This window comes from Pyrus communis, chromosome 3 (genome assembly GCF_963583255.1).
Source record: "Pyrus communis chromosome 3, drPyrComm1.1, whole genome shotgun sequence".
In the NCBI taxonomy this organism is placed as follows: domain Eukaryota; kingdom Viridiplantae; phylum Streptophyta; class Magnoliopsida; order Rosales; family Rosaceae; genus Pyrus; species Pyrus communis.
The window spans coordinates 11,611,752-11,683,512 of NC_084805.1; the positions used below are offsets into that span (position 1 = coordinate 11,611,752).

The window sequence follows — 71,761 nt, forward strand, 5'->3', positions numbered from 1 at the left end:
TTACTAGTGAATGAAAACAAAAACAGATCATTTAGTGATAAAGTGAAAAGAATTACCTCTTCTATTACCTATAGAAGCATTTATTTGTGTGTATATTGATAACTTATATATTTCATACATTTATACCATCCATTCCTAGTCCCCTTGTGATATTTTTTTAGTCAAACTAGTTGCATTTTACCCTCTTTTGTGTTAGTGTGTAGCTAATCGTATTTTGGAGCTCAATTGAGGACAAATAAGGCAAAATTGTACTAAAAGTGGAGAATTGAATAAGGATGCTGATGTAGACAAAGAATTACAAGTGAAAACTAAATATGGTGATGAATATGGCTCTTTATAAGACCAATAACAGCAAACAAAACGTGGGAATTAAATGCCCAATTACTAGGATGTATTGGCAATCTGTAACAGCTTCTTTAACCTTATAAAACTGAGAGTTTCAGCCACTTTTACACAAGCTTCCCCTTGGGGTCGCCCAGAGCTCTCTCCCTTCTCTTTCTTTAACCTTTCTTCCAGAAATAAAACCCTATTTCCTCTCACCATCCGCTACCACCGAAGAAACCATGCAGCTGCATTGTTCTTGGAGAAGTTCAACATCATAATTGCTTCAAGGGGGTTTCTTTTATGAACATTAATTTCACTTATGTTGTTCTTGATTTTTATATATTTTGTAATCATGTTGTGTAATTAAGTTCATAGCTGGGGAATTCAATGTAGCCTTGCAAAGCTACTCTACATTATTAAGTTAAAGTATTCAAATTACCAATATGTGTTCTTGTTTCATTCACTGAAGTTATAGCATAATTTGTTTGTTAATCTTAATGTTTGATCACCATTAGGGCTGCTTATGAATTATTTGATCAAGGTTATAGTACACATCATGCTTAATCTTGGTGGACATGTGAATGAATGAAGAAATTGCTATGCATACATCCTGCCATGTGATTTCTTTGGCTCTTTGAAGTTTTCTTGTTCTTAATGGATTCTTATTTGGTAATCTAAGTTGAACATCACAACTAGGTTGCAAATTAGGAGTACTTGATCACAACCACACGTCAAATGGATGATCATAAATAAGTAAAACAAATCCTAGTCACAGATTGGAGAGTTGAATGCGTTTTGACTTAATTTTCATGGAATTGGCTTGTCATGGTGAAATCGATATTCCTAGTTCCATTCCATCGTTTCTGAATCATTCTATTATTTAAATTTACATTCTCTTGCATTTTAAGTTACTTTACTTCTCAAATCAAAATCCAAACTCAATTTGTTAGTTTCATTGTTTAGTTATGGTTCACGTAAAGCTAGTAATTTGTAGAGGTCTAATCAGTCCCTGTGGTTCGACACCCTTACTTGTACCATTATACTATCCTTATATTTGCACTTGAAAGGAACACAACATATATTTTTCTTTTTCCAACTTCGATAGTGTTTGACAGGTTTGAACATGTATTTATAAAACAGTAATATTAAGTAAGGTAAATTTGTGATGTATGTATGTTGTTCTACTAGCACTTACCCTTTTTTTTCTTAATTTTTTTCTTATCTATACAATCATCTTTATGTTCCATCTAGATTATTAAAGAATCTTATATAGCATTTACCTATGCATATGCGTGTTCCACAAGCTCGTCATGATCAGCCTCGTTGAAGGATTGCAACCCATGGATAATTTGAACTTTGGCCCAAGCAACATTTCTTATAAACCCTAGCAGAACTAAGAAAATAAATATAAAAATAAACGTTACCTAACAGAAACAAAAAGAAAAAAAAAAAAAAAACAAAGAAAAAAAAAATTGTTGATTCATATTGTAAAGAGACGCAGGCTCCAAAAAAGATATTGGGCGGTAAGCTTGAGATAAGCTATGACCAGAAAAGTCATTTGCCTGAGACAAAGTGGCTTTGACAAATTCTGTCAAACTTTTACCCTTGAAAGTTCAAACCATATTCTGAAGACAGATCAAGAACCAAATCTGAGTACTTACATGCTAGTTTATTTGTTAATCTTGTGGCATGTGTACATATATTATCTCATTTTCTTCCCAAATAAAAATAAGGGCAGCTTACTGTATATACCATTGACCTTGACTTGGACTTGAGCTTTTCTGCCGACTTGAAACCCCACCTGTTCTTAGATAATGTTTCGACACCATGTATAAATCTAGGTAGGAAAATTCGCCTAGTCATAATATATGTTGGTATAGGACGTCTGTCCCTTTTTATATTTGAATCACGCAATGAAAACAATGAAACAGAATTAGGCTTGCCTAACTGCCTAGATTAATTAGTAAACGACCGTAGCTCCTAATTAAGCCTCTCGATTGAACTGCACTATGCGGAGATAAACAAGTCAAGCTTTACTCTCAGTATAATATTTTTTGTATAGTTGAGCCAAACTCTTAGTAGGTGCTCCAATGCACAGTTTCTTTTAAGGTAATTCAGGACAGGTGATGAAAAGTTTATGCAAGACGTCAAACAAAATGAGAAATTGAGATGATTGAGTTATGGAAGATAGTTGGTGTACTTGGGACCAAGTGTTATAAGTACAGAACAAGACGTATGACTTATGGGTGTTTGTTATACGAATTAACAGGTATAAATGAAGATTATGCATTGCACTCTGCATTATTATTAATAATTATTTAATTCTTGATTATATGATTCCATGACATTATAGTTTGGACAATTTACTGTGGTAAGGTTATTTTTCCCTACTGAGCTGTTGAAACTCGCCCCTCTATTGTTATGCAAGCCTACAAACTAAACAATCGAAAGGGTAGACAGGATGAGAACGAATTAGATTTGATACTAGAAGCTTTATTTATTTATTTATTTTAGTCTTGTAAAGAATTATGAGTTGTTTTTATAAAAGAAATTTTTTTTGCCCGTTTCAGTTTTAGTTTATTTTTATTTATGTAATTTGTTAGCTTTATTTATTTATATATGGCGATATTTTGTCTCTCAACATCTTTTTAATTTTTTTAGTACAACAATATATTTCTTTCTATTTTGAATTGGAGACTTTTTTTTATGATAAGCTTCCCACTAAGGCTGCAGTTCAACAAAGGGGTATTTGTTTATCATCTATTTGTCGTTTGTGTCATTGTTTTGAGGAATTTGTTGCTCATCTTTTCTTTCGTTGTCTGTTATCAAGGAACTATGGACATGGTTGGTTGGTCAATTTGTTGGTAATCTCCTTCCCCTTTCTGATTCTTTGGCAATGTTTTGGGACAATTTCGTGCATAAGCCTTTTTCCGTCAATTATTCAATCTTTGGATTTTTACGGGCCTTTATAGTTGCAATTATTTGAAAAGCACATAATAAGTTTATTTTTTGAAGATCGATCAATTTCTTTACATCGTTTATGCATGTCTATTCAATCTGGGATCATGCATGTTCGGAAGTTTACTTGATACTCTCAAGGTTTGGATACTCGTATCATTTCGTCTTTGGCTATCAAATTTATCCTTCATAAGGCTCCCATTATTTGTCCCGTGCTTTGACCTATGACCTCGTATCCTTGGATTAAGCTTAATACGGATGGTTTAGCTAAAGAGAATCCTAGACCTGCTGCTTGTGGGGGAGTTTTATGGATTGGCATGGTCGATTTCTTCATGCTTAAAATAAATATTTCACGGTACGGATGGCCTACTAGAACAAACACCACAAACACACACACACACACACACACACACACACAGCGCTTCAAGAAACTGTTGAATTAATTTCGATAATAATGCTTTTATTTTTGTTTTTGACAGGCAAATCGTTGGAGTTGCACATGTTGAAGATTTTGTGTCAAATAACTGATGCCAGCAAGCGGGCGGGTTGTGAGCGTCAAGCTCTTGAGTTAGCAAAGCTCCTTCTCAAGGAGAGGAAAAAATTTCAGGACATTAACGAAGTTATTTCAGCCATTCAACAACACCAGTAAAAGTGCCGCTTAGTACTACGGCCTAGTGATATTCCTCTTTATTTCTGTTGAAACCAATTGTCCCACATTGGACAGAAGGAAGGAGAAAAAGTATTTTAAATAGAATTACCCCACTCTAACTAATACCAAGGCCTTTTGTGATAAAACCCCACACCTGAGAATTGGGCAGTTGGTAAAGTAAGGACAGTATCGATGTTATTGGAGTGGGCCCTCGGCCCGTCAACTTAAAAAATTCTATATGGTATCAGAACCAAGGGATGGGCTCGTACTTCCACGTGATTGGGTGGGTCCCTGTTTGGCCCCGCGCGATGGATCTGTCCTGACATGGTTCCACGTAGGCCAAAGATGCCACGTGATTAGGTGGGTCCTCATTTAGCCCTGTGTGATGGGTAAGCCCTGACAGGGCTCCATGTGGTTGCTAATGTGTAGATCTCCACGTGTAAACCATAAAATAGGGACTCACGTGCAAGGGAGTGTTGAAACCAATTGTCCCACATCGGACAGAGGGAAGGAGAAAGAGTACTTTAAATAGAATTACCTCACTCTAACTAATACCGAAGCCTTTTGTGATTAAACCTCACACCTGAGGATTGGGCATGTGGTAAAATAGGGACAGTATCAGTGTTGTTGGAGTGGGCCATCGGCCCGTCGACCTGAAAAATTCTACAATTTGGAAGTAAGAGGTCTTAGGTTCAAATCTCGTGGATGGGGAATTTGATACCAAATTAGGCTGCCCATTGTATGGCTTAGTCAAACTTCCCTTCGCTTTAGTGTAAAAATATCGATGTACTAAAAAAAATCAACACCAGTAAAACTAATGACTTTTGAGACGGTTCTACGAAAAATTAGCAACATCTTGAAAATTTGAAATAGTGATTTCTGGGAAGAAATATACAAATGTTTGGTGTGGCTGCTTGTAATTTGATTTCGTATGGTCATGAACATACCAAATAAAAACATGGTTTTTTTTTTTTTTTTTTTTTTTTTTGCTGCTTTTATGTGATATATATTCACTACTTCACTGCTTTGATTAATGTCCTACTTGATCACCCCTCATCTATTTCCCAAGCTATATGTAATTTCATTGTATTGAAGTGGGGTATGGGTAAATACTCCACTCCTGCTAAAGCAGTAAGGCTCTTCCCTTGGAGAAGTACTTACCGGTTTACAACTATGTGATGTCACGATTTAGTAAGGTCATACCGCGTACATATAAACTTAGCCATAACATGGCATGGTAGAATTGAAATGCTACAGTGACAATAAAATCTTTTCAATTTTCATGAAAGAAGTTCCTAAGAGTTTTTGGCCAACTTCCCAACTCTGTATTGCTATCCTTGTGATAATCCATTATAGTTTTGCAATTTATTGCGCTCTAGAAATGCATAAAGCTTCGCAACTTGCAAGATCTAATAAAAAGATGTTGTAAACTTTCCTAGTTTATATGTGATTGTAAATCCTAGATTAGATTTGATTCTAGTTATCATTTCCTATTACAACTTGTATTCCTTGGGGATGAAGGAATTTCTTCTCTCCTTTTTACTACTATAAATAAAGGCACTATGTAGTAAGGATAACACACACATTCCCCTACAATTCTATAAACAAATCTCTCTCAATCTCTCTACCCTTGCCGCTGGCCCCCCTTAACCTTGTCAGATAAAATAGGTTACAACACGTTATCAACACGCTCCTACCACTGCACTTAGGAATTTGACAAGGAGATTTTCTGCATCAAACCAATTCATCCATATCATCACGCAATCAAGTTCTTTCAAAACAACAGTTTTTATCTCGATATTTTTGCAACCCCAATAGCATGAATTGCATTAAATATATGTACATGCATTAAAAAATTTTAATTGCATATGCATCAAATTGAATTGAATTGAATTGAAAAAAAAAATTGAAATCAAGAAACAAAGGGGTTTTTCGAATCCCTGACCTTGCACTGTGCAAGCCGCCACCACTAAACCCAGGTCACAAGCCTGAACCAAAAACAGTGTGTTTGAAGCACCTTGTCCCGACCCACGGCCTGAAGCTCGAGTCCTCCCCGTCGATTTTTCCAACGAAACATAACCGACAGTCTTGTAAATTGGACAAAACACATCGTTTTCACCAACGATTCCTCGAAATTCCAGAAGAATTTCATGGGTTTTTCATTCGAATTTCGTTGAATTCCTTCGGCGCCCCCTCCCCCGACGTTGAGATCCGCCGACAAATAATTGGTTCTTTAACGAACCATAGCTTGCACTGACCATGGAAACGTCACCTGAAACGACGTCGTCGATTGAATCCAGCATATCCCCACACCCAACGTCGTTAGGGTAGCTTGGAAATCACACCCAAGCCCTAATGGGCCTTGATTTCCTCTCGGTCCATTCACACAACACCCACGATGTTGGGCCTTGCTTGTGCCACTAGTTTTTCAATCCACATCACCAATCTGTTGGGCTTTGGTGATGATCTGGCCCACAGATGCAGTCAAGCCCACTGAGCTCTTACCTTCTCCTATGCGCCGTATCACAAGCGAGCCGTACTCTTTACAAGCCTTCCTTTTATTTTTTTGGGCTTATGCATCCAGCCCAATTACCTTGTGATGCAAGGGCCTGCATGCTTGCTTGACCCGAGACCAAACCCAATCCATTATTGGGCTTGGGATGCACGACATCCATTTTATTAAGCCACCCGTGGGCTTAGACCTTCTTTTGGGCCCTAAGTTTATTCGCCTAATTATTTTAGGCCTAATGGGTTTTATATTTTTCACTCAAACTTTAAATTTGGCCCGAAGTCCAATTAATTAATTCAATTATAATTGTAGACCTGAAGTTCTATTTGCATATATTTTTGTTGCATATTTATGTGTATATATTTGTGTTTTCCTGCAGGAACATATGAACCTGAAGTTCATAATTATTTCGAAACCTGAAGTTTCTTACGAACATGCCTTGTTTGAATCATTTAAAAACATCACCCATGAAAACCCGAAGTTTTTTCATGCAAAATTAAACCAATACATGTCTATTAGAACCTGTATGTTCTACTCCTATGTGAATGGATTGATTTTTCTCCATTACACTAACCATATCTTGTCCATCTATTTTATGACAGGAACATGTCGAATTTGAACAAACTTAACTTCACTGTTTTGGAGGCCTCTAGAAGGAACTACCTCAAGTGGGTCCAAGATGTAAAGATCTACCTCACTGCAAAGAACATGCATCCCACCATTGAAGAAGAGATGGACAACCCTATTGGCGAACCTGAAAAAACCACTGCTATTATCTTCATCTGAAGACATATCCATGATGCCTTGCAAACTGAATACCTTTCTGAGGAAGATCCACGTGCACTATGGGTAGCTTTGGCTAATCGTTTTGATCACCAAAATGACATATTCTTGCTTGAAGCAAGACATGACTGGTAGCATTTGAGCTTCCAAGACTTTAAGTCTATAAATGAATATAATTCTGAAGTTTGTCGAATCCGATCACTTCTCAAGTTTTGTAATGAAACTTTGACTGAAGAGGATCTCCTAGAGAAGACCTATTTGACCTTTTCTGCTTCTAATATTGTCATGCAACAACAATATAAAGCTCAGAAGTTCACTAAGTTCTCAAATTTGATCTCTGTTTTACTTCTTGCTGAAAAGCAGAACCAACTGTTGATGAAGAATCATCAAGCTTGACCTACTGGGCGACTGTTGTGTCTGAAGCACATTATAGCACAAATCAATACCCAAAATGCCAAAAGAGGCGTGGTAAGGGCTGCCAGAAGCCACCCCGCCAAGGTCAACAGAGTCAAGGCCCATCTAAGGGAGGAAACGAAGCTTAGAAGCTCTCTAACCTCGCTCCCAAGGCCCCAAACATCAAGAATAAGGGCAAAGCACTTGAAACCATGGATGCGGACATGTGTTATCGTTGTGGTTCAAAGGACCATTGGTCTCGTGTTTGCCGAGCTCCCCAGAAGGTTGTAACTAAATATCATTCTCGTCGTAAGAAGTTTGAATCAAACATTGTGCGAGTGGATGAACCGGAGACTACAAAGATGGAGGTTTCTGACTTTTAAGAGGATACCACCCCTATGGAAGATTAGAATCTTAGACAATTTTAGTTAGTTAAAATTGCACCATAGGGCCAAATTCCACCTAATGGCCGAACCCCCCTTATTTTTGGTTAATTTTTGAACAATTTTTCTTTATGTTTGGATTATTTGTTGGTGATTTGTTTTTGGATATTAAGTTTCAATTAATTACCATCCTTGAATAAATGAAATTATTTTGAATGGCTATTTGTTTTTAGAACTTTTATGCCTGTGACCGATTCAAATTAATTTTTCATTCTAGGTATGACTAGTGAGGAAGTTAGTTGTTTGGCAAATAGTGCAACCACGCATACCGTTTTGCATGAATGCTTCTATTTCATTAACTTCATACCTAAGAATGCACCTTTGACAACCCTCTCAGGCCTATCAACCTGATAGAAGGATACGGTAAGGCATGAATAATGTTGTCCAATGGTACAATCTTGACCATTGCTGAGGCACTCTATTCTCCACATTCCGGAAGAACGTTATTAAGTTTCAAGGGCATTAGAGATAACAATTACCACGCTAAAACCTACGTGGAAAACGGAGTTGAATTTCTGTGCATAACTTCCTACGAATATGGCCAAAAGCGTATTCTAGAGAAGATGGAGTGTATCCCAAGTAGTTTATATACTACAACCATACATCTCATAGAATGCCACTATGTGGTCGGCCTTACTACTAGGACTATGCACGAAATTACACTTTGGCATGATCGTTTGGGACATCCTCAACGAATAACAATTCGTCGAATCCTCAAATCATCACACGGGCATCCACTAACCCGAAGCTTAGGTTTGATCCAAGGAATCGCATGTCAAACATGTTATATAGGAAAGCTTATTACTAAGCCTTCTTATGACAAGATTCATTCGGATCCTCCCATTTTTCTACAACGGATTCAAGGGGACATTTGTGGACCGATTCACCCCCTACAAACCTTATGGTTTTTGTTAACGCTTCCACACGTGTGCTTGTTCTCCACAAGGAACACTGCATTCTCCAAACTGTTGGCTCAGGTTATCAAGCTCAGGGCTTACCACCATGATTATCCGATCAAATCTATTCAATTGGATAATGCTGGAGAATTCATATCTAAAACTTTTGATGACTATTGCATGTCAATTAGAGTTGAAGTTCAACATCCCGTACCCCATGTTCACACCCAAAACGGCATGGTAGAATCTTTCATCAAGCGCTTAAAAATGATTGCTCAATTGTTAGTCATACGTACCAAGCTCCTAATCACTACTTGGGGCTATGCAATATTGCATGCAAAAAAGTTGGTATGCCTGAGGCCTGTTGCAACATAACCATTTAGTGCCCTTTAGTTACCAAATACAAACACGACATATCGCATCTGCGTGTTTTTGGTTGTGCGGTATATGTGTCAATTTCACCACCCCTAAAGATGGTATGGATATGTTCCTAAGCTCACAAGGAACACAAAGATGGCTTCCAAAACCTCGATCTGTGCCTGAATTGATTGGTTCACGAGTTGACCGTACAATCGTACAGATAATGGATGAAAATCGAGAAAGGGAAGAGAGAGAAAGATCAACAAGTAAGGGTATGGGTGTGTGTAAGTGTGTGTGGTCCTAGTTGGCAACAAAACAACCAACCACAAACTAGGAAAAATTTAGTTCTAATTGGGTCCAAACAATTAGGACTTAGCATACTGATCCACCTCTAAAAGCATGTCACACACAACACATCTCAACGTCCAAGGGAAAAATAGACATTTCACATTGTCGATAAAAAAATAATTCGGGACGGGCTATCACACCTATTTCATAAATAGTGTCTAGTTATTGGTCCATTTTCATAAATAGTGCCTAATTCTTGGTCATGTTTCATAAATATTGTCTAGTTCTTACTCCAATTTCACCTATTGGTTTAGTTTTAGAAATAATGCCTAATTCTTGTTTTTCGTTTCATAAATAGTGTCTACTTATTGGTCCAATTTCATATATAGTGTCTACTTATTGATTTAGTTTCACGAATAGTGTCTACTTATTGGTGAAGTTTTATAAATGGTGTTTAATTCTTGGTTCAGTTTCATAAGGTTTGAAACTTAGACCCTTTTTGGTCATGCAAAAGCACCCATTGCGCCGAAAATGATGAACCCAGAAGTGACTATTTAGATCAAAACCTTGAGAAGATTATGTTCTTAGTAATTATATTTAAAGCAAAAAATATATATGTACCATTTCAAGCAAGTGTATGCAGAAGAAGAAACATGGTATGTACATATCATTTTTCACCGAAGCTCGCTCTACTCATGATAGTACATTTACCCTTATATCAATGGTCAAAATTCAACTCTTATTTTTCTCTATCCTCGTATCGCTCTAGATATCAATGGTTATGTCATTACTCCCGCTCTTTATTTTTATCTGCTGGATTGAATAAACTGAAGAGATACAATGAACATAATTAAACATAGGTGTAGAAGAAGAGAAGGAAAAAAAAAAAAAAAAAAAAAAAAGAGATTATTTTAATTAAACATATATTGTTGTCCCTGCAAAGTGAGCAAACAGCTTACCAGGCAGGCAATGTATGAACATGTCTCGGCGTTGAAAGGTGATTCCTTTTGGGTGGCACCAAACGTGCCACTGCATTCTCCTTTGTTTTGGATTTGACCAATTGCATTTTTCAAACTCAAAATGTTATAAAGCTATAAACTATGGGAAGATGCATATATGAGTTTAGCTAAGCTATAAACTATTTAATGCATTCCGGTTTGGATCGTCATCTCCAAAGTTTAAATGAATTTAATGTAACTGTCTGATTATTTAAAAAAAAAATTAAAAATCATGGGGAGAAGTTGTAGTGCACTTCAAATACTTTTGGAACCTAAAAATATTTTCTCTAAAAACACTTTCAGTCATTTTAAAAACACTTCCATACGAGTCTTTTATCGATAAAACAAAGATAACCAATTCATATTGCAAGCGTACGTCATTTTATAAAATAGGTAAGAATATTTATACATGCATTTGAAATGTGATGTTTGATTCTCCCACTCCCATTAATAGAAATTAGAATTATTTTAATTTCTTGACATGCGTTTACTAAAATATAAGTAAGAGAATTATTTCATTCTTTAACTTTTTCTTGCATTTAATTACGCGTAAAAAATGGGAAAATTGCAAGATTTTCATCTTCATGGGGTTTGTTATGGCAAGGTTTTAATGAGGCCACACTCTTTTCTCTTCTATCCATCAATTTATTAATGAAATTCAACCCTTGTGATAAAAAGAAAAATCAATCTAAAATGCGGGAGGGAGGAAATTTAAACTTAAGTGCATGAGAAAACACATTTGCTCAGCAATATAACTATGTCCATATATGCATATTTACTTATATTTGTAAATTAACAAGAACAAAGTATCAAAGTCGATTCACTTTATTGAGCCCATTGTAGCTCCGCCACCATATACCTAAACCTTATGCAGGAGCTCCATCATTTGAGTTTCTGTTCAAGCTCATCATGGAATCCTTTTACTTTGCCTCTGCAAATCTTTCACGAACTCAATCGCTCTTGAGGGGGGAAGCGTTGTCCGTCTGAGAATTTGTGGTCCATCAAGCACTACTCTTCGATGTTACTGTATATTGTCATTGTGTACCAAAATTGCTAGTGCTAATCTGCCAGCCCTAAATTTAAGGCCAATTACCATAGTGTAGGGAACGAAGGCCCAATGGAGATAGATTCTTTCTTTAAGCTTCCTCCTTCTCCTTCTCTCTTCCCAAAATCTTTGGATCGAGGCCCTTCGCAATGTTTCATCACCGTAATCTCACATCCTGTTGTGACCACACGTAAATTACCAAGGTCATATGTTAATCACAGAATCAAGTTAATACAAGTATCAATGACGGAAACAATCCTCAGAAACATATTACTCAAGCTTTGAAGCAACAGGAATGCATTCTCACCTGTGTTGATGGAAAACGGATGTGAATGCCTAACTAATGGGTGTCGAACTTATGATTACAACTTTACAAGGTATGCCTGGCTGAGAAATGGCAGGTTATGCTCCTTAGATGTTAAAATCAGCACAATGTGTAGCCAAATGACAAGAAGCACAAGTCTAGCTATATGTGCAAGTTTCCTCCATAACTCTCAGCGACAGATGCCTATAAAGATTAAATCAAGACAACTGTGAGGAAGAATGAGCAGAACACAGGAAAGATTAAAACATGAAAATAGTGGATCATAATACTTAACAGCGAAAACTCTACAAAACAAGAGCTGGATGATAAGGAAAATCATAGGTCTGACAATATTAAACGGATTAAAAATGCAGTACATGAAGAAATTAGTCGCATCGATCATGTCAAATACAAAAAAAAATTACTTCAGTTGGCTAGTGTTTTTTCTTTACTCTGAACTTCTAGCTCATGCTAGGTAGTGGTGGCAGCCCTAGTATTTATCAGAGAAGAATGTTATCTGTATGCACATGCTACTGTCATAGGAAAACAGATATTGAGAATTTTGATTTTGGAAACACATGGAGCACTACAAAAAGTAAACATAACTACTCACCTGAAGGTAAGGAAAGACATCGTTGTATACTTGTAAGAACAATTTTGATTTCATTGTAAACCTGATAGAACATATAAACTCCAATCAGTTAAATGTAACTAATTAGCATTCAAAAATATAAAAAGCAAGCAGAAACAGGTCACAAACAAACATAGATCTCAATTGGCATCTATATTTACCTTCTAAGAAGACGAAAACAAACATAGATCTCTTCAATATCTGAGTCAATCTTTAAGTTAATATACTCCCTGAGAAGCTCAGAGAAGCTGTATACAGCTTCAATCCAGCTGTCAGAACTTGGATCCGGAGGATGTTGAGATTCCAAAATAGTATTTCGGAGAATGGTGGATAAATTTTGACTTGACCCTGATTTGTAATACAACTCAGCAAAAACATTTAACACCATGCACTTGCTGGATTTGAACTCATCAACCCACCCAGGAGGACTTCCAATCCAAAGTTTGTGGTTCAAAGCAGGATCACTTGGTCCCGAATGATCCTTGTTACTTGGACCTAATAATTCCGGAGGCTTTTCTGCAGGAGGGCCCAAGGAAGCACTTGAAGATACGTCATTTTTCCGGTGTGCAGGAAGCTGCCCGAGTATGTCAACTCTCAGTTCTTGAGGCAACTGTTGCAACACTGAGGTATCTATTTGACTTAAAGATGACGGCATTATATCAGTGTTTCCAAGACCTGATGTAGAAACTTCCACATGATGGTTCCCTCCCACCACAGCAGAAGGAATTGCTTCTTTTTCTACTATTGTATGCTATATCACATGAGGAGAGATACCAATTATATAACCATAGAAGTCTAAAACGTGGACATACAATAGACAACTAGAACAAAAGATTCTCAATAACAATATATTTTTTCTGGAATAAAAACATAGGCATCGAAAGAAGGGGCGTAAGAACAAGATAGACCAACTGAACCTTCATTTAACATTTGCAACAGACAAAAAAAGAACACAGGGATTCTTATATAAAAAAGTTCAAAATCCAACCACAACTTGATTTAGTACTGTCCAAAACAAGGCAGGAATGTTATCTAAACTTAACACTGCATCACAACTACAGCCATATCACCGAAAGCTATTATTATGGAAACTGAGCAAACAGCTAGATTGCTAGTAAAAGAGAAAGTCAACTTATAGTTAATCTGAAGTCCAGCAGAGAAGGTTTCTTTTACGTAATTCTGATGAATGATACTGGCTGAATAAATGAAGCATTGGCAAAATAGAACTGTAGAAGAAAGAGAAAAAGTTGGAACAGAAAATTTACCCTGATTTCTACTGATGCTTTGTTCTTGGGGACCACATCATTAACGAGTGGTCTCTCAACCCCAATCCTTGCACCTAAGTAGACAAAGCCATTATGTACATTAGGAATTCAGGACTAGTGAAATATAATGGAGTTTGCAATGAATAGACAGTTACGGAAAAAACATTACCGTGTACTTGTTCATGTGGTACAGTAGCACTGGAATTTTCTCGTTTATTTTTAGCAACATAATCAACTAACTTCCCACCATAGATTCCATTTAGTTCCGTAAATAATTCTGGAGGAAGACTCTCAATAACTCCCAAATCAAGATGACATAAAGGTGGTGGCTCAGAAACCTGGTCCAGAGAAGGTTCACCACTAGACAGACTATTGAGCACTGGAGTTTGAATACCATGTGAATCGTTGCCAACCAGGCCTGAAGTTCCACCACTTCTCCGATCCTCACAATCTGTAAGATAATCCACTGTGAAATCTGTAAATATTTTATTCACAAAAGTAGTTTTTCTACTAATAACAGAACAAAATGTGGAGAATAAACTGTAGCTGAAAAATAAATATATATTACCTACATTCACCTTCACCCTAGATATAGAATGAAAATTAGATTTCTTTTCGGTACTCCCTGAGGCTGATGTGAGCCACGACTTTAAAGATTTTGTGCCAAATCCTTCAAAATCAAGTCAGGAGAGAGGTCAAGACAATAATTAAAAAAAATATAGGACACTTCCTGTATAGCCCAGAGACGCAACATATAAAATTTAATGATTGAAAACAAATTGAATGTAATCTGCACCTTGCTTTGGAGTGTCTATGCTCTCAAGCTTGGAAACTTGCAAGCCAATACCACGGATCTCCTTAACATCTGTGTACAAGCAATCAAACGATTGAAATGAAGTTATTACTTGTGCATAAAAATTATCTCCAACCATAGGCCAGTTATATTTTGAAACTAAGATATGTGCATTTTTCTTTGATTTTGTCTGAATTCTATAGTTGTTATAGCCATGCAAATCCCATTGCCCCTAAAACCCATCACCAGCACTATTGCGAAGGTAATTCTAATTAACATTCTCCTCTTACGTCATTCTTTAGATACAGCCAAAATAAGTAATAAACCTAGAAAACAAAAACCCAAGTTGATGACAACTACATCAAACACAAAATTACATGAAATTCTCTTCACTGTGCTTTCCTAGGATTTCTTCCATCCATATGAAAACATGAATATTTTACGGAGTAAATTTACCTATAGAGAAAGACCCAAAGAGCTGATTCGCTATTCTTTGAAGAACTTCCACATCATCAGTAGCAGCTGGAACCTAATGTTTAAACAACTTAGATATTGGGCCCAAAAAGCACAACACTGTAATATGGTGCATTATACAACAATTCTTACATAAACATGCAAACATGCTTGCATGCCTGCTACTTGCACATATGTGATTATTTATGGAAGGTAAATAGTGTATATGTCGATACCGTTACAGAGTGGCTCAAGTTTTCACATTCTCCGCAGCCCATATACTTGACTGGCTCCCCTGCATCTTTACATCTTTTTTTAATCTAGAACAATGTAAAATAAAGTAGACCAATGTCAAACTTGGTTCAGAGAACACAATATCACCAAGACACACTAATCCAGAGATAAAGAAAGACACACACAAAACAATGCCCATTCAACCCCGCAACCCAATTTTGGACTAATAAACTTCAGAGAAGAAATACACCTTAAGGGTAAAAGTACGGCCCAGCACCCCACATCCTTGCAAGCGTAAAGACACCTCTTTGCAGAGACTTGAGAGGAAGTGTTGACTCTGAAAAAAAAAAAATAAACGGTCAACTCTTTACCTGCTAACATATAAAAGTCATGTTAATAGATATTTTAAGAAGGGAATTGTTATTGGCACTCCGAAAATCTAAAGGTGCACTCAAACTTTCTATATTTAGAAAGAAAAATACTCATATGAGGAATGCACAATTAGATATTTAGAATGTCAATAATAGTTCCCTTCTAAACAGTTTAACAGACTACCGACATCTTTCAAATCCTTGAACCTCACGCCCCAATTCACTTCAGCACCAATAGACTTGCTATCCTGCGCAAAACCACACGTAAGCAATGATGGTATAATGGTCAAAACACACCAAAAAAAGCATGTTTAAAGTTAGAGAGAACATTGGGACAAGAATTTCCTCGCTGTATAAAATTGTAGTGTGAAACAGTGCACTTCTATAAATAATGCGAAGCTTAACATGGTCATCCTCCCTCTTCCGCACCGGAGGATTTCAAAGTATCTACGGTCCACAAAATTAGGTTCCAAAGAAATCACTCGACATCTACTTATGCATAGTTGTGTTAGCCTGTGCAACCTACCAAGTGATACTAAAAACAACTATTACATATAGAATTATCAACCATACTTGTCGATTACAAATTACAATATAGAATTATCAAATACATGATTGCGTCTTTCCCACACTTTTGCAAAGTTAATCATATTCATATTATTACCTCATTCAGAATTACTTCAGGTGTTAAGTAATAACAAATTACAATTGATCATAGAGCTACCTAAGTTCCAGGAAACTATGAACTTTAAAAGGAATTATTTTGATAAGTAGCATGCAACAAAGAAAAAAAGCACCAAAACAATCGGACAGCAGCCAATATGGAAAAGCACAACTGCAATGGGGAATTCTATAGAAAAGAGGAGAGTTGGAAAGATATGTGAAATATAAACGTAGAAATTCAGCAGATGATCTCAAAGTAAAGAAGGTATGTTCTTTTCCAAACCTGAATCACCCCAACTAGCCGGTTATCAATGCCCCTACTATGATTCCACAACATCACCCCAGTTTTCATCCCAAAGTTCTTTTGAAGAGAGTCCTGAACAAGAAAATAAGACATAATTAACATCTGAACATCTCTAATGTTAATACAACCAAGTTGCAACTTATTTTTCTATAAGTTAAGGAATTTGAATAATGACTAACCAATGGAAAGTGTTGTAGAATATCACATCAAATAGACCACATTAACAGACAACTCAGCAACTTATTGTCATCATAAATCTCTTAAAAATAACAGTCAATGATAAGTTGTCACTCGATGATGTGTTGTCCATGATAAGTTTTCTAAGCTTTGCCCTTCAGAAAGTTATTACTTCCATTTATACAGTATACGTAGCTGTCTCCATAACGAATTTCATATAATTTTCTCTACTCCGAAAACAAACAAAACATCAAGCATAAATTTAACTAAAGCCATTGAGATCATGGTCTTCTCATCTCAGAAAAGTTGATTAAATATTGCAAACTACTCCTGATAATGTACAACTTAACCATCTCAGTACATGAAGAAAGAAAATCAAGACCCAGATAAAAAATAAATAAATAAACCTTTGAAATCATACGCAACTGTCCACACGTCTGAACATTTTGTTTCTTCAACTTCTGCTCTAAAGTGTGTCCTATTCCTGGAAGTTCCTTGATAGGAAGTTGATGTAAATACTCATCCACCTGATGTACTAAAAAACAATGTAAGTGTGTACAGCAAAGAGCATTCCATGACTTGTCCATAATCCATATTACAAGCTGATAGTCATTTGAAATTCAATACAAAAGTTCATAAGTTAAAAAGAAAAATCACTGTTCCAACTAAGTATTAAAAGGTACATAGCATCTAAGTCCTCCTTACTTTTTTCACCAACACAAAATGAAAAGTTAAAGAGCTACATAAACATTCAAGGGTTTGTGACTGATGCGTGTATGTTTAATACACGAATTAAATGACTAGGAGTCTACAGTCTTCCTTAATAAACTACTACAATCACTAGAAAGTCAAAATAAATCGACAAAACAAATCCATCACAGACATGAGCAAGGGAAAATACCTTGCCTGTTATATATATCCAAAAAACCAGAAGGTTGTAGTGAAAAAGTTAACCAACGCAACACCCCCACCCCCCTATAAAAACTTAACCTCACTTATACACATCATTCATGCCTTACGCCACCTTTTTCCCAGTATACTTAAGTGGATTGAAATGCAAAGAGAGTTCATAACAAAACAGGTTTCCACATACTTTGCATTCAAAATTTCATTTGATGTGTTGGCTAGATACCATAATCATATATATATGACATTCGAAGGAAAAAAATACATTGGTTTTTAATATGAAGCCAAGAACACAAAAGAATAGAAGAAAGAGCACACCTTTTCAGTAGGAATATAGCATTGACCATCCGGCTTAGCAGTTTTAGTGGCAAGGCGAGACATAAGCATATTTATGGCTATGCCAGCACTTGCAGAGCATCCAGTTGTCTCAAAGATCTCTTTTCTTACAATTGAAGCTAACACCTCAGGATCTACCCCTTCCACATCTGTGACATCTAAAAATGCTTCATCACAGCTTACTGCCTAAATTCAAAAACTTCAATATTAACACAAAGGCAACTGAAAACTTAATGTATTTGTGACATCTAAAAATGCTTCATCGCAGCTTACTGCCTAAATTCAAAAACTTCAATATTAACACATTAACACAAAGGCAACAAAAAACTTAATGTACTTTAAGAATTAACTTCCACAAGCAAACATACCTGTACTTTATTGCAGTGCTTATGCAAGATGTCATAGAACTGATCAGCTACCTACAAAGCAGATCATATAGCTTATAGAATTCCAGTTGACAAGGTAAAATACAGTAAACAAATGACAGAACGTCTCTGTAAAAACGTATCTGAGACAAAACAATGAGAATCTTCCAGAAACATACCTCCTCATAAGCTTCAAAATCATATGGAATAATGACAAGGTTTGGACAAATAGCCTTGGCATCTCTAACAAACATCCCAGCCTTCACTCCTGCAAGTTAGAAATAAAACTATTAAATGCAAAATATAACCTCCCAAGACAAAATAAAATTAAAAAGGTAAAAACCTGCTATAAACACATGTCACCAAAACCAACCATAATTTCGAGCAGGGTAGTTTGCAGATGAAATTTCAGCAGTTCCCTTTGGATTATCAGAATGGCATACAGCTACAGGCCTATCCTTAAACTCAGGACGTTTCCTGATGACCACTGGCACGAAAAAACAGTCCTACAACAGCACATTGTTCATCTCAGTTACATTCTCAGTTGTACAGAAAACTTCATCTCTTCCAAGATATTCATATTGCTTATTATATATAAGACCAATCAATTTTACACCTCTAACTAATCCATCAATAACATCCCTAGGGATTAAATGAAATTATAGGAATCATGTATTTTCAAACTTGGCCCTTAAGATAGAGGTTAAAACTTAGAAAGGGTTTGGAAAAAAATGACTTTGGTGTTGGAGATGAGAATTTAAAGTACAAGATTTAAGAATGACAGTCGTCTTGGTAATAATGGTATCCGCGGCCAATAGTGGAGAAGATGACAGTGATGAGTTGTCAACAGATAGCATGGCCAATGAAAATCAAAATTTATAACACACAAGGGATGCCCATCTGGTTGGCTGATAACACAGGGAGACCAGTAATTACCAGACAAGTATAAGGACATAATAATCAAAATTCAGGTTTAACAGCCTTGGATTTGGAAAGTACCATGTCAATATGTATAATGGCAGCCTTCTGAAAACTCGTCGAAGCACTAAGATTAGGCTCTGTGCTCTTAAACCCTTTAAAGGAACTCGGAAAACGTTTACGATACCGATTTCTCCATGTTCCTATGAAGTGCAGCCTTGAGCTCTGCAGTAACCAAAGACAACATGAAAATAAAACAAAAATGCAAGTAAGTTTAACTAGTATGCTATACAACATCCATTAGAAGTTTGGAACCACATAAAAGATATAACTCAACATCAGAAAGTTATGTAACTGTACAAGCAAATATACAAGTATCATCTCAACCACAAAGCCCAAACTGCCCACCATATACAAATTCCATGGGTCATCCAAAAGATACCTTGTGAAGTTTCAATTGGCAACTGTCAGGATAATTGGTTTTGAAAATGCCATAAGATCAATTACATTTGAATTTCTAGAAAATCAATGCAAGGAGCATGCCAACAAGAGTCATGGAGTATGCCAACAAGTATCAATAGAAAGTATATAACCTTCTCAACAAAGACATCGTAAGAAAAAACAAAAAAGAGGTGAAGGCATAAATAGCTTTTGAAAACTAATGAAACCATTTTTATTTTTAAGACGAATAGGAATTAAGAATCTTGATGGGACAAATCAAGATGAAAAAAAGTGGCACTAGTAGAGAAAGCACACAATTACTATCCAGTTCAGTACCTTAAAATAGTTTTCCACGAAATTGGAATCCCCAAGAGTTGAATGACTTCTACTAGACCCGACATTTGAAGAGCTTGGCAAGTGGTAGCTGCAATCGGAAGCTGATGTTTGGTGGGTACCACACTGAAGTTCATCTTTTACACTGTCATGCACTTCTGCGTCCAAAGTAGTCATATCTGCAATTTGCACTTCACAATCTTTTTCACTACTTACATATGGCACCTGACCAGGTTCTCCATTGTCGTTCTCAAACATAATGTTATCAGATTCTCCACTAATTTGCCCTCTATGTTCTGTGGATCTGCCCACATCAGATCCAGTAGCATCTTCCACTATGGCTCCCACCAGCAATGTAACCTCACTTTCATATGTTACTTGATTAGCAGCATCTCCCAAAGGATCGCCAGAGTCCGGGATTACTTTTGGGGAAAAGAAGGCTGACAGCAATGGTTGGTTGCAAGCAATCTGTTCAAGTTGGTAAGGAACCCCTGGAATGAGAAAATGAAAATCCCTCACAGTTAAAATTTTAAATTATCCATTCATGAAAATATATAGTTCTTCATGTCACTCATTCAAAAACAAAAAATAATGACTGCAAGTAGACATCTCCAAGGCATGATCAATAACACTGAGGGGAAACATGTCAGAATCTCCAACACAAAACATTCCTTCAATCAAATACCCCTCATCCAATTTCACACTGCTACTTTTTGTTCCATTTAATATAATTATCCCATGTATCAAGATACAACCCAATTAGTCAGTACATGGTAGTAACGCTTAGCTGAGTCCTAAATTTCATCAATTAAAAAAAAGACCAAATTAAAACTTTTAAGAAAAATAAGAAAGAAGAAAAAAGAAAAAAAAAACAGAAAAAAGGAGAAAAAGGCCCATGAACTTACAACTCAAGAGTTTGTTAGCAGCAACTGAATCTAATATCCAGGAGGGTTTCACCACTGGGAGCCCTCCACTAAAAGACCTGTATTAGGATCAGGAACAGTACATGAAACTTATTGGAGAGTAATTAAATATCAATATTCACGATTTTATTGATGTGAAACTAATTAAAAACATACGAACCTCAAATTTTTAATTTTGCTGTCAGGCAGATTACTGCAAATGATATGTGTGACACGATGTCTGGAAAAATAATTCTCATATTTTCCACCGAAGTTCAACATGTAGCCTCGCAGTTCCTGAAACAGATTATCATCAACTCAAAGAAAACCCACATGTAGTAATGAAACAACTCGTCTCCCTATCGCTGCCACGAATCATTGAGGAAAACCAGGAACCTCAAATTATACATTCTCCACTACTAAGTTGCAAAAAATGTTAATGCCATAAATGGAACGTAATGAACATGGCGATTCAGATTTCCTTTTCCATTTTCTTTTTATTTCTTGTACATCACATCCGTTCTCAACAGCCAACAGTGGCGAACAGAAAATCACAAGAAGTCAACCAAACCTGATTGGGAGGAACCGTGTAGCCATCTACAAATATCGAAACCCCACGAAAAATATCATTTCCGGTATTTGAACCACTGTGTGAAGAAGCTGAAGCTTCTGTACCGAACTGATTATGAAGTTTCCTGTTCTTCTCTACCATGTAACTGCACCCAATTTCACAAAGACCAATCAGAATATAACTCCAAATTACTAACAAGTACACAGATTCAAAAATTGAATGCAAAATTAAACAAAACTAGGTTTTATTGATCTCATCCAATTTCCCAAGCAGTTCTTAACAAAAATCGAAAATTGACGGCAATGAACGAAAGAGGAAGAAAGAAGTACCTGCCGAAATCGGAGAAGGGAGCTTTTTTGAAGGAGGAGCCAGAGGAGGAGAGAGAATTGGCGCCCCAAGAGGCGCCTAGGGTTTTCTGGTTGGCCGCCGTCTGCTGCTGCTTCTTCTTGGAGTTACTGTTCGAAGAGTTGGAATTGAAGCTCCTCTTGGAATTGGATCTCTGGCCGGACGAGCCGGCGGAGCGAGACGAATTCAAACTCATTTCTACGGAGGAAAGAGTGTTGGAGAAGCTGTTGGTGGATTTTAGATTTTATCATTCAAATGACGCGGCAAATTAGAAACTGTATTTATATGTTTTGTGGGAGTAGTCGGTAACCGGGTTTTTGTAACGGTAAAGACCAGGCCCGGTTTCCGGTTTTTCTTTCTCTTTTTAATTTTTTGGACTTCTTTATTGTTTTTTTGGATTTTTTTATTCCTCTTCACTTATACGTGAGAGTTATTAAGTTCAATTCTTGCTAAAAACGAATTTAAACCACATTATTATGGTTAGTCTATATCGAGGCTTAGCCCAGACTCTCACCCCCTTTAACCAACTCCAAAACTTGGAGTAAATCCTACATTTTCCCTTCTATTCCCCTCATTTCTCTCCAACCCTTGTTCTAAAATTGGGTTAAGTGTTAAAACCTTAAAAAAAAAAAAAAAAAAAAAAAAAAAAAAAAAAAAAACCTCAAATTCTCCCCAAGATTTAGCCCAAAAAACTTGGTGTAACCCAAATGTGAGAGTGGATAAAGGGAAAGTGGATTTGCCAGCCCAGACATGCGCCACAGGCTGCACATGCTAGGCCGACCCAAAGTATATGGCCTATCCACGTAGGGTTGTCTGTCTTGATGTCTAATGGGTAATTGAGCCCAACAGCTCTTTTATGATCTGGTGGCCACAATTAGTTGGGCCGTTGGTTCATCCAATGGTCGACATTCAAACTTTTTTTTAGTTTTATATTTATATATTTATTGAATTAAATCCAACAGCTGAAATCGAATATAATCAAATCTAACGATAAAAAAAAACTAAATATCCAAATTTAAATCCAACAGCTAAAATAATTAAAAAAGTTATTTAACTCAAAATTCACCCCAAAAACTCTATAAATACCTATGTATTTGTTTAAACATCCACACAATACTCATTTTTCTCCTACAATTCTTCCAATTTTTCTTTCTACCATCTTCCGCTGAAAAGCTCGCCGTCATGAGGTAACTTGGGTGATATTTAATTTAAATTATGCTTTTGTATATATTGCGTAGTTTAGATTGTTTTCGAACTCTCAAATAAAAATCATTCTATGGATTAATATGGTTATGTGTTTGTAGTGTTTGTATTGCAATTTAATGAATTCCTTTTATGTTTTGATATCATTAGTTTAAGGTAATTCTATAATTGGGTTTTCTGGGGTTTTACCCAAGTGGTATTTAATTTCGTTTCATTCGATTCCTCTTCGTAATTTAGTGCAATGGATTATAAGAACAAATCATTGGTTCTTGGTTTTCTTTTTAAACTATGTTGTAAAATCCTTTTGAAATCGATAGTTCCTTTTTTAACTGATGTAATTTTGATAAGGAAACCATTCATGTCAAGAATCTGCGCCTGATACACATCCTATTTTTGATAGACTTTCACAATTCCAAATTGTATGAAATTCGGTCATGTTGTAAAATAGAATATATTATACACTGGTATTTTTTTCACCTTTTTTTTGGACAAGAAATGAATTTATGCTAAAATGTTAAAAGTGATACCATGTTGCTAGAATTTTGCAAACACGTTTGTGATTTTTTTTTTTTTTATATATACCTATGTGATTCCTAAATTCATGAACTAATTAAATTGAACTAAGTCATGTATTTCCTAAATTCCTATTTTATATTGATAATTTGTGATATTCATGATCCTAATGTCTTGTTATGATTTCAGAATATGTCTTACAAAAGAGAGATAGACTCTTGTAGACAGGGAGAGAGCAGCGTGGCACGAGGGAGAAGAAGAAAAGAAAGGAGAAGGAGAAAGAGAAGGCACGGACCCGTTTAATGGGGCTTTGCACAACAAAAAAGTTTGTCAAGCAAAATTAAGAACATAGTTGAGTAAAAAAAGTGTTGATGGGTTTTTATTTTACAAGTCATTGTGGACCTTTTCTCAATGGCTAGTACATGTTGCCCAATGAAATGGTTCGTCAAGAGAAGTATAAGCCAACGAACTAGAATTTCGTCGGATAAAATGACACAATGCGCGCCAATTTTTCCTTTTGGCACCAAAACATTGCCCAACAAAACATATTTTGCCCTACGAAATATTTTCATCGCTCAAAGTCTTTGACAAAATCCTAAACGTTGACCAAGTTTGCCGAACCAAAGTTTTTTTCGTCGAGCAAACTTTTATCGTGCAACTGGTAATTTCTAGTAGTGAATAACCCTAAAATATCAATAACATTTTGTAGCAAATTCTTCCCTATAAAATTAGAAAGATGAAGGGAGAGGGAAACACACACATGAATGTCACAGCTTAATCATACATATATCACTCAAACAAAGAACATCATTGAACTTAAATTCATATTTTTATTTGATTAATTGGCTTACTGTTGAAATAAGCAGTGCGATATAATCAACGATCATAACTTACAATTCGAAAAGATTATACTAATATTGTTCGTTAAGAAAAAGTTATTCTAAGCAACATACGTGATCTTGCTAATCTCGTCTATAAAATCTTCAAGACTCCGGTCAGAGGAGCCACCCTCAGCCACCGCTTCCTCTGCCGTCTTCTTCCATTTCAAAGCGTTTTGCTTCAGTTCGTTTGCCTTCTCTCCCACGGTTGCCTCCAACAAACACTTCTCAACCTCGTCTCTCGTGATCAATCTATTTTCAGCTCTTCCACGACACAATCTGAGCCCCACACCAAACACATCCACCAAGAACTTTGAATTGGTGACTTGGTCACCCCATTGAGGAAATGTCACAAGTGGCACGCCGGAAGTTAGTGCTTCGACCGAAGAGTTCCAGCCACAGTGAGTAAGAAAACATGCAACCGATGGGTGAGCTAGAACTTGCTCTTGTGGACTCCACTGCACCACTTTTCCCTTGTCACCAACTTTTTCCAAAATCCCATCTGGCAAAACATGTTTTTCCGATCCGAATGCTTTGCCTGGTGGCTTCATAGCCCATAAAAACGAGACCCCAGAACTCAGTAGGCCATGAGCAATCTCGTCAACTTGCTCTTGCTGTAAGTACACGATGGTACCAAAAGATATGTACACGACAGATGTTGGGGGCTTTGAGTCAAGCCACTCAAAGCAATCATCGGCTTTCATTAAGTCACCTCCGATGCTTGTTTTTGGAGCTTTAGGGTTTTTGAACAAGGGACCAACGGGCTTCACTATGCACACCTGGGACATGTGCTCAATTATTTCTGGCTCCAACTCCTGGAATGTGTCCATCAACACATAGAGTGATTTGGATAACTTCTTGAACTGTCCTAATATTGCCCTTCCCAAAACCTGAAACAAATAATTAGTCAATAATGTCATAATGGGGGTTGCTTTATTTTTTAACGGTGGAGGTTTGTATTCGAACATAAAATATCTTCCAGCTAGAGAGAAACACCAATATAAAGTACTGTTATATCCCTAATATGGGCTCTTTTTTTTAACAAATGATATTATGTACACTAAGGAAAGGGGGTGGGCGGCTAGTAATAATATGGTTCAAATTCGCCTTTGATGAGAATCGAACTTAAAACCTCTCACTTAAAATTGAAGAAGAATACCACAAGACTGTAGTACTAAGTGGCCCTAATATATTTGTTAAGTTTTAATTACCAATTAATGCCACAGTTTTAACCCTTTACTTACTAAAAAGTAATACGAAGTCTTCTCCAAATGTGAAACCAAAAGTGTTGTAATCTTATTATTATTTTGGTGGTGGTTATTAATACTTCAAAAAATTATTTTGCAGTCCTCTTTTTTTCGTTTTTTTTTCTCTAATATTATACAAACAGACATATCGGAGTGCAGAATGATTTTTTTTAATACATCGCCCATGATTTTTCTTTCGGATGAAAAATGGATTAGCTCAGAATTTCTTTCTATTTCTTTTTTTTCTTTTTCGTTTTTATAAAGAAATACAACTAGATCAATAATTATAGAAGGATGACTTTTTTGGTAGGTATATGTTATTCACCTGAAATGGATCAGAAGGGAGTAAGAAGCTGGGAATCTCATCATGCTTCAGAACAGGCATACCAGGAAGCTGGATATCGATAATCGGCTCAGCCTCTGTCGGAAACGGCACCGTCTTGTTGTGGTAATGGTAATAGGCCGAGAACAGAGCACAAGACTGAATCCAAAGCGTGGCACGAGGGATCCCAAGCTCGGTGGCAACATCACAAACCCAAGGAATGAACGGATTGTTCACCAGACATGAAACTGGACGACCTTCATTGGCATGTCGTTTGATCGTCTGTGTTACCAGTTCCTTGCCCACAAGTTCAAGCAAAGGCATATATTCGTCCAACCTGGAGAATTTCGGATCATCTTCCGCTAGCCCGTCGTCAAAAAACTCAAACCTGATGAAACCATTGCCGACGGGTGTAGGTTGGTCACTGATGCCATCGTTGGCCTTTCTCATCTCTTTGCCATAGTTTTCTGTGGTGGAGAAACTTACCAACATGCCCTTTGAAGCTAGGCGTTTGCCTAATCTGAGCATAGGGTTTATGTGTCCTTGTGCTGGAAAACATACAAGAAAAATATGAGGGAGAGGAGTTTGAGATCGCATATTTTGCTCTCTTCTAATTCACTTTTCCCACTCAAACAAAGTTCTTGTTAAGTTTGTGTATTATTATAGAGAAGACAAATATGTTGTGCGAATATACTAAGAGGGAGTTATTGACGACAGATTAAACGAGCGACCACAATCAGAGATGGAGATTTCGTCAGAAGATACAAAAAGCGAAGGGGAAGAGAAGGACAAATGAACAAGTGGTTCTTTTGTTTGTCTAGTACTGTTGACAGTGATACATGTACAGTACATACACAAAGTGGACTTGTGTATATACAGCAGCCTTCGTCTTATATTACTCTTATCGTTAAGTATTTATTTTGGGTGGTTGTGTTCCATCCGCGTAATGCTCGTCCCAACGTTATATATATATATTAATGAACAAATATTTACCCATATCTTGGTACTCATTGACGTGTAGTTGCATGCTACAGAAAATAATGGTTGCCATTCACAACGGACCTACCATTCTGATAGGTTGCCAAGAAAAACCATATTGGTACCAAATTTGCAAAAGATATTGCCGACCTTATAAGAATATGGATATGTTGCTTTAATTTTGAAAGAGAATGAGCCGTTGTACACGAATGTGCTGGAGAATTCATAGTGTTAATATATCATAAGTTGGTAATTGGCACATCTTCGCAATGAAATCCATAAAATGATAAAGAAAGATGACTCCCAGTTCCCACCGTGCCGGAGTGGTTGGTGGCGGCATATATGGAAGTTCAGGTGGTGGTGGTGGTCGTGGTGGGTGTTGTAAACTAACAAGTTTTGGACTATATCAAAATATATTTTTTAAAGATTTTGTTTTCACTTCTGAATAAGTATTGTTAGGTTAATTGTCAACTTGAAACTAATGTTGTGAGATATGCCACATCATTTCGGACCCAAATCTGATCGGTCTCTCCATATAGTAATTTAGAAAAATACGTGCGGATCTGTACTTCATGAAGAGGAAAAAGAAAATCCAGGGTTTTGATCAACCAATGAGAAAAAATAATAATAATAAGCTATGATTAGAAATGGTTTACTAATGTTAGATTAATCACTTTTTAAATTAAATTTATAAATCATGTGATGTGTTATCAATAAGAATAACCATGTTAACAAATTTAATTAATAATCAAATTATCAACTATCACATTATATGAGATGACATATAGTTCAAAGAAAGTTCTATTTTAAAAGAATCTTTTCAGCATTTCTGGAACACAAGACAGGAAGTAGTGTTCTGAAAAATCGTGTATTTTATTTCTGTTACAATGTCAGATTCTGCAAAGAGTAGTAATTGATCCACATGGTATATTGTAGCTAGCTACTGCGTGCACACAAAAAGTGTTACAGAGAATGAACCGCATTCATGAACCTGAACCATAAGTACAATCCGAATATAAATAAACTTGTAGGTGATGAAAGGTGACTGGGTTTGAAAAGTCAATAATGCGGGAAAAAATATGTGCTAGCACAATAATCAAAATTTGATGTGGTAGAACTAACACACAAATTAAACCCTATAAATTATGCAATCGTAGTATGAGTAAGTAGGGATCGTTCTATTCCAGGGATTAGAAGGGATGCTAATCAACACAAATTAAACTTATAAAACTAAAAACTAAGTTAAACTAAAAACAAAACAATGACTGAGGGGATTTTGGACGATTTTAATTAAAACAAAAGTAAATAGCAACAAGTAAATTAAGTTGTGAATGAAATATGGATGAGAATCATGAGATGATAGCTAAAGGATTCTTCTCCACACATGAATCATATGCATACAAATCGATTTCTAGTTATTCTTCTTATAAACCATGAATGACAATGACCTAAATTAATTGTGAACAACACTAATTAACTCTCAGATTTTCCTAAATTCATTGAATTGGACTCAGCGACGCAACCAAATTATTCTTCTCAAGTTCCCTAACTATGAAAAGTATGATAGAGATACATCTTGAAGATCATTAAGTTCTGTGAAAATCAGAAGCATTGACAAAACATTCGTAACTATGAAAAGCATGATACTCCTGCCAAGAATTTACTTAACTCAATCATGACTAGTGACTTTTACTATTTACAAATATAAGTTCATAACAATTAGGTGAAATTCCCTTATATTCTAGCATCAAATCCCTGCATGTAAACTAAGTGTGCACCCTTAATAAACATACATGAATAAGTTCTCTATAAAGCAGATAAGTAAATCGAATTCATGTTTTATAAAATAATAATTGGATGCAATCAATTTATATAAAACATATAATTATGACTTCGAATTCACCTCTAGCTAAAAAGAAACTTAGTTACGCATGCTCATCATAACTGAAAAACAATCTAAAATAAACATTGAAAATTAAAACAAAGAGAGAAAGAACCGAGAAAACTCCAGCGACTTCAATGAATGATTGCAGGTTATGGCACACTTCCCTCTTCTTATTTACAACAATAATGTGTATATAGGGTAAAGGCACATCTGAATCCCAGGAGAAAAAAGATTAGGTCGTTTGAATTATTTTAGGACTCTTAGAATCAGATAGGAAGTGTTGAAATGTGATAAGGATTCCTCCTTGCATCTGGAGATAAGATAAAGTAGAATAAAGGTTGAATAAGATAAGATAAGGTTGGATAAGGTTCCTCTCCAACTAGGATTCCTTTTTCTTGTGTAAATCCTTGTCTTCCAAGCCTCAACTTTAATTTCTCCAGAGTTTAGCACATGTCTAACATCATTTAAACACCAAAAACGTTCAGCCCATATGCTATCCATGCATGCTATCCAATCCAAGTCTAAAATTATTCCAAATTGCTCCATTTGACTATTTATTATCATCTTTACCAACTGGACCTACAATAATACGAAAATAACATAAACTACCAAAATAAATGGAAATTAATGATGTAAATGCAAATAAATAAGATAATAAGTCTCATAAATATGCTCATATCAATAGTGTTGACAAATTCTAACCGTTGATGTATTGCCGACCTAACATCGTAAATTATTAGAAGAGAGAGACTTGGCTGAGGAGAAAATTTTTATTCACATAATTTTATTAAGTGTGAATTATAATATGAATAATTTTAAATCTAAATATAAAATTTTGTGAATCGATCATCCAGTAAATTGAGGACCCAAGTTAATTCTTTTATAGAATTCACCCACCCGCATTGTCAACTAGCAGTAGAATTAGCCAATCATCAATCCATTACACTGGCAGAGCCAAGTCCAAGGCTCTCCTAGACTATAGCAAAAGGAGAGTTTGAACTCTTAAGCTTAAAAATATTAATTTTTTGGGCTATTTTGTAAATTTAAATTGTCATATTCCACTTAACAAATGAAAATTGTATCTTAAAGCTGCTTTTATAAAAAATAAGAGTTAATGAATGTTAAATAAACGCATCACTTTAACCAATATTATAATTTAATAGTAATATACTAAAATTCCATACAACAAATGGTTCCTTATTTCATGCGACTGTCCTCCGTTTCCGGTTGGAGCCACCCGTCCGACGTTGCCATTGCATTTGCAGAAGTCCATCTTGAAGTGAGAAATTATCCCCTCTTCTCCCTTGTCTCCTTAATAGACAAACAATAAAGATAAACCTAATAAGATACAGGACACATTTTTCTACATAGATAATGCTACATGCAATATATACACATCAACATTTCTACCGCAGTGCAAGCGTAAACACATTGATTATACGTTGCAGAAAGCAGTCGCATTAAGAAGTACTAGATTTTCCCCATGACCTAAAAAACCTAATCACGGGGTCATGGAGGTCTTCTTTGGCCTTAACGCTCACAATGAAGTCGATATGACCATAATTCTCGAGATAAAGCAACTCCGGAGTGGACTGCAATTCCTTGAGAGTGTGACGGAAATCTGCCATATCCGCTAAATCATCATTGCCCCCACAAGCCATCAACAGTGGCAACGATTCGGGTATCAGACTAAGATCAAATGCAGGGGGTTTCAACTGACCGTACAACCTCAAATTTTTTAACAGGCCATAGTCGTATTGTGAAAAAGTTCCCTTACGGATCACTGCCCAACACAAAATGCAACAATCAGTGTATGAAAATAATAAAGAATGAGAGGGGGTGTGGGGCAAAAGGATATTTATGCAAGCACAAGCGGTACAGAGCTTACTCTGGAAGAGATGGTGCAAGTTCTTTGCAGATGTTGGGTGTGGTTCATAATCAAGATACATGTCCACACGTGAGTTATTAAAGCAACAATTCTTCCCTGAAAATGTTACCAAAACGCATTAGCAACCCTTCTTCCCCAGATATTATCAGATAAGCTTTGCATGTACAAATTTAGTAATAAATACAAAATGAGATGAAAACATTTACATAGTAATCTACAAGAATGTTCGGCACCACAATCATAAGGCTGTCTCGAATGCTTTCTGAAAGGCCAAAAGCGCTTACAGATCAAAGCATTTCTGTCAGTGTTTGGAAGAAATAACTATTAGTGTTTCTGGATTCTAAAAGCACTTTTTGGGCTTTCTGGAGAACTACTTCCAAGTGCTTTGACAGGAAGCAGTTAGACTTTTATATAAAAAAATTTGTTGTGCTTCTGCTAACGCACTTGTGAGCAAAAGTATTTCCTACAGAAGCTTTCCCAAACGGGTCCTTAATAATACACTGCCAAAGTGCTTCCTCAAAATTTAATCATGTCTACTTTTGTTTTTTTTTTTTAAAACCTGTACTCCACCTTTAATAGTAATTCATACTTTGTGAATTATTATCATTAGGACATTCCTCCAATAGACAAATACAGTCACATAAACAATATCATAAAGAATAGAATATTTTTCCTCCAAATTTCCAAACTTTTGAACATGGACACTGCACAATGCATATAATAGATGCAAGAGCACATGCATGCGCCCATACGCACACAGATGGAGGGAGGGAAGAACCGAAGAAGTAGTATATATATGAAGTCGAACCTGTTATGGAAGTTAGCAAGTCGTTGCAGTCAACATGGCCATCACATATTGAATCCAAAAGGTTGACTCCCCATTCACTGCATATAATGTACAGAAGATGACAAGATTAATACTAATAACCTCATAACATTTGAGCAAAAAGAATATTAGCGGAAAAAAAGGCGGACAGTGTGCAACAAAACCTTCTAAAGTTAAGTTGATGGATGCCCATAGCAAGAATCATCTGAAAAATATGAACATATGTATCAATTTTATTACAATAGCCATTCATGCACTATACCTTGAAGCAGATAATGAGTACCTGATCAACATGCATGTTGACCATTCTAAGTGCAAATTTAGATGTGATATGCTCCAAGTATGATATTGGACAGAAAAGAGCAGCAGCTTCAACCAGTTCTGCGATATCCGGCTGGGTGAGAGCAGCTAAAGACATAATTGTTCCCTGACAACATGAATAAATTGAGTTAACACCAAAGGTAGCAGCAAGGCAAGGAAGTTTGAAGTAGATGAAGAGATGTAAGACCTGTGAATGTCCAACAACAAAGACTTTGGAGCTTCTTGTTGAATATACGTAGCGGATCATTTCTGATAGATCAAATAGAGCCAATTCCTGCCAACTCCAATCCCAAAATTCCTACAATAAAGAATAAATCCATGTATTGTCAGATTCCAGATAAGCAAACTATGAATTGCTGAACATGAACATTCCTTTTTCTGCTAACTTTCAAGTAGGCTCACATTACCAATCCCCCATATGAAGCTATGTTGAGTGTATTAAGACAAGTTCTCGAAATAAAAAACCTAAATACAGATGTCTTTTATCAAGGCAAACAGGTAGCACAAAATACTGATATCCTAGCAAAGGGAGCCTATCGTTGAGTGTAATTTTCTTTAATCTGTTTTAGCTATTCCTCTTTCTAACTCAGTATTGTCATCTATCAAAGCACGAAACTGTGAGGAAGGAACAATGAGGTTGCTTTTCATATGTGATTATGTTTTTCCTTCAGAATATCAGGGGGACAATCCAGACTTTCAACATAGAACGAGTTTGATCAGCAGCCGATTGGAAACCACCAATAACTGGAGCCACACCTTATCGCTGAATGAAAGACAAAAAAATTGTGAGACGAATAGAAGCTATATAAACCTTATCCTCTTCTGATAAAGATACGTGTCCATGACTCCAACGTGTTCCACGCACACTCCCTACCCATACATCAAAACCTTCATCTGCAAGGACAAAGCCTAGCGATTCTTCTGGAGAATTTAAGAACCATGCATCACCTGCCTGTTTGAAATTCAAAACTAGGTAGTATTAGCATAAGATCAAGAAAAGGCGGTAACCAAGTTCAATTGAGTTTGAAGCACATTAGAGCCTCATTTAAAAAGTATACCATGGACGTTCATCTCTTTACCACATTCGTTCATTTCAAGAAATAAAATTTCAACGGAAATTAAAAACTTGAGATGAGGGAGCACCAAAAAGTGACTATACGGTCAAATTTTGAAATAATCAACTTAGTGGATCAATATGTTCAGATGTCTGCTGAAAAAAAATTGGAAGAAACTATAAAAGTTAGGCGTTTCACCAATTTAGGCGTCCAGGGAATCAGTAATACTCACGGATCAGTTATGAGGATCATCTCAGCAATCCTACACATCTCAAACCAAACGGAAAATGCACTAACAAACACGACTTATACTAATTCAGATAAACAGTCCAGCAGATGCGGCTCCAAATCACCCGTTTTTGCTACACTTCTAGATCGTGTTTAGTGAACATTTGCTAGATCTACATGTAAGGAAGTCATGCAATTACCAATCATATCATAAACCTATTGCTATTCCCCCATAATCGGTCCTATAAATGTATGATCGAAAGTGACATCCATGCAAAAAATCATGGGTTTATTCCCCTTTTATTGCACAAGTGATTGTATCAACAGTCTCACATAATAGTCACTAAAAGTGTAAATTCAATGTCAAATTTTGCATTTGTTAAACAGTCTCACCATGAAGAGCCCATGCTGAAGCAGCACAGGAGGACCCTGCTGTCTTCTCAAATCCCCGCTTCGCGACGACACGCGTTGAAGACCCAGTAAGTACCCATCTTTCGTTTGAATCTGAGCAAAAAACCAGAAGCAACGAATTTTAACAATCTGGGTACTCAAAGTTACACACTTCAATCACAAATTTAACAATTAAAGATACAAAGTGGGCAATATTTAATGAAATAGTGGTATAGTACTCACCGTGTGCTCGGAGCAAGAGTAACCAGACGGTTCAATGAGCTGCGCACAGAGAGACTGCGGCGGTGAACGACGGCGACCGATTCTGTAAAATTCGGTCGAGTTTTGGGCGATTTCTGCTGCGATTTCGGAGGTCAAGAGGCCGATAAGGAAAGCTACAACAGCCACCGCAACTGCCGACGACCTCTCCATCTCCTTGTGGGTCAGTGATTGATTGAGTAAGGGGGAAGGGAGTGATCGGAACAGGGTTGCATGGCATTCATATGAATCATATCCAGTTTTTCTACGGGGGTTTGAGGTGTGTGCTTTACGCGCGCTTTGGTGGAGTGATGCCAACAACCAACTCTCCACCGGTGGTGGGTCCAGGTGGGTTGAAGTTGACGCGGATGCGTTTTGATTTGGGCCTAATCGAAACTCGAACTTGCAATTTTGAAGAATGGGCTTAAGATTAAAAGGTAGGTTTTATTATTGTTTTTTTTTTTTTCTTTCTATTTTTGAGTTTTTCTCGCAAATGATTCTCCAAATTGGCAAAAGCTCATGGTTTTGGTCTCTCATTTTCAAAATTGATAATTGTCATCACTAAGTTTCAATTCACACATTTATGGTTCTTGTATAATTAATTCATCAATTTATACGATAAAAACACACATGACGCCTACATGACTATTTAATTAAGTGTTTTTTGTCGAATCACATGATCAACTAATTTTTGATAAAAACTTTTCATCAAAGAAGGTCAACAAGGTACAACAATAGGAGTTGGGAAAGAACTTCAACCAAATCTCCATAACAGAGAGGACCTAACTACTATAATCTTGAAATAATAAATCTGCAATAAAATTGGGAGGTTCATCAAACCAATAGAAAAGTCTACCAACATGAAGAGCGTAGCGGGCAAGACAGTGGACAACAACGTTGGCTTGGTGACAAACATTAGTAAAGTTAGCTTTAGTGACCTTCAACATCAAAGATTGGTGTCCCCCACTATATTTCCAACAAGGGAGAGGTTAGTAGAGACATCACTTAGAGCTATGACAATCTAAAGCAAATTGCTCTCAAAATATATGTGACGATAACCCCTCGTCGTTGTCAAAACCAAGCCTTCCCTCATTGTGAGCCTCCACCTTAAGCGTTAAAAGTATGCTTAAAGCCATTCATTTGATGTAATAGCTTTTGGAATACTTATTTTGTTAAACTCTTATTTAGTTTAATGGAAAGACAATGTTTATTGTCAATCACTATTTAATGTATTATGGGTTTAAATCCCTAACATAATCCTAATAATGTAATCAACCTAAAAGAGAAATGATCTAAGTGTTAGATCAACGACCTTCTATTATATTCATTCCTAAAACGTTCCTAGCCATAGGATTGTCAATTGGGCATTGATAGTCCGCTAAGGTTAGTACGTGTTATCTGAACTTATTCGGTAGTATGACTAGTCTCAAAGTCATTAGTGTTAGACACTAAGACAAACACATAGTTGCTCCAAAGGTTGTTGATTACCTTGAGCAAGGATTAACAAAGAGTTTTGACATAGATGTTCTGTAAGAACTCATTGGTTGCAAATTAATCCAAACTTGAGGCACTAGAGATGCCTTGTGGGTACATCTTTATCATTGACAATGTATCAAAATACATGCCTCATCTTGGCCATTTTCTAAACATTGTAGGGGTCATTGATTTATTCATAGAGACATGTGAGTGTACAACAAAGGATCTCTAACCTTCCATGGTAGAAGGAGAATACTCTAAGATATGGTTCGAGAGTCTTTGGCCAAATCATATGAATATAACCTCAGGAGAATTTTCGAAATCATATTCACTAGAATCATATAGAAAAGTATCACATTGGATAGTAGACATGAAATAAACTATCAACAAAACAATGTGGTCAAGAGTATTGACTTAGAGAATGACTGTATTGCATTGTAGTTGTAACTGAATAGGTTCTTCAACCACTTTTACTTAGCTTGGGTAGCCATGATATACTGCTAGATGTCACTCATGGTTTTTGAAATCCTTGAGGATTAGCAACCACTAATCTTCATCATAGGGAGAATTGAAATAAGTTTCAATTCACAATCGATTAGAAAGAGTTACAATAACTCACTGTCTTGCTAATTAGAATCTAATGGATCGTACACCCCTTAAGATGAGTATAAAGAAATATAAATGAGATGGATAAGATCAATTAAATAGTTTAAATAAGCATAGTCAGGATTAATTAAATTGTTGATTAATCATACGATTAATTTTGTAATATGATTTAATTTAGTTTCAGATTTTTCGAGGCCTAATGAAATTTGGTCCATAAGGCCCATCAAGTCTAGGTTGTTTGACAACTAAAACAAAATGGACAATTAGCCCACTAATAATTGGAGGCAAGGGAAGATGGTATAGTTTAAAAGGAAAACTAATGAAAAGGGCTTGAAAACTTTGAGTTTTAACGACAAAGACAAAATAAAGGGTAAAGTGAATAGTAATAGAATTGACTTTTTAGTGTACAAATGTAATTTTTCGTTAAAGTGAATAGTACATGGAGCTTTTCGTTAAAGTTCTCTAATTTAAATTACGTCACTCAACTTTGAGTGGGTATAAAAGGGAAGTCACAGCCAAGAGAGAGCTAACTCTACCCACTAGTTTTTTAACTTGCCCCGCTATTTTCCTCCTCTTGTTCAAATTGACAGCAAAATCATGAGCCAATTGCTTAGTAAGGATTCTTTGGAAAGATTCACATATGCTTAAAAAAAAAAACTCTGAATCTTTATTGTTTTTACTAATGTAGTCAAGTAGTGCCATCGTAGTATGAATAGGGAGGTGTTCAGATTAAAGTATTTATGTTCGTATTATCAAATTACGAGAAATGACCTTTTGAAAGTGAGAATAAGGGATTGAGACATTGTTCAAACGATCATCTCCCTCCCTTTTCGTAGAAGAAAATGAGATATTGGAACTTACATATTTCAATAATGGGAAAGACATCCAACTAGATTTGTGAATTGATCAAATTTGACCAGGATCGAATTCAAAATCCAATTGGCATTCATTCTAATTAATAGTATTTCGATCGTGACTTCCAATCAGATTATCTGAATAGATCTGAATCCGATAATTCAATTATAAATGGATCCAAATATGGATCGAGGCTGATCCAATCTGACCAAATATAACATATTATTAATTTATATATATATATTTTTTATACTTTTGTGTAATTGTGACATCCCACATCGCCCAGGGGAGTGATCCTTAAATGTATATTCCCATCCCTACCTAGCACGAGGCCTTTTGGGAGCTCACTGGTTTCGGGTTCCGTAGGAACTCCGAAGTTAAGCGAGAAGGGGGCTAGAGCAATCCCATGATGGGTGACCCACTGGGAAGTTGCTTGTGAGTTCCCAAAAACAAAACCGTGAGGGAATGGTAAGGCCAAAGCGGACAATATCGTGCTACGGTGGTGGAGCGGGCTTGGGAAGTGATCCATCCCGGGGCGGGATGTGACAATTGGTATCAGAGCCTAACCCTGGTCGCGTGTGTGCCGACAAGGACGTTGGGCCCCTAAGGGGGGTGGATTGTGACATCCCACATCGCTAGGGGAGTGATCCTTAAATGTATATTCCCATCCCTACCTAGTACGAGGCCTTTTGGGAGCTCACTGGCTTCGGGTTCCATGGGAACTCCGAAGTTAAGCGAGTAGCGCATGAGAGCATTCCCAGGATGGGTGACCCATCGGGAAGTTCTCGTGTGAGTTCCTAGAAACAAAACCGTGAGGGCGTGGTCGGGGCCCAAAGCGAACAATATCGTGCTACGGTGGTGGAGCTGGCCCAGGAAGTGATCCGCCCCGGGCCGGGATGTGACAATTTGGTATCAGAGCTTAACCTTGGTCACGTGTGTGCCGACGAGGACGTCGGGCCCCTAAGGGGGGTGGATTGTGACATCCCACATCACCTAGGAGTGTGATCCTTAAATGTATATTCTCATCTTTACCTAGCACGAGGCCTTTTGGGAGCTCACTGGCTTCGGGTTCCGTAGGAACTCCGAAGTTAAGCGAGAAGGGGGCTAGAGCAATCCCATGATGGGTGACCTACTGGGAAGTTGCTCGTGAGTTCCCAAAAACAAAACCGTGAGGGAATGGTAAGCCCAAAGCGGACAATATCGTGCTACGGTGGTGGAGCGGGCCAGGAAGTGATCCGCCCCGGGCCGGGATGTGACAATTTGGTATCAGAGCCTAACCTTGGTCACGTGTGTGCCGACGAGGACGTCGGACCCCTAAGGGGGGTGGATTGTGACATCCCACATCACCCAGGAGTGTGATCCTTAAATGTATATTCTCATCCTTACCTAGCTCGAGGCCTTTTGGGAGCTCACTGGCTTCGGGTTCCGTAGGAACTCCAAAGTTAAGCGAGAAGGGGGCTAGAGCAATCTCATGATGGGTGACCCACTGGGAAGTTGCTCGTGAGTTCCCAAAAACAAAACCGTGAGGGAATGGTAAGCCCAAAGCGGACAATATCGTGCTACGGTGGTGGAGCGGGCCCGGGAAGTGATCCGCCCCAGGCGGGGATGTGACAAATTGTGACATCCCACATCACCCAGGAGTGTGATCCTTAAATGTATATTCTCATCCTTACCTAGCACGAGGCCTTTTGGGAGCTCACTGGCTTCGGGTTCCGTATGAACTCCGAAGTTAAGTGAGAAGGGGGCTAGAGCAATCTCATGATGGGTGACCCACTGGGAAGTTGCTCGTGAGTTCCCAAAAACAAAACCGTGAGGGAATGGTAAGCCCAAAACGGACAATATCGTGCTATGGTGGTGGAGCAGGCCTGGGAAGTGATTTGCCTCGGGCCGGGATGTGACAAATTGGTATTAGAGCTTAACCCTGGTCGCGTGTGTGCCGACGAGGACGTCGGGCCCCTGAGGGGGGTGGATTGTGACATCCCACATCGCCCAGGGGAGTGATCCTTAAATGTATATTCTCATCCCTACCTAGCACGAGGCCTTTTGGGAGCTCACTGGCTTCGGGTTCCGTAGGAATTGAAGTTAAGCGAGAAGGGGGTTAGAGCAATCCCATGATGGGTGACCCACTGGGAAGTTGCTCGTGAATTCCCAAAAACAAAACCGTGAGGGAATGGTAAGCCCAAAGCGGACAATATCGTGCTACGGTGGTGGAGCGGGCCCGGGAAGTGATCCACCTCGGGCCGGGATGTGACAATTGGTATCAGAGCCTAACCCTGGTCGCGTGTGTGCCGACGAGGACGTCGGGCCCCTAAGAGGGGTGGATTGTGACATCCCACATCGCCTAGGGGAGTGATCCTTAAATGTATATTCCCATCCCTACCTAGCATGAGGCCTTTTGGGAGCTCACTGGCTTCGGGTTCCATGGGAACTCCGAAGTTAAGCGAGTAGCGCATGAGAGCATTCCTAGGATGGGTGACCTATCAGGAAGTTCTCGTGTGAGTTCCTAGAAACAAAACCGTGAGGGCATGGTCGGGGCCCAAAGCGGACAATATCGTGCTACGGTGGAGTCGGGCCCGGAAAGTGGTCTCGCCCGGGGCGGGATGTGACAGTAATGGTGGTTTAGGTTTTTATGCAATAAATAATACACTTATATCCTATTTTTTATTATTTAACGCGAAAATTTTAATTAAAAGGAACATATAGTAAAAGAATGAAGTTACTAATGATATTTTAATCTTTTTTAGGTTTTAAATTAAATTTGATAAGGTTCTGATTTGATCCGAATTTGGTGCTAATCGAATATGGATCTAAAAATCAGATCCGATTACCCAAATAAGTATCAAATTCGTTAATTTAATTATGGACGGGTCAAACTTTACACATTTTATACGTGTTTGATCTATTCCTATTAGGCTTTTTAGCAAAAAAAAATTCAAGAGATTTGCATAACTCCTCACTTTGGTCCATAAGATTTAAAATCAATAAATTGGTCCCTGAGTTTGTCCATAAAAAAAAGGGTAAAATGACAAAAATATCCTCAATTTGTGTCCAATCATTTTGGCATGTTGTTTATTAAATTAAGGGTAATTTTGTCATTTTGATCCTTATTTAACATAATTTTCCACCCAAGGACTAAAATAATTGATGGTGAATAATCCTAGGGACCACTTATATTGATTTCAAATCTCAGGGACCAAAATGAAGAATTATGCAAATCTCAGAAACTGGTTTGGTTAAAAAGCCTTCCCATATTATTATAACTGAGGTTATAGCAAAGGTTTTGTTAGGGCCCCTTTATTCAAAGGGATCCTCTTTTTTCAAAAAATGGGGATTAGGTGTGGAGCCTACTCCACATCGAATTTTAACGATCCGAATCGTCTATTTAACAAGTCTCGATTCATATATCATCTTTGCAAAAATTCAATTCAATACGAAACCGTTTGCCTATTTATCTATCAAGATAAAATTTTTATTTCTTATATAAAAAAGTATTCGTTAATTTATTTAAACTCAATTAGATGTCTTAAACAGTTCCGATTTGGCTAATATTTTGCAAGATAAGATGTAACTTGAAAAATAAATGACTCGAATAATTAAAGTTCGATGTAGTATAGATCCTACAACTAATATCTATTTTTATAAAAGCATAAGAATTCCTTTGCTTAAAGAGTCTGTTTCAGTTTGGAGAATCCGGTCCCACTCACGCCACATCCCAATTCAACCAATGAGAAAACCCACAAACGGACCAGATTCATTGCACCAATCCATACACAATCTCCATCTACCCTTTCCTATTTCCGGCGCATAAAAGTCCACAAATTCTCTCAAACCATTCAAATTCCAAATGAGCAATTTTGCTTACCACAATTCACTGTAGTGTATGCTTACAATTTTACTTGTCAATTTGAATTCCAAGATTTGTATAATTAATAAACACAAATTTAAAAATTTAAATTATTTGATAAATAGAGTTATAATAAACATCGCCATTTGATAGTGGGCAAAACTGAACTCCAATTAGTTTCCCAAAAAAAAAAAAAAAAAAAAAGCACTCCAATTCCAACGTTATTATTCAGACGGCTTTTCAAACTTTTTCACTCTCACTTTCTTATTAAAACCCTACAAAAAAGACACTCCACTCAGCTCCATCGCCGCTGCCGCTGCACCATGGCCTTCTCCGAGTTCCGACCGCTGGACGAGAAGGTCCTCATAGAGTACATAAAGGCCACGCCTTCTCTCGCTTCTAAGCTCGGCAACAAGTTCGACAATTTAACCATCAAAGAAGTTGGCGATGGCAATCTCAACTTCGTCTTCATCGTCGTTGGTTCTTCTGGTTCTTTCGTCATCAAGCAGGTAAATAATTTTTAACCATTTGGGTAGTAATTGGTTCTTGGTGTTTGATCCAATTGTACTAATGGGTTTGTGGGATTTGATTAAATTTTGTTGGGTCCTACTCCAAAGTGTTTAATTTGTGTTCTAAGATTTTGACTTTGATAGGGGTAAAATTAAATCAGTGAGCTTTTGATGAAATATGTTAATGGGTTTGTAGTGTTAGATCAAATTTTGTTGGGTTCAACTCCAAAATATTTTTCTTGGGTTCAGCTCCAATGGGGTCTATGTTTTATTTAAAAATTTTTTATTTTATTTTTTATTTTTTTATTTTTACTTTGATTGGATGAAAATGTAAAATTAGTGAGCTTTGGATGTCGTCTGATGAAATACGTTGATTGGTTTTGCAGGCTCTTCCATATATCCGTTGTATTGGTGAGTCATGGCCAATGACAAAGGAAAGAGCATATTTTGAGGCATTGGCACTTAAAGAGCATGGAAGTTTGAGTCCTGATCATGTTCCTGAAGTGTATCATTTCGATCGGACCATGTCTTTGATCGGCATGCGCTATTTGGAGCCCCCGCATATCATACTGAGAAAAGGGTTGATTGCTGGAGTTGAGTACCCCTTGCTGGCCGACCACATGTCCGACTATATTGCAAAGACTCTGTTCTTCACATCCCTCCTGTATCACAATACCACAGACCACAAAAAAGCTGGTATGTAATGTTTTCTTTTAGTTGATTTTGGTTTGCTTTCACATAGTTGTCATGTGCGTTTTTGTCATACACCTATGTCGCATGAGAAAGGATGTTTTTGTCCTGGATCTTGATTGGTTGAACATTTTGGTCCAATTCCAAAGTGGTATTGTTTTGAATCCTGCCAATACTTTGATTTGGTTGCGAGAGAAGAGAATAATCATGCACCATGTTCTCCAGTTGTGGTTCATAATTGGTTCGCTCATACGTTTGCCAAAATAATTAGGAAAGTCATTGAGTTTATAGAATCATTGTCTTAGATTGATAATCTCTTGTTGAATTCTGTTCAGTTTAACACATGCCGTGAGAAAAGGAACTTGACTTGAACCTTAGTATTCTAAAATTGATTTCAAAGTGTACAGATTCAATTCCATTTCAGTTTTGCCTCATGAACAATCTGCTTTTGTATATCTATCATAACTCATCTTCATGCCCACTTTCTGCAGTTGCCGAATTTTGTGGCAATGTGGAGTTATGCAGGCTCACTGAGCAGGTTGTTTTTTCTGATCCTTACAAAGTATCTCAATATAACCGATGGACTTCTCCTTATCTTGATTCGGATGCTGAGGCTGTGCGGGGGGATAATGCTTTGAAGCTTGAAGTTGCTGAGTTGAAATCCTTGTAATGAAACTATTGAATCTTTGTAGCAGTAGTACTCTCTATGTCATGTTTTCATTTTAATTGTCATTTGAACGATCAAATTGCCTCTTCTGTAGGTTCTGTGAGAGAGCACAAGCCCTAGTACATGGAGATCTTCACACTGGTTCTGTAATGGTGACTCATGATTCAACTCAAGTTATAGATCCAGAGTTTGCATTTTATGGACCAATGGGTTTTGATATCGGAGCTTTTCTGGGCAACTTAATTTTGGCTTTCTATGCACAAGATGGGCATGCTAATGACCAGAATGATCGAAAAGTATGTCCTGGTCCATTTCATCTTAAATCATTACCTTTAACTCGTTGCTTTCTACTATTCTTTTCTTCTTGATGAATTGGTTTCAAGTTTTTCAGTTCTTGTGACGTTATTTTGTTTTTCAGTGTTATTTGTCTTTTGCATATAATTTGTTATGTTGTATTTCAGTGTGATGATTCTAAATTGTTGTTAAGTCATTTAGTTCTGTAAATGTATATTGTTATTGTTCCCCTGTGTCACCTATCAAGACCTTCCTAATCATCTTAGCTATCACATTAAATTGATCTTCAAGATTTCTCAAATAATTTCATTACCTTCATGTTTGTGATTTGTATTTTCGTTTTTGAAATGTAACCCGGTGGAGACTGGAAATGTTGTATTTTGATAACCATCCATTGGATGGTTGTGGACTGGAAATGTTGGCAACATCTGCTAGATGTTTCAGCGTAAGAAGCCGTCTCAGTTTCTGTAGTGAAATCGGTTGTCACCTTATGAGTGTTCAAGTTGAAGAACAGATTAAAAATTAGAGAACGCCACCTCTTCAGTCAGTACTAGTAAAGTTAAAAGCTTGATTCTCTTAAGAGTTTTTTTAGAAACTTCTTAGGAAAAGGTAAAAATCAGAGAAGAATGTGATCCCAATTCAGTTTTCAAAATATAAGCTGGATTATAATTTATTTGTCAGATCGAGATTTGAATAGAACGAATAGATGTAGAATTTGTCCTTCACATTCGACGGTGGATTTGAGATTTGCTTTAGTTTCAATAGAAGAAAGAGCATTGCTGTTTCTGGAATATAACGTGTGCTGTTTTTTTTTTAAAATACATTTTGAGTATTTGGAATTCCGGATACTGTTTTGGTTGCCAGATAGTTTAGATTTAGTTATTGTTAATATTGGTATTTAAAAATGGTTTCCTACCGATGCCTGTGCCTGGCTTATGATGATCCAACAGCAGGGGTGTTTGTGCAACTAAAAGAAAACTTCATGTAGTTTCATCATAATTTCCGACTGTATAAGGCCTGTTCTATAGCATGTTAAACCTAAGAGTTATTGAGTAATAGTTCCAAGGGTGGAGCTAGGAAAGTTTATATGGGTGGGCCATCTTTCCTTTTGTGTTCGAGGTAGGCTACTTTTATCAAAGAAGGCTGTGCTAATTTCAAAATTAGACTAACTTTGGCTTATAAAACCACACGCTGCTTTCTCAAATTCCAAAATTTAGGCTATAGCCCAGCCTAGCCATACTCTACAGTTCGACTTGCTATTATTAGTGTTTAGTTGTGGTGTGGTGTGATGGTCTTGTATGAAATTTGTTTTATGATGCAGGCATACAAGGCTTGGATTTTGAGGACAATTGAAAACACTTGGAACCTTTTTGACAGAAAATTCCTTGCACTATGGGATGCGAACAAAGATTCTGGCGATGCATATCTACCTGCAATTTATAACAACCCTGAGCTTGTACAGCTTGTACAAAAGAAATTTATTGAAGATCTGCTTCATGACACCCTTGGATTTGGTGCTGCAAAAATGATAAGGTGAGAAGGCAGACCGCATATTTCTTTGGTTCTTGCATTTGATGTTTTTGCACAAAAGAAATTTATTGGAAACTAATAATGAGATCTATTCAGAATCATGATCATGCATCGTTCATTTACTTTCATTCTTAACTGGAATCCTCTTCTCCGAATCGTTGGAATGGCCCATATGCACAGACTGCTTTCTTGTTTGTAGTTTTGTGCCATTCTTACATGGTCTCTTAACTTCTTACCTGTTACGTCTGTGAGATTTTTGTTTTAGTAACTCAGTAGTCATTTTAAAACCAAGGGGGAAGAGCTTCTAGACCAGAAAACCCCGTGCGTAAAATAAATATTCCACTGTGAAGGATGGCCTACAAGAATAAACACCACAAAAACACACACACACACACCGTGCATCAAGAAACTGTTGAATTAATTTCGATAATACTGCTTTTATTTTTGTTTTTGACAGGCGAATCGTTGGAGTTGCACATGTTGAAGATTTTGAGTCAATAGCGGATGCCAGCAAGCGTGCGGGTTGCGAGCGTCGAGCTCTTGAGTTAGCAAAGCTACTTCTCAAGGAGAGGAAAAGATTTCAGGACATTAATGAAGTTATTTCAGCAATTCTTCAACACCAGTAACGTAACGACTTCTGAGACGGTTCTATGACAAATTGGCAGTATGTTTGATAATTTGAAACAGTGATTTCTGGGAAGAAATATACATATTTGGTGTGGCTGCTTGTAATTCGATTTCGTAGGGCCATGAACTTACCCAAAACACGGCACAGAGGAATCGGAATGCTACCGTGACAATAAACTCGTTTTATGAAAGAAGTTTCGAAAAGTTTTTGGCCAAGTTCCACAGTTTGTATTGCTGTCCTTGCGATTATCCATCATAGTTCTACAATTTATTTTGCCCATATTTTCGTAATTCTGACCCTTAATTCTCCTTTATTTAAATCAAATGACTTGAAAAAATTAGAGTTTTTATCGTTAATAGCTAAAATTTAACACTTAATTTCATAAATGTCATTTTTTATAAAAGTTTTCAAATGTACCAGAAAACTCATGTGAATAGACTTAAATGTCCTAAAAATTCAAAACCTAATTACATAGAAAAGCCAAAACCCTTGAATAGATCTCGTCTACATCTATGTTCAAAATGCGAGGCCACAAAGGGATTTGATAAATGTTGTAGAGCAATTGCGGGTGTTGTTCAACAATCAATTAAAGGAGTACGAACTTGAAATTTTCTCACTCATGTCTAAAACTCAATCGTTGCCGTTGATACAAGATCGACCTAAAAGAGTATGTTTTATTCAATCAATTTAGCAGACATGATATTGGTTGAGGCTTCTAACTCATTGGAATCAAATTCCAATCTAATTCCCAAGAGGATCATCCCAATTTTATTCTTTCTTCCCTGCCAATCTAACTAATCTACAGCACCTATTTGTACGCTCTAAATTGTTGATCTCAAATCGTCCAATTCTGATCATGTTGGCATTCAATTTTAGTTTTGGATTTCTTTGGAACGATTGAACTTCTAATAGGGTTTTGTTTCTTATGTTTATTTGGTTTTAATTTTGAGGGTATTTAGGTCTTTTTAAGTGGTTTTTCTGCTATATTTGAAATATTTTATAAAAAATGACATTTATGAAATTAGGTGTTAAATTTTGGCTATTATTGATAAATACTATATGTAAAAAGTGAAAAGAAGTATGTAGAAATCGTTTATCATTTTTGTCATTCTTTTCTTGTGAAAGAAAAGGAGGTACAAAAAATTCCACATCATCTTAGTAATATTGTTCCGTTACTAGAACTTTAATGGAAAAAACCTATTCTCCAATGACTTTTTGGCCAAAATGGTTCCTGAGATTTGCCTAACTCCTCACTATAGTTCATGAGATTTGAAATCAATATAAGTGGTCTTTGAGATTATCCACCATCAATCATTTTGGTTATTCGGTGAAAAATTATGTTAAGTAAGGATCAAAATGACAAAATTGCCCTCATTTTAATAAACAATAGGTTAAAATTATTTGACAAAAATTTAGGGTTTTTTTTTTTTTGTCATTTTATCCTTATTTTATGGAGATTTTTCATGGAATAACCAATGTTTTATTGTGGACAAGCTCATGGACTAATTTTATCGATTTCAAATCTCAAGGATCAAAGTGAGGAGTTATGCAAATCTCAGGGACGATTTTGGTTAAAAGCCTTCTCCAACGGCAAGTGTATATTGCAACTTGATTGGAATTTAACCATCAGTTTGTGGAAAGTTGGAAACCTATCCAATTGCAGTAGATTGATATTTTGCCCTGGTGCTAAAGTAACCATTTTGTTGCTCTTACTTTATATATATAGATAGATAGATTAGCATCACAAATTCCTCAAGCCTTGTGGTTAACTGGAGGATCAATTAGAGCTACTAAAAACCCCTAAATTAGCTAAAACCCAGATAAGTGTCAATATCCTACATATACAACACAAAAGAACAATTGGTAAATACCTGGGTATTCATAGCATTGTGTTCTGGAAAGATCCAATTAATGAACAAGAATTATTAAGAAGAGTGAAACAAAAGTTAGCTGGGTTGAAGACGAATACTCTTTCTAAAGCAGGTAGATTAACTTTTATTAAGTCTAATCTAACTGGTATGCCTAACCATATGATGTCTTGCTTTAAGTATCCCCCTCGTGTAACAAAGAATTTAAACAAGGAATGTAGGGATTTCTTTTGGGGAAGAGATAGGAAACTTTATCCTTTAGCTTGGGATAAAGTTTGCATGGCTACAGACCAAGAGAGGGGGGGGGGGGGGTTAGGAATTAAAAGAGTGGATCATTTCAATAATGTTTGTCTAGCTAAGTTAGGTTGGAAAGTTCTAAAAAATGAGAATAGTTGGTGGGCACAAGTGGTTAGAAGGAAATACTTAAGGACTAATGATTTTTTAAGTTGTAAGGTTAGACAAAACTATTATATAGCTTGGAAAAGAATTTTAAATAGTAAACATGTTATCCACATGGGAATAAGATGGGTGGGGTAATGGTAGGGACATCCTTTTTTGGACCCATCGTTGTGTTTTTCCTTATCCGCTTGCCCACCTTATTCCAGTTAATCAGCGTCAGAATATTAATTGGGAAGCTAAAGTTTGTGACTTTATTGATAATGAGAACTGGGACAAAGTTCGGCTTTCTCAAGTATTAGATTCAGATGTTGTGAAAAAAAATCTATTTGGTAACTATTCCCTTGCAGAATAAGGAAGATTACTTCATTTGGGATCATTCATCAACTGGTGAGTTCTCAATTAAATTAGCTACTTGGATTCTTAGTAATCAAAACCACGAAGTGAAGACAAAAGCTTCTTAAGAGGATCTGGAGGTTAATCATTCCCCCTAAGGTAAATTTTTTTGCATGGTTGCTTATTCAAGGAAAATTGCATACTAAGGTAAGATTGAGTAAATTCATTCAAAATACTAACAAAGATTGCCCGTTATGTGGCAAGGAGGAAGAAACACAAAATCATCTTTTTCGGAATTGTGATTTTGCAAAAGAAGTCTAGAAACAATCCGCATTAAATACACGATGGAGTAATGTTGGACATACAAATGATTTTTTAGATTGGTTAGAATTAATTAACAATGATGAATACAGTGGTTTGATTGAACTTAGTAAGGCTCTTCTGAATTGTTGGCAAATTTGGAATGATAGGAATAATAAAGTTTTCAGAAGTATAAGTCCTCATCCTGCTAGAAGTATTGCCATTGCCGCTAGAGTGGGTTTATATTATTTTGAGGCCAATCGTAAAAGGACTAACAAAAGCAACCTATGTAATCAAACAAACATTCGTTGGAAGCCTCCGCCCCAAGGTTTTGTGAAGTTAAATTTTGATGGCTAGGTTTGTTTAAATAAAGCGGCTGTTGGGTTTGTTTTAAGGAACGAGGCTGGACAACCTATTGGAGCTGGTGCTTTCAATCTCGATGGGGCCACCATTTTGCTCGCGGAACCCACTGCTTTAAAGGAGGACCTTTCTTTTGCCAGGCACAAAGGTTTGAGAAAGCTTGTGGTGGAGGGGGATTCCAAGCTCATCATTTAGGTGGTGTAGGGGGAGTGGAACCCCCCATGACATCTTATACCGATCATTGAGGACATCAAGTGGCTAGCGTCGGGATTTCAGTGCATTTGATGACATCATATTTAGGAAGGCAAATTTTGTCGCAAACAAATTAGCTCACGTGGGTCTATCAGTGACGAATCCATATTTTTGGGATTATTGCCTTCCTGCTTCGACCATGCTTTTCGATTTGATTGTTTGGGAATCGGTTGTACTAGAAGCTTTTTCTATTTAATGAAATCTTTTTTCTTGTAAAAAAAGACTTCAAATAAGTGTCATATCATAGAATATTATGTTTTCTTTATTAAAATTTTTGGCTAGATGTGTTGTCTGACTATAAACTATTGATTATATCAAAATTTTTATTTAATTTAATAGTAATGTAGAACACAAATTGAGAGTCTGATAACATATACAAATAATACTATTGTACAAATGAATTGGAACCATTTATTTATGATCAATAGATTAATACGACATTTTATTTACTTAAATCAGTCCTTGCCCTGCATGACAACTTTAAATTATGGGAAGAGATTCTCTTCTCATCTATATCTCTAGAGTCCAGGGATCAAATGATTCTGACTCTTAAAATTTGATCTTATGGCCAAAAACAGAGAAGTTAGTGAAAACTTTTGAAAGTTACAATAGTTTTTGACAGGAGGATAAAAGTTTAAAAGCCAAGATCATTTGATCCCTGGGCTGCCGATGTATAGATCTAGAGAGGATCTCTTTCCTTAAATTATTGGGAGTATTTTTATTCATTACCATTTAATGTGGTGTATGTACACCATCCTATTTATCACAGTTACATGAGTTTGAATTTCGAGATTCGTGTAGTGGATAGTTACAAACCTTAAAATTCAAACTCATCTAATTGTGATAAATAGGGTGGTGAGCATACACCATACTAAATGGTGATGAGCAAAAATGCACTCTAAATTATTGGCTACAGAAGCACTACAATTTAGTTTCCTGCATACTTGGCCTTGTACTCTCTCCAAAGCTGATCAACATTCTTCCCCAGCAAATCAACAAAATAATCAGCACTATAACCATTCCTCAATTTCTTATTCATTTCAGCAACAAACCCATTTTTCAAACTATTCAAATAGTCCAGAAACCTAGCAGTGACATCGTACCCCTGGTCCCATCTATCCCCCTGCCCGGGCTTAACCCAGTGACTTGGCGCGTACCCGGCCTTCAACCTCACGTAATCAGCTATACCCTCAATCAGCCCCCCCGGGGCTTGAGAGTTCCCATTCCATTGCCAGACGTGCGTTGACTCATGGTAAAGCACACCGGTGATCTCACTCTTCACATCGCCGGAGTAACCAGCTATGTAGCTGGCGCTGACGTGGATCTCGTTGTTGATGGTGTACGCGACCCCGGTGATGTTTTCAACGATTAGGGTGACCTTGGAGACACTCTTTCTGTCGTCGGTTGTTTTTTGCTGGAACAAGCTCCATATGAAGTTGGTGGCGGATATTAGGGTTTGCCTGCTGTACTCTGCTCCGATTTCATTGTTGAAGCGGATTCCTCCGGGGGTTCCTCTGGCGGTATTTGTGACGATGTAGTCGACTGCATGGGTGCCAGGAAGGAAGCCTGCTGCTAGTGTTACGAGCAAGGAGAGGAAACAAATATGGTGAAATTGAACCATGGTTTGTGACTAGTGAATTAAGTTAAGCTAGTGCCTTTGGTTTTTTTACTTCTGGGTTCTGTGCAAATTTGCCATTCTTTGGATGGTTTATATAGAGAGCTATGTGTACCACTATATTCAACGTCAACTTTTTAAATTTATTTTAAAAGATATTAATGAACTTTTGAGTTTTCTCTTTTTCTGTCGTTCAACATTTCTTTGTAGATGCTAGAGAGATTATATACTTAAATTATATTTTGCAGACAACATGATGTGACAGTTGATAATTGGATTACTTATTTAAATAATTAAAAGAGGTATTTAATCATTAATTGCAACATCATATAGTCTACAAAATATGATCTAAAAACATGATCTTACCTATCACCCCCAAATAGCTTCCTAGTAAGGGTGGATCTAGAAAACCGAAAAAAATCGAACCGAAACGAAATGAAATTGGTTAGTTCGGTTTTGATAGTTTAGAAACCGAAGCGAATTGAACCAAACCAAAGATTTAAATCGGCATCCTTTTGCAATTTTACTAACCCCTGTACCTTTGGCTTATATGCACTTTGGCTTTCACAGAAAGAAAGGAATTTCAAAATTTTATCCTTGGCAGGTATCTTTCAAATTCGAATTAAGCCAATGCTAAATTATTAGTTGTGGAGGATTAGAGATTGAAGGCACGTTTGGGTGGTCTGCTGAGTCGCTGAATCTCCTCTCTTGATATTTGGGTGGATCTTCCGTTTACTTCGTTTGTTTTGACATGTGATTAGGTTTGTGTCTTTTTGTTTTTGTTATTTGCCAAACGGAAACTAGTTCTGGGTTGTGTTTGATTCTTCTATTTGTTTTAACTATGATGGACAATGATACACCCTGAACTCTTCTTCCAGATTTTTATCTGAGCTACATACACTTAAAATATATTACTGTCTATGCAGTCAGGTTGCATATTGTGGGATTTGGGATTAAAAATTTGAAATAGAGTTGGGGTAGATTTGGCTTGAGGAATCATTGTGAATTATTACATTTATAAGTTACTGACTTAAAAAAAACATAAGCTGTTATGCCTTTAAGTTCCTCTTATTTGCCTTTAAGCATTGTGAAACGATGTGAATTATTATTAGCCAACTTAAGTTCATTGCTAGTAATGCAAGTTTCTCTTATTTGCTAAGCTGCAATGTTGTGTGACGCTAGACATCATACATGTTGTGTGACGTTAGACCAAATCGAACTGAACCAAACTGAAATTGAGAAAAAATTAGATCGAATCGAACCGAACAATACTTTCGATTTGGCTTTTGATTTTGGCAAAAAACTAACTGCCCCTACTTCCTAGAGTAACTAGCAGCTGCACACCAAAAAGCACTAAAACGAGGTAGAGAACGATTTCAAACTTCTCGTGAGAGTGAGCCCTAGTTAAACTTACAAACGCATCAACAATAAAATAAACTTTCTTCATCACATGGTGAAACATGTAGCCTTTATATGCTCATAATATATATGTTATCCGAAATGTCTATTTCTCGTATCTTGAATTGCGAAGAGGCTTTAATATGTAGGACGATACCTTATAATAAGGGATTTGAAATCCTTTCTATATCTCACTGCACGGAGTTTGAGGACACCAAAAAATTCAGACGGTGAGAGATGTGAGGTTGACAAATGGAATGAGTTAATGTGTAATTCAATTTAAGTGGTTCATATTTCTTGGTCCTTGAATTCTGAACAATGAGATCTTGAAAAGATCTCAACTCATAATAAGGGAGCTTGCTATGTACCATTGACCTTGACTTGGACTCGGCCTTTTTTGCCGTCTTGGAACCCAGCTGGTTATAGATAGACATGGTCATAGAATCAACCACCCCTTTTCCTTGTTCCCGCCATATATTTTATATCTAGGTTGGAAAATTGCCCTGACCATTTTATTTTATATTTTACTATGATTACTTTACATTTGAAGAACACTATGAAAACAAGAAAACAAAAGCCTGATACAAAAACAAATATGAAAACCAACAACAAAAAGACACGAAAATGTGTAAGCACCACCAAAAAAAACACCTTTCTAGACAGAAAACATTTGTCGGATAAAAGTGGATTCCGTCGCCCAAAACCTTAGACGATGGAAGTTTGTTGGAAAAGGATGGTTGCACAAAACCTGTCGCTCGAAGCCTTATCCGACGAAAATAGAAATTCGTCGGATGAAATTAAGTTTGCCCAACGACTTTTATGTCGAGTAAAAGTGTGTTGATTGTATTTATCCAACGAAAGTATCTTGATCGACGACGTAATTTTATCGCCCCGTACCAAATTTAATATTATTAAAAACTTGACTTGACGGTATCTTCGTCGTGCTGTTTAAATTTAAACAAAAAAAATAAAACAAAAGTTTGCTTGACGAATATATTCGTCGAGCAAACCTTTTTAATTTTTTTTTTAAATTCGGTTTTAAAGCAACATTTATAGTAAATAATTTATTTAATTCTCAATATATTAATTTAAAAAGCTAAAATTTATTTAATTGCGTTCAAAATAAAATTGTTCATACAATTTTGTAAAACAAACTAAACTAATTAACCTAAACTACTAGGGTGGGTGCTAGGTGGTTGAGGGAATGGTGCTTGAAGTTCGCTGGAGGGCTCAGGAATGCGAATGCTAGAAGCTGACTTGCTTGGGATATCCCAGCAATGTACATGCGTACTGCTCTTTGTCGCATGTAGCAGCTTCTTGCTCGCGAGCAACTTCTTTTCTTAGGAGCGCTGCTTCTTCTCTTTGGCGCTCAACTTCTTCTCTTTGGCATGCTAGCACCTACTACAGTTTGGAAGACGTCTCGATCGAAGGATGCAAGCTCGCTAAAAAAGAAGACACCTCTGAGTCTCGAATTGACCCGCTCATAAGCCACATAGTTTCTTGCCTTTTAGTCGCCTAACCTCGTCCATCAGCAACTGTAGAGACACCTTTAGATTAGGTGTCATCTCCTCCATAGGCACGTTCGGTTGCTGCTTAGAGAGGTTGGCGAGGTACTCGTCCTTCTTATATGTTGTAGAAGTCTTAAAAAAAAAAAAAAAAAAAAAACAAGAGAAATCATTTAAGATTATTGATCATAATTTAATCCTTTTTTTTTTTTTTTAAATTGTAATGAAGTTTAAATTTAAAACGTAGAACGGAATACTTACATAAATGTCGTCCCCGATTTGGTTGCCATAATTGGCATGCATCTCACCCTAAACCTCCAATTCCAGGGAATACGAACCACTCGTCCGCTGTTGCTTGAGCTTTGCGCGACAAGGGTGTTTTTTCAAATTTTAAAGTTTTCTTCCATTTAAAAATTTTCATCGCGCAATGGCGGCGCCAAAACCTAGTTTATTGCAAATTTTAAGGGTTTTGCAAATAATAGTTCATCACGCAAAGATATAATGTTGTGACTCAATTTTGTTTTAAATTTTTTGTGTTTTTAGTGAAGGTTTTTTAGCAACAAAATTAGTTTTTCGTCATGCAAAGCCACCTTACACGACAAATATTTTCTCACACTAAGTATATTGTCGTCACACAAATGGTGGAGCCAAACCCTAGTTTACTGCAAAATATTTGGGGTTTTGCGCTATTGAAAGGACAATCACGCAAATGGTTCTTGAGCGACTAAGGGTTCCTCGCGCAAAGATACAATGTCATCGCGCAAGAGTTTTTTTTTTTTTTTTTTTTTTTTTTTTTTTTTTTTTTTTTTTTTTTTTTTTTTTTTTTTTTTTTTTTTTTTTTTTTTTTTTTTTTTTTTTTTTTTTTTAAGTTTGAGCGCAGCGAAGTTCATTTTCTCATCATGCAAAAATGCCTCACGTGACAAAATACATTTTGACGCTCAAGGTTTTTTCGCACAAGTAGTTTTTTTTGCTAGTGAATGAAAAGAAAAACGGATGTTTTAGTGATAATGTGAAAAGAATTACCTCTTGTATTACCTGTAGAAGCATTTACTTGTGTGTGTGTATTTTTCTTTTTCCAGCTTTGATAGCGTTCAATGGGTTTAAACATTTATTTTTAAAACAGTAATCTTACGTATGGTAGATTTGTGAGCCGAATTTGTATTTACATGTATGTATGTTGTTCTACTAGCACTGACCTTTTTTTTTTTCTTCTTATTAATACAATCATCATTATCTTCCATCTAGATTATTAATGAATCTTATATAGTTGTTCTACTAGCATTTACCTAGGTATATGCGTGTTCTACAAGCCAACTCGTCATGATCAGCCTCATTATTGAAGACTTGAAACCCATGGATAATTTAAACTTTAGCCCAAGCAACATTTCTTCTAAACCCTAGCAGAACTAAGGAAATAAAATATAAAAAATAGGTTACCTAACAGGAACAGAAAATAATCGTTGATTCATATTGTAAAGAAATGCAGGCTCCAATTTATATTTTGGGCAGTAAGCTTGAGATAAGCTATGACCAGAAAAGTCATTGGCCTGAGACATAGTGGCTTTGACAAATTCTATCAATCTTTTGCCCTTGAAAGTTCAAACCATATTCTGAAGACAGATCAAGAACCAAATCTGAATACTTACATGCTAGTTTAGTTGTTAGTCTTGTGGCATGTGTACAATTAAGTTTCTATCTTGCACAATGGTGTGGTCAGAAAAAATTGAAATGCCTCTGTGGGTCTTCTTAGTTTTAAAAAAGAAGAACTATCGTAGCGAGCCATGGGCTGGTACGCTTTTAAATACAAAAAGAGATATATTAACATATTATCTCATTTTCTTCCCAAATATAAATAAGGGCAGCTTACTATATAATAGCATTGACCTTGACTTGGACTTGGGCTTTTCTGCCGACTTGAAACCCCAGCTGTTCTTAGATAATGTTTCAAATTTGCCTGGTCCATTTTGTTTTATATTATGCCAAGAAAAAGTCATGACATATGTTGGTATAGGACGTCTGTCACTTTTTATATTTGAATCACGCAACGAAAACAATGAAGCAGAACTAAGGCTTGCCTAACTACCTAGATTAATTAGTAATCACAAACGACCGTAGCTCCTAATTAAGTTTCTCGATAGAACAGCACTATGTGGAGATGAACAAGCCAAGCTTTACCCTCAGTATAATATCTTTTGTGTAGTTATGAACAAGCCAAGCTTTACCCTCAGTATAATATCATTTGTGTAGTTACAACTTTATGAAAACATCGTTTTTTACAAAACTTTGCTTTTCGGCCCGCTTACCCTTATTTTTCGTACCTCCAGGATTTAGTGGCGGAGTTCTTTTGACGACGATGATTTCTAGCAAAAGTTGACTTGTAAGAGGTTTCTCCTTACGGTATATACGTTCTCTACTTCTATTGCAATTTTATTTTGCTCTAACTTCATGTGTGAAATGGGTTCAATCCTGCTCACATACGTACTCTTATATTAATCACCCCGTACCAAATTGAATAGTATTAAAAACTTGACCCGACGACATTTTCATTGGGCAACTGTTTAAAACCAAAACTAAAAAAATAAAACAAAAGCTTGCTCGATGAATATATTCGTCAAGCAAACCTTTTTATTTTATTTTCTTTACATTCAGTTTTAAAGCAATATTTATAGTAAATAATTTATTTAATTTTAATTATATTAATTTAATAAGCTTAAATTTATTTAATTGTGTTCAAAATAAAATTGTTCATACAATTTGTAAAACAAACTAAACTAATTAACCTAAATTACTCGGGTGGGTGCTGAGGTGGATGGGGGAATGGCACCTAAAGGTCGCTTGAGGGCTCAGGAATGCGAATGTTAGAAGTTGACATTGCTTGGGCTATCAAAGCAATGTACATGCGTATTGCTTCTCGATCGCACGTAGCAACTTCTCGCTCGCCCGCAACTTCTTCTCTCAGGTGCGCTTTTTCTCTTTGGCGTGCTAGCTCCATCTCCACCTACTAAAGTTTGGAAGACGTCTCGGTCGAAGGATGTGAGCTTGCTAAGGAAGAAGACACCTCCAAGTCCTGAACCGACCCACTCATAGGCTGCGGGGTTTCTTGCCTTTCAGTTGCCTAAGCTCGTTCATCAACAACTGTAGAGACACCTTTAGATCAGGTGTCATCTCCTCTATAGGCACATACGGTTGTTGCTAGGAAAGGTTGGCAAGGTACTCGTCCTTCTTCCTTCTTCTACATCGTAGAAGTCTAAAAAAATAAAACAAGAGAAACCATTTAAGACTATCGATTATAGTTTAAACCTTTTTTATTTATTAATTGTAATGAAATTTAAATTTGAAATGTAGAACGGAATACTTACATAAATGTCGTCACTAACTTGGTTTCACTAACTTGGTTGCTGTAATTGGCATGCATTTCACCGTAAACCTCAGTTCCAGGGAATACGAACCACTCACCCGCTGTGACAGCCCGTCCCGAATTATTTGTACCGTAGGTGTGAAATGACGATTTTGCCCCTAGTGGTTATGTTTCATTTTGGGGTGTTTGTTTTGTGGGCTTGTTGGCTGCATCTGGACCACACATACACTCTCATCCTCATCTCCTTCCCGTATACTTTCCTTGTCCCGTGTCTCTCTCTCTCTCTCTTTCCTTCTTCTTCTTCTTCGTACGGACAAGTACCAAAACCTGTGAAAACATTGTAGATCGAGGTGGAAAACTATATCTTTGTGTTCGTGAGGATCATACAAGTCCAACTATACCCATTTCAGGTAGGAAATCATTCGGTTTCACGTCGAACCAGGGAACCTCGATTACGGTTACTGTTTATGCACACGTGAAATGTTGTTTTTTCAGGGAATTTGAAGCTTGTAGGAAGCTTAGTGAGGTCCTTAGGAAGCTCGGGGTGGTTTGTTGGAAGGTTTTGGACGTCGGGGTTGTGAGTTGCAGGTTTGGCCGGATTTTGTGAAGTTTCTCGAGCGAGATTCCATGAATTTCAGGGCTTGAAAGCGGTAAGGTTTTGTTCTACTTGTTGTAAGCTTCATTTTGGTACCAATTTTATAGAATTTGGTTGAAAATCGAGTGAGAAAAGAAGGTTTGAAGTTTTTCCAGTTTTCTAGCAACGGCGACGGCACCGGAGGTGTGCCGGAGAAGAAGACGAAATATTCTTAACGGTGTTAAGTTAACTTTAATGGAATCTGTTAGTTTTAACGGAATATTCCTGACGGCGTTAATTGACGCCGTCAGTGTGCCTCGCATGTGGCCGCGAGTGCCCGGTGCGTCTGGTCATGCCTTGGCAGGCACGTGAGGCGTCAGAAAATTATTTTAAAAATATGGGGATGTTCACGAGGTTGAGTAGATCACGTTGGTGTATTCACACACCCCATTTGAGCATTGTATGAGAAGTTATTACCTAATTTTGGTTATGTGCTTTAAATTGACGTTTTTATAGTTGTTTCACATATAGGTGAGACCTATCCCGATGACGAGTGCAGTCACTCAATACGGGTTATGACCCTTCCACATACCAGTGAGTGGGCTTTTGGTTTTCCGTATATACCTATATACTGTGGTTTTTCCCAGAAAATGAAATGGAATGTTTATATGTTTTAAATGCCATGCATTGCGTTTGCCTATTGATTTATGCATTAGTAGTTGCATATATGTATGTTTGGTGCTGCGAACGCACAGGTAAGTTATGGTTTATGATGATGATTTGTAGTTATGTGAGATACGTAGAGAGCTCATAATCTGCACCCCCAGTGTTAGTGCTCCCGCCCAGAGTAAGGCACAATCCTTGATGTGATGTTCACTTCCCGCACCACACGCTTATCTTGGATCCAAGTTAGGTGGACAGTCTTGTTGTACAGACCACTATAGGTGGTTCCGACTCGTAGGTGACCAGCAATTATTTGTCAAGTCTTCACGTGATCGTAGCACTTGAGCGTATTTATTTACACCCAATCATGTCGTACATACCACTTTAGGTGTTTCTGACTCATGTGCAGGTATAGTTAGTGAGTTGGGGATTTGAACTCTAGATTCAGCCGTACAGGTCACGTTAGGTGACTTTGGATGACATGTTATTTGCATTGTTTGACATTACCTGGGTTACTTACATTTTATGTGGAGGCATTTGACATGGCATATTTCTGAGCATGTTTTCTATATATGTGTATATTCTATTTTCTGGGAAACTATACAAGTTTTACGGCGAGGGGTTAGAACTTTTGATAATGAAATGTTTTGAAAAGCTTTGTTTTTGCCCACTCACACTTTCTGTTTTGTGCCCCTCCAGGTTCTAGTTTGGATTGCTCTTTTGGTGGCTCACGAGGAATTCACGACATATCTGACAGATTATCACCAGTGTAGGACCCTCTTTGGGTGTGTTTAGTTAGTATTTGTTCCTTTGGACTGCAGTAGGTTTTCTGTGCTCTGAATATTGTTTTTCACATTTACGCTTGCATATGTATGTTAACTACTTTGTGTGTAGTTTGATTTTTATTTGTTCGTACTTTTATTATTATTCTTAGCTTTCTCACTGTGCACATGGTTACGTCACCCTCACATGACGGCCAGCATGCCCTGATTTCAGTCGGGGTGTGTCACTCCCTGTTGCTCAAGCTTTAGGCAACAAGGGCATTTATCAAGTTTTTCAATTTTCTTCCATTTTAAAATTTTCATCGCACAACGGTGGTGCCAAAACCTAGTTTACCGCGAATTTTAAGGGTTTTGCAAATAATAGTTCGTCATGCAAAGATATAATGTTGTGGCTGTTGCAATCCTATTAAATTAGGAATGTGATTGTGTAAATCCCAGTTTATCTAGGGATATCTTTGAATGTTCCCTTTAGTAGTTAATATCCTATTAGAGTTGTAATCCTAAAAGGGTAAGGAATTAACCTTCCCTACTATTATAAATAAAGGCATAATGTGGTGGAATAGAACACACCTCACAATTACACATCTTTCTCTTCTTTCTCTATGTGCTACACCCTCTCTCTTTGGCCTCCATAATTGTTTAGTAAATTATGCTTACAACACGTTATCAGAACTCTCCTGAAGTTGCGCTGAGAGTTTTGATCTTTAATCAGGGGAGTATTACGTTTTAATCATTCTTTTTGTGATTAATTATTATTTTATTAAATTGATCTGAATGCTATTGATTCAATTTAGTTTTTCTGTTTTGAACGTGATACAACGCATTGGAGATGCAATTCCAATGATCCGAAAAGGATCTTCTACAAATTCAAAAGTTTTTGTTGTTTTTTGCCAATCAGGTACGTTTAAAATAAATGAAGATATTTAAAACGACCATGAAGCATGAAAACATTCCCTATGATGCATAAATCCCCTACATTTATATTTACCTTCCGATATATATTGTATTTGTTTCATATATTTCTCAAAATATATATTTGTTCATGCAATATGCAATTATGCTATGTGGAATTTGTGGGTCAAAGAATCGAAAAAAAAATCGAAGCAATTAGGGGATTTCAAACCCTAGACATTGAAAAAAAAAAAAAAAATTCTGAAAAAGGGAAAACTCGGCTGAGTTGCGCTGCCAAGCCGAGCCGGTCAATTGAGCTGCGTTGGAGCCATGCGCTCGCGCCAAGCTCAAGATAAGCCTGAAGCTTGGGTCAGCAACTGGGCTGCCCTCTGGGTTTATTGCTCGAATTAGAACTAGGCCTACCGCTTGGATCCCTGGTGCATGGGCTTCAGCCCTCAGGCCGTTCCCGAAGCTAGCAACCCTTGATGGGCTTCTGGCCTCTTGGTCTGCCCTCAGAAGTCAATGGGCTTCCTCGCACCTCTGCCAGTAAGCCTAGCGGTACCGGGCTCTGCCTCATTTCCCTGGCATGCTGACCTGCAGCCATTTTTCATATAACCTAAGGCTTGCAGCTTGCTGCAGGGCCGTACCTCACCAGCCAGCCCAAACGTAATGCCCTGTGGTTATTTATTTATTTTTTTTTTCCGACCCGATGCCATATTTTGGCATCCCTTTCTTCTTAACTATACCCAAATATTTTTTGGGACGTGTTTTGTTAACGCTAATAAAGCTATAATTCACTTGTCACTTGGCCCACTGCCAACTGAAGCTAATAAGACCAACATGTCATTATTTTACTTCTACGATTGACCCCGTATGGTCCCGATCTATTGAATTAATTAAAAGTGACAAACAGTCCATTAATCTAACAAGAAATCCAAAATTATTGACCTGAAGATCACTTTTGGACATTAGCAATTCAATAACTTAATTCTCTTCTTTGAACCGTTGACATCCTTTCGTAGTCCCAAAGCGCTCGCACTTGAGTTCTTGAAGCAACTCAAATCCACTACACTTAAATTAGCATAAACCTCTCTTTTATGAACTAACCGTTCATAAACTAAATTGAAATTGTAGTTTCAATTTAGTGCCTTTGATGTGACGACCCGTCCCTAATTTTCCATGTAATTTTCTCCTTGAGTGTGTAAAATGAAGTTTATGTCATTTTTGGCAAAAGTGGACCTGACGTGGACGTAGTTATTTGGCTTTTAAATTATTTTTCTCGATATCGTAATTAATTAGTAATTGTTATTATGAATGCGTGAGCATGAGTTACACCTGAATCAGAGTTGTAACGAAAAAGTTACGTTTAGTTAAAGTGTGTTAACAACGGGTAGATTTGTACACGTACATGCTAATTATTCAGAATTGGAAACTACTGTTTTTGATAAGGTATGTTAGATTTCGTGTAATTTCAAATTTGTACAAATCTTATCCCCTTCTCTCTTTAAATCTATCCCGTGCCCTATTCTCCCTCACCAATCAATCAATCAATTTCCCATATTTTCTCATCCAATCAGATAGCTCCGTTCTCTTTTTGTTTTTGACTAATCAAAACTCTCTCTCTCTCTCTCTCTCTCTCTCTCTCTCTCTCATCTTCTTCTTCACCCTCGCATTATAGCTTTCTCCTATCTGCAACAACCAAGACTCATCATCAAACTTCATAGATTGAATCTAAAATCACCACCATCGTGCTCCTTTCATCCTCACGAGTCCATCTGTAAGAACCGATCTTAAAGTAATCGAGTTTTGAGTGTCCAACTCAGAGCAACTCAGAGCTCTAACTCGGGTGTATGTTCCTCCATGACTTTTTCGTTCGAGTTGCACGGTATTGGAAGGTTTGGAGACATCTAGGCAACTCCCCGTGGCCACTAGCCTAGGTTTGAAGTGGAGCCAATGTGAGAACATGCGGCTTTGAGACGACGAAAATAGGGCTGAGAGTTTCGAGGCTTTTTTCAGTCCATTTCCGTCCACTTTTTGGACTTTTGAAAGGTACAAACTTGTTCTCTTCTTCATGAGCTTCATTTCCATATAAAGTATGTCAAAAATGGTTGAGAAATGAAGAAGTTATGCTTTAATTTTTTTTTTTCCCAAAAAACGACGAACCAGATGGCGGCAGCGGATAGAGGAAGACAACTGGAAAAGAAGGAGAATATTCTGTTAAAGTTAACAAAATATTTTGACGCTGTTAGGTAACGCAGTTAAAGTTAACGGAATTTTCTGTCAAATCTAACAGAATATTCCCTAGGGTTTCTATAAGTTTGTTAGGCATGTGGCCTGTGCATGGAGGCGTTGCTTGGCAGCACGTGAGGGTGCGTCAGGCCTCCGGGAAGCACGTTCTTGACGTGTACGGGTTCGTGACATCGAGTATAATGTTTTTGTATACTTAAACCCTCCGTTTGAGCAAACTATGGGGGATTTCCCTAGCCTTTTAGTGTATGTCCTAATTAATTAATTAGTAAAGTTATTTCACATATAGATGAAACTTACCTTGAGGAGGTACAAGGACAAACAAGGCTAGGAGGCTACGATCCATTGACGTATCAGTGAGTGGACATTTGTTTTTATATATAATATATAAAGTTTTATAGTTTCCACAAGTGTTTTGATTAATTTTACGCCTATCATGCCATATTTTATTTAATTTTAAAAATGCCATTATATTGTTGAGATTTACATATTGTCTTGGTATTTTTATATATATTATACTTGCTCATCATGCATGCTTGCACCAGTGTAGTACTCGCTCGTGCCAGGGCTAGGCTTCATGTGTATGTTCACATCGCACCGCACACTCACCTTGGATCCATTGTAAGTGCCGGTCCTGTCGTATAGGATACATTAGGCAACTCAGACTCGTATGTGATGAGCCTAGCGTCAATCTTCACATGATTGTAGTACTAAAGCGTATATTATGATTCCACCCAGTCATGTTCATATTAGATTCCCTTTGCTTAAACTCGTGTGTTAGCATAGATTGATGAGCACTTGATTTTACATAAGCTACGATTGAGGTATTATGATTAGCATTTTTATGGAATTATTATTGATTTACATTTGATTTCATACTTATATGTAGTATGATTTTCTGGAAACTATACATGTTTTACGGTGAGGGGTTAGTATATTCAGAAATAAATGTGTTTTATAAACCTTGGTTTTTTCCCATTCACCCCTCTGGTTTTAGGCCCTCCAGAACTTAAATAGCTGAATTCTCTGTGACATCCGAGAAATCTCCAACGGTTTTGACTTATCTCTAAATAAATGTAGGAGCTTTTTCTTGGTTGTGTAATAAGTACTTTAACCAGTTTCAACTGCATTACTTATGTCATACTGTCATCTATGCTCTGAACAGTTGTGTTTTTATGGGTTCTTCCCGCTACTATACACTCTCTACTTTAGATTAAATAAATGTTAGTTTTGGTTTAAATTTATCTTTATTTTTATGCTTCACTTTTCCTTTTTGGTTACATTACCTTCGGGTGTCGACCAACATGCCACGACTTCGGTTGAGGTGTGTTATTTGAAACCTAAAGTTTTCATAAAACAAATACACCCATGAAAACCTGACGTTTTTCATGAAAACCATGTCTTAGAACTCGAATGTTCTAACTTTGATGCTTATGGATGATTCATTCATATATCACCAATCATAATCTTGTTCCCTCTAATTCAGTGGATTGTCAAATCGTCACAAGTTCGATTTTCCTGATCTGGACATTTCTAATAGAAACCACTTTATGTGGGTGATGCAAGATTTATAAGCACACAAATTAACCCTCTTTTTATCAATTGTAGTAAGTATGTAAGTAGGGATCGTTCTAGGCCGGGGATTAGGAGGGATTGCAAAATCACTTGAAAACTGACTCAAATACGTAAAAACAAGTTTAAAACACTATACTAGACTCAAAGAATGCAAAACTAAACTTTAAAACACCAAAACAAAACCAAAAGACTCAAAACAACACCCAAAACACTCAAAACTGCCTTAAAAACACAATCTGGGCAGTTTTGAACACTAGACACAACTTTGGACGAAAATTGGTTTTAACTTGACCTAAGACACTTAAAAACACAAACTAAAGTGATTTCTAACTACTATGACTCAACAAAGTAAAGGGGGATTGGTTTTGGACGAATTTAAAAACAAAACAAACTTTTTAAATTAGAACAGATTGTAAAAACGAATTTGATGGAGTTGAATGGATGGGAAGCTAGCTAAGGGGTTCATCTCCACACATGTTATACTTGCATATAAAACGATTTCCAATTGCTTTTCAATAACCCATGAATTCTCAACGCCCCAGATTAACCGTGAATTGCACTAATTAACCCTCAGATTTTCCTAACGTTATTGAATTGGATGATTGCATACGACAACCCAAAGCATTCCCCACAAGTTCCCTACATGAATTGCATAATAGAGATACAAGCAAGAATCATTAAGTTCTTTGAAAACCATAAGCATTGACGAAGCACTCGTTACTATGAATTGCATGAAACGTATGCCAAGAATTTACTTAACGCAATTGAGATCATTAACTTTTACTACTTGTGAATATAATTCCATAACGATTAGGTGAAATTTCCTTATATCCTAGCATCCAATTTATGCATGATAATTAAGCGTGCACTCTCAACCAACACACACAAATCAATGTAATTCACATAGATAAGTAAATTGAATTCACAACTTATGAAACATAATTAGAAGTAATCAAATCATATCGCAAGCATAAACATGTATTTTGAATCCCCCCCTAGCCAAGGGGGGGTTTAGTTCCTCATACGCACAAAACAAAGAGAACTGAAATTAAACATTGAAATCAAAGGAAAGAAACACCTAGAAATTCCAGCGACGTGAACTCGAATTGCATGAACTTCCGAGCTTCCTTCTCCTCCTCCTTGGTGCGGCAAAGGTCTAGGGACAGGTTTAGGGCCTTAGGTGTATGGATGCATGGTCATGGAGGGATGTAGTAGTGTTTAAGGGAAGGGGATGGTGCGGCAAAGCTTAAAACTAATGAGAAAGGTGTTTGGTGGCTGCGGCAAGGGTGTGGAGAGGGTTGGACGAATTTCTGGAATGAATGAATGTGTATGAGAGGTCGTATTCTGATCTAGGGGTTAATATGAGTATATATAGGCACTTAAAACCCTAGGGTAATCAGATATGGACTTGAATAACCCAAATCCACAAGGAAATAGGCTTAGAAATCAGAAATAAAAAGGGATAATGCTTCCTAGGTGCAGCAGGTAAGGAGATGAGGTGATAAGGCTTCTAGAATGCCTTGCAAGGCAAGGGAAAGCAGCTTTCTAGAAGGGATAGGTGCGGCACTAAAGGATAGGGCATATTAGGGCTTCTAGAAACCCTCTAATGCAAGGAAAACTCACGGCAAGGATGGATAAGGTTTCTAGAACAAGGATAAGGTATCCTAAATGGATAAAGTGCCATAAATGGATAAGGACTCCACATTGAACTTGGAAACTTTGCCTATTAGGATTAGGAAACCTTGTCTTCGTCATTCATTCTTCATCTTGGACTCCTTTTCCTTCTTGGACTTGGAAAACTTCTTTGTTGCTTCACTTGAGACCATTTGAATTTTGACTTTCCTTCATCAAGTAGGAAACCTTATTTGAGTAGGAATCTTCATTCTTCTAGGAATCCATCTTCAACTAGGAATCTCTCGTTGACTAGGATTTCATCTTTTAATTAGGCGCTTTCCTACTTCGACTAGGAAACCTTGTTCAAGTAGGAAACATCATCTTCAAATCTTCAATTTCGTCCATCATCTTGGCTCCAAGCATATGATGTCTATTCCAAGCTCTAATCTGCTCCAAAAGGCTCCAAAATGCATCCTTTTGCATACTTTGCCCTTAAAACCTGAAAACACATAGAACTAGCTTAAAAGACTACTTTACTAAGGAAAAACACTATAAATGCACAAAAACAAGCTAAACTAAGGTGCGTAAATATGCTCCTATCAGTGGGTATAAGATGTGAATCTCCACTTGACTATCAAGAGGCTGAGAAACCATTGTAGCCAACAATGGCATGGAAGAGTTAAATAAGCCTCCACTATGATCTTTATTCGAAGACTTATGCCTGAAGCAATACCCACAAAAGTACCTTCCAAATGAGGATTCCATGGCTTTTTGGCTCGCTCTTACGGATGGTCTGATCATGCGAGACATTGCTTGAAACAGGCCATGATTACGTCCATGAATGAGTACGATTTTAAAGTTTATAAATCCGATCGAATGTTGACTGGAAAATATTTTTCTAGTCATTCCATGTTTCTAACTCGCTCATGAAATAGCAGCGTAAAAAACGGAAGTTTAGAAAATTCTCGGATCTGATTACTACCACAAACATGAAAGAAATGTGTAGACCTAACTTTAGCTAGAGTCTACTGAACGGTATAGACTCAGTCCGGCTGGAGTCTACCAAATGGTATAGACTCAGTTCGGCTAGAGTTTACCAAATGGCTCAAACCAGTTTGGTCAAAGCGTATCGAATGATGATGCCCTACTTTGGCAGATATGCATCGAAAGGTAGGCTTTGATTCCGTAAAGGCCTACTGAACTGACCCTTCCAACTTCGGCTGGAGCCTACCAAACCCAATTCTGGGTCTGTCTCTATCATAATCCAATTTTGAGTTTGTTTTAACAACATATGACAAAATTAAGGCTTGCCAAGGTGTAGTATCATGCCCGAAGCATGATCCTTGGCACCTAAAATCTAAAACTTTAAGAATAAGGGATGGTATTCCGAAACTTTATCCTTGTAGAATCTACTTCCGTCTTGATGGAATAAATCATTGGTTATGCACTTGTTCGTGCCCCTACCAATGTTGTTGAGAAGTACCATTCTAGTAGTCAATATGTGGGACTAATTTCGCTCCACCGAACATCGTTGGAAGAGAAGAATTTTGACATGAATGACCTTGTTGGCTAAATCCCCTTAGTGACTTTGGTTTACTTTGTTAACATTTTTCCATGTTCTTGGATTCACATTTGGTGTTTGTTTTAGATATGGATAACCTTATTGATATTGTCCTCGAATACAAGTTAATTGAATCATGTTTCTTAAAACATGTGACTGAATTCAATTAAACACGTGATTAGGTAGGAATGTGGAAAAGTTAGTTGTTTGGATGAATGTGATACTACATAGACTAACTTTACACCTAAATCACATCTCTAGCAACGACTTCAGGTCTATCCAACTTGATTAAGAGCATTAGCATGCTCCTCGTTGTATAAATGGTATTGAATTACCTTGTTAGAGGCCTTATATTCTCCCAGTTCTGGAATAACGTCGTTGAGTCTTAAGGATATTCAAGAGGACAATGATCATAAATAAAACCACTGAAGAAAATAGAGTAAAATATCTTTGCACCATCTCCAAAAATGAGCCTGAAGCTTTAATTTAGGGCTAATGGGCTGCCTCCTAACTGGGAACATGCCATATGTGGCTAGCTTGGAGGTGGGTGATTGAGTAGTTTACTTGCTTTGGCATGACCTTTTAGACACTTAGGTCGAATAATGATGCTACAATGCATATCCTTACCTGAAGTAAGGATTTTGTGCCTACAAGCACACTTAGCCAAGCTTGCTTATTAGGAAAATTGATTTTCTAAATCATCCATCGCAAAGATACAAAACGACCCTCTTTTCACAATGGATTCAAGGGAATATATGTGGACTAATCCAACCAAAATGCGGACTATATAAATACTTATAGTTTTCGTTGATGACAAATTGGTCACATGTTTGTCCACATACATTGCTGCTAAACCCCTTGGCCGATTAAGGGTTCACCATCCTACTTATCCTTTATAGTCTGGGAGACTGGATAATGCCGGAGAGTTTATATTGATGGTTTTCGATAAAGTATTGCATGTCTTTTAGGTTTATAATTGAACATTGAATTCCCATGTTCACCCCAAATAGCCTAGCATAGTGATCATAAGGTGCAATTTAAATGATCGCCCGAATCTTGGTGAACGAACCAAGTTTTCGGGTTCTGCCTAGGGCTATGCAATCTTGTACACAACTATATTGGTCCACCTTGAGGCCCATTGCCACCCAACCTATTTGATATTACAGTTGGTTACTGGGTACGAACTTGATGCTTCATACTTACGCATTTGGGTATGCATTCCATGTGCCAAGTTGCACCGCCGTAACGTACCAATATGCTTCCTCAAAAGAAGGATGTGAATGTTTGTTGATTATGATTCTCCTTCACACTAGCTCTCTTAGAGCCCTTGCATGTGATCTCTTTACCGTTCATTTGCGGATTGTCACTTCAATGAAACAGTCTTCCCGCTGTTAGAGGGATATAAGAACGTCAACATTCTTGTAGAATGATGCGAATTTGCGTGAACGTTACCCACTATGTCTCATCTCGATCCCTATACCGTACAAATGTGATAAGTAAGTACGATGAATTCTAGCTTTCAGAATGTTGCTCCAGATGCATTCTTTTGATCTAGCTAAAGTGAGGAGATTATATACCAGCTGCAAACATGTCTGCAAGGATAGACGTACTTAATAGACGTTGAGTCAAGATCCCGGAAGGGTGTGCCATCCTTGTTGGACGGTTTGGACGCCCTTTTTGGATGATCTGATACACTGGCAGATAGCCAATCAATCTATCCTAGCCTGAAGCACGACATATGAATCAGTTCATAGGATTCACTTCCTTAGAAAAGGAAGGTCATGACACAACAATGAATCTATACTCGATCGCTGTCTCAAATCATTTCTATCTCTTAAGATTAATCCAGATTACTCTAGGGACTTGAAGTTCTTGGTCCAGTATACTAGTTTGGATAAGATAATGGAATTAAGATAAGATTACCATCGATGATATTTTCACTTATATGGTAGCTACTGACATAAATAAAAAGCAACGATATTGAACAGTGTTCCGTTGATTAAGTGACAACGTAGAACTGATTGGACAACTGAAATTACAATCCAGGTCAAATTCCTTACCAAAGTGTGTTTTGGATTATCGTTTCTACACTGTCCAAGGTAACCCTGTTATGTTACAAGTAGGAAAGGAAGCATAATGAGATGAATGAAATACTGCGATATGATGAACGTCTTACGACGCAAGGTTTCTCTCAAACGTCCTGTGATTGATAGCAGCATTATGAAATGTGGTTAGTTTTTTCTCCATGGAGATATTGATACGGAGATTTACATGTGAGTTCCCAAAGAATTACATGGATTAGTTCAAATAGTGCCAAACCACGGAATACCCTCTTAACTTGTTTGAGGCGTTCACTTATGGATTAAAGCAATCCGGCAAATATGGTATACCCGTCTAAGTGATTATTTGATAAGTCAGGGATATGAATGAACGCCCTTGCGTGTTAAACTATGAAGTCTTATTCCGAATTGCTAAAGTTACAATTTATGTTAATGACATGAATCTTACTACGACTTTAGAAGAGCTTCAAAAAACTGCCTCTTACTTGAAGACGGAATTTGAGATGAAGGATCTTGAGAAAACTCGTTTATGCCTTGGCCTGAAGTTCAAGTGTTGTTCTGATAGTACTTTGGTTTACCAGTTGAACTACACCCTGAAGCTGTTACCTTTGAGTATACATGTGATCATCCATACGTTATATGCAAACGAGACCTTTGAAGAGGTTATGGAATCCGAAGTTTCATATCTGAGTTCAACTTTGTGCTTGGTTGTACTTAGCTCATTGTATTAGACAGAACATCTCTTTCGCTGTTGATTTATTGGTAAAGATGCAGCACTACGCCTACACGCAGCCACTGAATTGGTGTTAAAGACATATCCTAAAGATACTACGGATTTGGGCAAATCCCAACGCATCTTGAGCGGATCTGATCCCCCTGATCCTTGGAATAATGCTTGCATTGTTTGTTATGCTGACGCTGTTTACTTATCAGACCTGCATAAGGCACATCCTCGAACGGTGATGTCTTTACTGTTAAAGGATATTACAATATCTTGGATGTCCACAATATGACCTTAGTTGCGAAATCTTCGAAACGTTCCAAGACTCACCTCACTTCACTACGCCACAAGTGAGACATGATTAGGAGTTCTTGTTGAGTATATTTGAAGTACTTGCTATTTTTCATCCATTGTTAAGTCCTAACGACGATCTATGAAGATTATGCCATATGTATCAACCCGACGAAGACATGATACATCACCGAAGTCAACGCCAAGACATATTACGTCTACATCTACTTCAGCAAAGCATCAGGAGACTAAAGTCATGCAAGCCTATCCTAGATAACCTTGCCGACCTCTACATGACGTCATTACCGAAGTCAACCTTCCAGAAGCTTGTCTGAGGAATTGGTATGCCTAACTATTCGTATGCAATGCTTGTATTTCTCATTTGGAAGTTCTGACAAACTCAGGGGGAGTATCCAGAAGTATACTCACTTGATCTTAATGTACTTTTTTTTCCTACGATTAGGAGCATTTTCCCACTGGGTTTTTGCTACCTAACTAGGTTTTGATGAGGCACCCATCCTAGGCTGATCATACCCTTGTGAGCTCTTCTACTTGCGTCCAAAAGACGTATAGTTTTGACTTAATGCAACTTCTCACTTTTCTCCTTAGTCTATGGGGTTTTCTCCTACCTTGGGTTTTACTATAGCGAGATTTTGTGAGTTTTACCTTTTATGCATTCTTCCGTTAGTTTGAGGCTCGCATTTGCTCATTGTGCTGATGACTTCATCAATTGTACTTACTTTATCGCTGAAGACCTGATGCGCCATTTAGTTGAGTATGTACACACTCAAGGGGGAGTTGTAGTCCTATTAAATTAGGAATGTGATTCTGTAAATCCTAGTGTATCTAGGGATATCTTTGAATATTCACTTTAGTAGTTAATATCCTATTAGAGTTGTAATCCTAAAAAGGTAAGGAATTAACCTTCCCTACGACTATAAATAACGGCACAATGGGGTGGAATAGAACACACCTAACAATTACACATCTTTCTCTTCTTTCTCTATGTGCTGCACCCTCTCTCTCTGGTCTCCATAATTGTTTAGGAAATTATGCCTACAATAGTGACTCAATTTTGTTTTAAATTTTTTGTGTTTTTGGTAAAGGTTTTTTAGCAACAAAATTTAGTTTTTCATCGTAGAAAGCCGCCTTATGCGACAAATATCCAGTGTTCCAAAAAAATCGGTCTAGTGGTGCCTAGGTGTAGAACGATCAGTAACCGCCGCGATTAAGTCCTAATTGGTCACAAAATTGGAAAGCATAATAAGCGGAAGCCTGGGCGGGACTAGGCGAGGCTGGAGGGGGGCTAGGCGGGCGTATGTGGAGAGCGCCAAAATCAAGAACTTTTTTTTTGTTGTAGAGCCCCATGTCGCGCACGAGGGATGAGATAAAGCCCTTTTGTCTATTTAATTGCACGATTTTACCCTTAAGATGGTCCCCACCATTTTCCCTTTTACTTATTTTTAAATTCTTTTATCGTGTTTCACTGTTGCTGCTAGGTGCAGGCTTATGACTTTGTGGAGGACCTGCGTGAATAACTTAGCAAGCTTTCGTGTTAAAGAAAAATTAATGAAAAGAGCTTCAAAACTTTGCATTTTAATAAAAAAACCATCTAATAACTTTATTTAATGAAAATGACCAAAAAAAAAAAAAAAACATAAAATATTAACGTGTGCCCAGTGCTCGTTAAGTTTCATAAACAATGTGGTACCATTAAATTTCATAAATAGTGTGGTACCGTTAAGTTTCATAAACAGTGTGGTACCATTAAATATCATAAACAGTATAGTACCGTTAAGTTTCATAAACAGTGTAGTACTGTTAAGTTTCATAAATAGCATGTGTGACGACACGCGAGACCTACGCGCCAGTTTTTTTTTTTATTTTTTATTTTTAATATTAAAATTATGTATTTTTCATTACAATTTAAGTTCTTTTGTCCTTTTTATTAAAGTTTAAGGTTAAATTTCATAAATAGTACAGTACCGTTAAGTTTCACAAACAGTGTAGTACCGTTAAGTTTCATAAATAGTATGTGTGACAACACGCAGGACCTGCACTAACACATCTCGACCTGAATTGTAAACTAGGACTCCGACTCGAGTTGTACTGCTGACACTTGAAAGGTGATGATGCCAGAAAGTGTAGTGATGTGGAAAATGTGAATGGATTTAAACCTAAAAGTGCCTAAATACAAGAGTGCGCTGTGAGCGGGAATGAACCCATTTCACACGTGATGTCAGAGCATAAGTAAAGTACAGTAGAGTGGATTGAGAATCATACCATCGAAGATAATCTCTAATACCAAGATTTGCCACGAATCCTCGTCGATAAGAAAGCTCAGT

The 71,761-nt window shown here is 37.1% G+C and overlaps 5 protein-coding genes across 8 annotated transcripts; 1 reads left to right on the forward strand and 4 right to left on the reverse strand.

Annotated features, from left to right (window-relative positions):
* Positions 1-11,226: 11,226 nt before the first annotated feature.
* On the reverse strand, positions 11,227-22,193 carry LOC137729045 (DNA repair protein REV1). Of its 4 annotated transcripts, XM_068467866.1 has the most exons (25): positions 21,943-22,193; positions 21,614-21,758; positions 21,224-21,339; positions 21,046-21,122; positions 20,144-20,631; positions 19,448-19,591; positions 18,822-18,954; positions 18,628-18,716; positions 18,452-18,502; positions 18,066-18,269; positions 17,249-17,368; positions 16,644-16,736; positions 15,886-15,945; positions 15,577-15,663; positions 15,329-15,412; positions 15,096-15,168; positions 14,643-14,711; positions 14,415-14,516; positions 14,016-14,312; positions 13,847-13,920; positions 12,743-13,332; positions 12,564-12,624; positions 11,954-12,154; positions 11,695-11,821; positions 11,227-11,584 (listed from the first exon to the last, which is right to left on the reverse strand). In XM_068467866.1, exons 1-23 carry the CDS (start codon positions 22,152-22,154, stop codon positions 12,113-12,115), a joined length of 3,411 nt encoding a protein of 1,136 aa, XP_068323967.1. In that variant the 5' UTR covers positions 22,155-22,193; the 3' UTR covers positions 11,227-11,584; positions 11,695-11,821; positions 11,954-12,112. The 4 variants fall into 4 exon arrangements, with proteins under 4 accessions (XP_068323967.1, XP_068323969.1, XP_068323966.1 ...); XM_068467868.1 differs by having other exon boundaries at positions 11,227-11,821; positions 14,016-14,297; XM_068467865.1 differs by having other exon boundaries at positions 11,227-11,821.
* Positions 22,194-24,493: 2,300 nt separating this feature from the next.
* LOC137729703 (putative UDP-glucose glucosyltransferase) lies at positions 24,494-26,846 on the reverse strand. Its single transcript, XM_068468711.1, has 2 exons — positions 26,125-26,846; positions 24,494-25,442 (listed from the first exon to the last, which is right to left on the reverse strand). Exons 1-2 carry the CDS (start codon positions 26,716-26,718, stop codon positions 24,615-24,617), a joined length of 1,422 nt encoding a protein of 473 aa, XP_068324812.1. The 5' UTR covers positions 26,719-26,846; the 3' UTR covers positions 24,494-24,614.
* Positions 26,847-30,103: 3,257 nt separating this feature from the next.
* LOC137729713 (triacylglycerol lipase 1) lies at positions 30,104-34,293 on the reverse strand. The gene is made up of 9 exons (XM_068468721.1): positions 33,936-34,293; positions 33,696-33,806; positions 32,831-32,971; positions 32,207-32,317; positions 31,982-32,125; positions 31,863-31,903; positions 31,681-31,757; positions 30,873-30,968; positions 30,104-30,767 (listed from the first exon to the last, which is right to left on the reverse strand). The coding sequence occupies exons 1-9, from the start codon at positions 34,122-34,124 to the stop codon at positions 30,445-30,447; spliced, it is 1,233 nt and encodes a 410-aa protein (XP_068324822.1). The 5' UTR covers positions 34,125-34,293; the 3' UTR covers positions 30,104-30,444.
* A 6,687-nt stretch (positions 34,294-40,980) lies between these two features.
* On the forward strand, positions 40,981-45,264 carry LOC137728937 (methylthioribose kinase-like). The gene is made up of 6 exons (XM_068467749.1): positions 40,981-41,240; positions 41,627-41,936; positions 42,422-42,596; positions 42,692-42,893; positions 44,213-44,424; positions 44,879-45,264. Exons 1-6 carry the CDS (start codon positions 41,055-41,057, stop codon positions 45,045-45,047), a joined length of 1,254 nt encoding a protein of 417 aa, XP_068323850.1. The 5' UTR covers positions 40,981-41,054; the 3' UTR covers positions 45,048-45,264.
* A 3,672-nt stretch (positions 45,265-48,936) lies between these two features.
* On the reverse strand, positions 48,937-50,254 carry LOC137729927 (uncharacterized). Its single transcript, XM_068468977.1, has one exon. It carries the CDS (start codon positions 50,180-50,182, stop codon positions 49,490-49,492), a length of 693 nt encoding a protein of 230 aa, XP_068325078.1. The 5' UTR covers positions 50,183-50,254; the 3' UTR covers positions 48,937-49,489.
* Between the last annotated feature and the right edge of the window lie 21,507 nt (positions 50,255-71,761).

What these genes read in the sequence shown, in the direction of transcription:
- LOC137729045 (XM_068467866.1), bottom strand. Translation starts at nt 22,154, where the DNA reads ATGAGTTTGAATTCGTCTCGCTCCGCCGGCTCGTCCGGCCAGAGATCC. An exon ending in AGTTGCGTATGATTTCAAAG is followed by an intron (nt 16,737 to 17,248) that starts GTTTATTTATTT and finishes TTTCTTGTTCAG; the next exon opens with GACTCTCTTCAAAAGAACTT. An exon ending in CTTTGGGTCTTTCTCTATAG is followed by an intron (nt 14,712 to 15,095) that starts GTAAATTTACTC and finishes GCTTGTACACAG; the next exon opens with ATGTTAAGGAGATCCGTGGT.
- LOC137729703 (XM_068468711.1), bottom strand. Translation starts at nt 26,718, where the DNA reads ATGCGATCTCAAACTCCTCTCCCTCATATTTTTCTTGTATGTTTTCCA. An exon ending in TCCCTTCTGATCCATTTCAG is followed by an intron (nt 25,443 to 26,124) that starts GTGAATAACATA and finishes TATTTGTTTCAG; the next exon opens with GTTTTGGGAAGGGCAATATT.
- LOC137729713 (XM_068468721.1), bottom strand. Translation starts at nt 34,124, where the DNA reads ATGGAGAGGTCGTCGGCAGTTGCGGTGGCTGTTGTAGCTTTCCTTATC. An exon ending in CTTTATCAGAAGAGGATAAG is followed by an intron (nt 32,318 to 32,830) that starts GTTTATATAGCT and finishes TCTTTATTGTAG; the next exon opens with GAATTTTGGGATTGGAGTTG. An exon ending in CTTGCACCATCTCTTCCAGA is followed by an intron (nt 30,768 to 30,872) that starts GTAAGCTCTGTA and finishes TGTGTTGGGCAG; the next exon opens with TGATCCGTAAGGGAACTTTT.
- LOC137728937 (XM_068467749.1), top strand. Translation starts at nt 41,055, where the DNA reads ATGGCCTTCTCCGAGTTCCGACCGCTGGACGAGAAGGTCCTCATAGAG. An exon ending in GTTCTTTCGTCATCAAGCAG is followed by an intron (nt 41,241 to 41,626) that starts GTAAATAATTTT and finishes TTGGTTTTGCAG; the next exon opens with GCTCTTCCATATATCCGTTG. An exon ending in GTTGCTGAGTTGAAATCCTT is followed by an intron (nt 42,597 to 42,691) that starts GTAATGAAACTA and finishes CCTCTTCTGTAG; the next exon opens with GTTCTGTGAGAGAGCACAAG.
- LOC137729927 (XM_068468977.1), bottom strand. Translation starts at nt 50,182, where the DNA reads ATGGTTCAATTTCACCATATTTGTTTCCTCTCCTTGCTCGTAACACTA.